A 71,917-nucleotide genomic window follows, 5' to 3' on the forward strand; every position below is an offset into this window, starting at 1 on the left:
GGCCTTGCCACCTGCCTCAACAGATCTGTCTCTACATTTCCCAGGGATTTCCCTCCCACTCCCAGATGAAGGGAGCTCGAAATCGGAGACTGCACTGGCGCCATGGGGACAGCAGGTGGCGCCCTGGGCTTTGGTGAACGAGACAAGGAGGCCTTGAGTCACAGACTTTCCTAGAGAGAGCAGAGGTGTCCGGTGCTAGGAGGGGGTCGATGAATATTTGATAAGGGAGCAAGTGTGCACGTGCAACGTGAAATCGTTTCCCGTCACACTCGGTCACCCAGTCTAAGCTCTAGAACTAGCAGGAGGCTGAAAGAATGAGTCAGCTGGAAGGGCCGGAACCTCCTCATTGCAGAAAAGGGGAACTTGGCCCAGAGCAGGGAGGCTCACGCAAGAAGGGAAGAGCCATGACTTCCGACCCGACGGTTCTTGGGCCAGCCTAGAGCCAGCCCTTAGACCCACAGACGTGGCTCCTCCAAAAGATTTGCCGGTATTAGCATACTCCTCCATTCAGGACGGTGTAATGGGTTCTGAATGGAGAGGAGTATTTCCCACACTTGGGTCCTTTATGCCCCCTTCCTGATTCTGGCCATATCTACACACCACCCGAGTAATTCTTCAGTTAACATTTTTCTTAACTCACTTTTTAAAGCTAAATGTAATCATAAAGGAAACATCTTTTTTTTTTTTGTACAATAACTGGAAGCTCGCTATTTCTTGCCAAAACAGGGCTGTAAAAATAAATACATAACAATTACAAGTCCTTAAAAGTTGGGCTGTTTCCCAGTGAAAATTCTTTGCCATACCATTCGTGGTGTGCTTACTACACTTTAGGAAAAGCTAGGATTCCAGCACAAGCTCTCCCAGGAATTCTGACTGGGACCACAGGAGGAGATGGAAGAGAAGGGAGGGGAGTGGCAGAGGGGCAACTACGTTTTTTACCCCGTCGTAGAACAAAGGGAACCTTGTCTGATATTCCATGTCCCTTCTGCAGGATGCACATACTTCCGGAAACTGCAAGTTATTTTTGACTCTGGAAAGCTGCAGGAAAAGGGTGGAGACCTGGTTTCTGTGAGCCTGCCCCACCCTGGAGCTCTTATGGAAAACAAGATAGCATCTCAGGGTGAAGAGGTCCTTAGACATCACCCTGCCAGAGAGTTGGAGGGGAACCAAGGCATGCCCCCACCCTCCTGCTTTGGCAGAGAAGTCTTTAATATTGCATACCTGCTAGGCCAGTTCTGCCTCTATCCCTTCCTCGCGGTGAAGACTTCAGACAAGTTCCTTAACCTCCCTAAGTCTCAGTTTCCTCATCAGTAAAACAAGCATCATGTTTACTTCAGAGTTGATTGTGGGAGCTAAACAGGATCATTCGTGTAGTCAGCCAATCAGTAATCTGCCGCACACCTACTGTTGTAAGTGCTGGGTGCATAGCCAGTTCCTCATCTAGGGTTACACATGCACGTAGGTGGAAAAGCAGCAATTATAACATACACGTATGTTTGTATAGCGTATGTTCCATGCCACAGCAACCTCAGCCAAGTCCCTCCTCCTACGCGCCCTCTGCCTCTTCTGACCGCCCCTCAGCACTCCCTTGTGGTGGTGACAGCATCCTACCTGTCATTACAGAGACATCACCTTCCTTCTCCTCCTCCAGGAAAGCAAGCAGAGCCCACCTTAGTCATCACTGCCCTCCCTCCCACCCTTGCCCGTGCCTTTCGGATGCCCTGAACATCATAGACACCCACGAAGTTTGTTGTCTGAAATTCCACTGCCCAAGTGGCTCAGCTCAGAGGTCCCATGAAGCAGATGACTTTTGTTTGGCCATTCTTTTCTGAAAGGGTCTGAAACCAGCCAGGTGTTGGACCCGATCTAGACCCGATCGCAGTGCACACGACTGAACACCTGGAGTCCCCTCCCTGCACCCCAGCCCAGCTTAGCGGCCTCACCAATGCACATAAACCCTGCCGCCCCTTCACCTTGGCTCAGCCACACCTCCCACAACAGGAAGCCTGACCACCAGGCGCTGAAGCCCTAGCCTCTGTGATTCGGAGGCTGTATCTATCAAGGAACGTTGACCACCTTCTGATGACTTCCCATCACATATAAAATAAAGTCTGACATCCCTCCCAGGTCTGCCAGGCCCACGTGTTCTCCACTGCCCACCTTTCAACGGCAATCCCTTCTCCTCTCCTCACTGCCCACCCCCCAGCTCCAGGCACACAGGCCTCCGTGCTGCTCTGCAAACACGCTAACCCCCTCTCTGCCTAGAAGCTCTTCCCCAGGTGTCCCCTCAGCTCCCCATCCAGGTCCCTGCTCAAATGTCAGAGAGGCCTTCCCTGTCCAGCCTGTGCAAACACAGCTTCTCCTTTGCAGAATCTTTGTCACTGTTGGCACACTCTTCTTCATCCTTCATATTTCCCTGTGGAGGGAGACCAGCCAGACCATCTCTCTCAGCCTCCCTACCCGTTCTCTGTGGGAGGATTGAGTTATCTGACTATGAGTTTGGGAAAAGAAACTGATCACGCTCAGCTCGCCCTCCTTTTCTTGGGGAGCCAGGCTTTGTGCAGAGAGCAAATTCCTGTTTCATGAAAGGAGCCTCCCCATCAGCCCAGGAGGGAAAGGGAAGAAGAGAAGGCCCAAGAGTATCCAGCTGTACTAGTCACTGGACTCTGTATAGTTCATGAGTAAAGAATTAACTAGCCGCATGCCCCATTCGACATTATCACTTATTACTTTAAATTTCTGTCTGGCTCCTATGTTGGCCTGCCAATTGGTTATGAATTTAGATGTGTTTCTTATCTATTGCTGTATAACAAATCACCCAAAACTTAGTAGCTTAACTTAATGATTTACTATTTCTCATGAGTCTGTGGGTTGACCAGATAGTTCTTTCGCTTCCAAGTTGTCAGCTGGGATGCTGGATCAGCTGGAAAGTACAAAATGGCCTCACTCACATGGCCGGTATTTGGTGCTGGCCACAAGCTGGGAGCTCGTCTGGGGCTGTCAGCAGGGGGTGAGGGGGGTCTTGGTTCTCCTCCACATGGTTATTGGTTTCCTCTTGGCATGGCAACTAGGTTCCAAGTAGGACTGTCCCACAAGCAAGTGTTCCAAGAGGAAAGAAGTAGAAACTAACAGTCTTCTTAAAAGTTGGTCTCAGAAACTTGGGAATAGCACTCCTACTGAATCCTACCGGGCAGCAGTCACAGAGCCCGCCCAGATGTTTGATGTAAAAAGCAGTCTGCACATACAGGAAGGGAAAGGCCACCTTTGAAGACTACCTTCCACAGATGGGGAATAGCATATTGAGCCCTCGAAACCCCAACAGTTACTCCCTGACATATTTATTTATTGTCTCTTCCCTTCTAGGAAGTTCATGAGAGCAAATACTTTGCTTTGTTTAAGGCTATATTCCCAGGACTCAGAACAATGCCTGACACATAGTAGGTACTCAGTAAATATTTGTTGAATGAGTCAATCAATCAACCAATCAAACAGTCATTTAATTGCCCTCACCAGCCACAGGAAGTTGAGCAGGCCAAGGATTCACGAAGAAGTGAGACTTAAGCTGGGCTTTAAAGACAGGCAGACCTGGCAAGAATGTGTTCCACAGATAGGCTGATGAGAAGCAGTGATGGGCAACAGGTGTCCAGTTGCCCAGTCACTTACCTGGTGGTCACACAACTGACCAGGACCCTCTTAACCTGTGTTGTTTCACATCCAATATAGACAGGACAGCAAATCAGAGGGAACAACAGGGAGCTTTCATTATACTTGATGCGTGTGTGTGGCCCACAGGGAGGATGCAGAAGGGATGAGGAGACAGACTCTGAATTCCAACCAGCTCAGATCCAGGGACTGGGTTTTCTCTGAACCTGTTGTGTAGACCAGCGGTTCTTCTGGTGTGGGTGGGGAGAGTTAATCCCCCGCTTCCTCGGGGGATATTAGGTAATATCCAGAGATATTTTCGTGGTTGTCACAATTGGGGTGGGAGGTGCTACTGGCATCTAGTGAGTAAGGCCAGCGATGCTGCCAAACATCTTATAACCCACAGGGCAGCCCCACAACAAAGAATTATCTGCCCAAATGTCGACTGTGCCACTGCTGAGAAACCCTAATGTCAAGGGTGATGGAAAATACTGTGAATTAGGAGCATCTGGGAGTTGGCAAGCAGGCAATCCTTGGAGTAGCATTTAGCCCAGAAACTGTGTTCCCACCTTAGATGACTGAGTTTTATAAATAACTCTCAGTATTGCAACAGTTGTAGCAGTTTGAATTGTTAGAGGATTTTCAATAGCATAGATGACAAAAATGCAAAGGAATTGTAAAGGGAGAAAAATACATGACGGGAAGCAGCAGAAGTGCCAAGGTTTTCCTGCAGCTAAGGGTAAACCAGCCCCCTGTACTTTAATGTCAAGATGCTACCACCAAAATCCCTATCAAATTTCCCTCCCACTCCTGGGCATATATCCAGAAGGAACTCTAGTTTGAAAAGATACATGCACCCCAATGTTCACAGCAGCACCATTTACAACAGCCAAGACATGGAAGCAACTTAAATGTCCATCGACAAAATGATTGGATAAAGAAGTTGTGGTATATGTATACAATGTAATACTACTCAGCCATAAAAAAGAATAAAATAATGCCATTTGCAGCAACATTGATGGATCTGGAGATTTTCATACTAAGTGAAGTAAGCCAGAAAGAGAAAAAATACCGTATGATGTCACTTACATGTGGAATCTTAAAAAAGGGGGGGGGGCACAAATGAGCTTATTTACAAAACAGAGACAGACTCACAGACAGAGAAAAACAAACTTATGGCTACCAGTGGGGAAAGGGGAGGTGAGGAGGGATAAATTGGGAGTTTGGGATTTGTAGACATTAAGTACTATATATAAAATAGATAAACAACAAGGTCCTACTGTATAGCACAGGGAATTATATTCGGTATCTTGTAATACCTATAATGGAAAAGAATACATATATATGTATTAGTGAATTGCTATGCTGTCCACCAGAAATTAACACAACATTGTAAATCAACTATACTTCAATTAAAAAAAAATTTCCCCTCTCTGTCTCCACTCCTACGTCCCTGGTCCAAAGCTCCATCATCTCTCTCCTGGAACAATAACTTTAAGTGCTCTTCCCAGGTCTGCTCCAGTCCCTGCCATGCTTCCTCCCCCAAGAAAGGGAGAGAGACCTTGGAGCATAAAATAAATAGTGCATGCGCTGCTTAAAAACCTGGGAAGGCTTCCCACTGCACTTAAGATGAAACACAAAATCTGTAACTGGCCCACCAGGTTCTGAAGGCTCCAACCCCACAGTCCCTGCAGGTGCTTCTCTGCCTTGGCACACACTCCAGCCATTGAAGGGCTTATACCGGCCTGCTCTCCATTCGTGGTGTAGTTCTAGCTCAGTCCAGTCCCAGGTCGCTGGCCCCCAGGGGCTGAAGTTCTGATGACATCTGGTGATGGGCAGGTACCAACCATATCACACCAGTACATGTAAAACTGGCCCTAGTGCTATGAGCGAGGGGGCCACAGAGCCCCCACAAGCCGGGAACAAGGGAATTGACTCACAGAGGGGGCCAGTGAATGAATTTTTGAACAAGTCACTCCTGAACTGAGATCTAATGCATGGGCAGGAGATAACAAAGTAAAAAGAAAGCTGGAGGAAAAAACAGCTTGTGAAATAACCTCAGGCAGAACAAGCTGGGCCCGGTGGAGGGAGGAGTAGAGGTGGGGTAAACAGTGCTGCAAACCAAGGAAGAGTTTGAATTTTATTCTCAGCATAAGGGGGAGCTCTTGGAGGGTCTTAAGCAAGATATTAACAGGTAAAATTTCTAATTTGAGACGATTACTCTGGCCACAGCATCGACACTTGTAAATAATTTCTGCCAACCTTATAGCAGTTGTAACTTCTGAAATTTAGAGAGACACCATGAAGAATGTGGGGGAGACCCCACACTTCTCGATGGGAGAGATGATGGTGACTTGGACTAGTGACAAGGGAGATAAGAGACAAAGGACAGTTTGCAAATGTATTACACTCTGTGTGTGGCCGAAGCACAGTTGGATTCCTGTTTCTTACTCTAAAGCCCTCAGTGTTATTACACCAAAAACAAAGAACCCAGGAAGATACGCCAACTTGGGTCTGTTTATCACATTGATTGGGTGTGTCAAGCAATATTACGTGTGCCAGTCTGTCTGGTTTTGACAGCATCCCAAGGCAAGGAGGGCCCAAGCACTAGGGGGTTGGTCACAAGAACAGAACGATCTCTCGCTTGCCTGTGCACAAGGGCAGAAAACGGGACCAGTTGCACATACAGCACACAGGAGCACTCAGCACAGGGTCAGACTGCCGGGATTCGAATGTATATTCCTACCGCCTCACTTACCAGCTCTGTGGAACATTCTAGAACTTCTCCATGCTTCTCTTTCTTCATCTTTAAAATAGGAATGATAAAAATAGCAACCACTGCTGAAGTTTTAGGAAGCCAATAAACACTTTTTATGCCCCTCCTGCATTCAGAACTGAGAAATAAAAGAAGGTGTCAGACAGGTAGAGATCAAAGTCTCATCTTTATTACTGACGAAGCTGCCTGGAGGATGTGGCTGAGGCAAAAATACTTCACGCAGTCACTGACACAGTGGGCGACCGCAGACAGCAGATAATAACACACCCACTCTGGGGGCAGGGTGGCCCAACCTAGCACTGGTCCTTCTCGGAAAGTCAGCCGGTCAGCCGTCGTCGGTGGCATCAGAGAGAAGTCCTCCTCCTGCCCTGGGGGAGAGTGGGTAAGAGACAGCCGGTAGTGGCATGTTTTCCTCCGGGGTCAGCCCTGCTGGAGAAAAGAGTGGGAATCCATCCCCCACCCACAGCCATGAAAATACGAGAAGGGGAAATGGGTTATCCCACAACACTCTCTCATAGGGTAGCTATGGAGATTAGGGAAAAAAATAGGTAAAGTGTCTGGAATATAGACACCATGAAGGCCTCATCCCTGGTGTCAATCGTCCTGGGTGGTGAGGCCAGCCAGGTAGGCAAGGCTAGCCAACGGAAGGAGTTGTGGTTCAGAAACTGCAGGAAGCAAGGGAGTTTCTTAAAAGGGGATTTCTCCCCCTCACCCCCCATACCTTGTTCCCTACACTGAGGAAACCTCAAGAGTTCCCTAAAGGGAAACGCTGACCAGATATGAACCAACAAGTCTTCTAAACAGGGCAAAAAAACCCAAAGCTGTATCTGTGGTGATATACCAACCCAGTGACTTATGAACACAGTGTAATAGCCCAACTTTCCTTTATGGTTGTGTGTATGTACTATTTGTGTTGTTTTAGGGTGGGTTTTTTTTGGGGGGGTGGTAGGGGAAGGAGCTGTTGTGTGTTTTTCAAGGTAGCTTCTCTCACCCCTAACAATTAAGCGGTTAACAATCACTACCAGGGAAGTGACTGGGAGCAAACAGGAACCGCCCTGGGGAAAGCCCTGTCCAATCACTTAACAATAGCAACTCCATTTAAGGTGAGTGCACCCAGAAGACAGGAAATAACATGTTGTGTTGACTCCAGCTCTGGGTGCAATCTATCTGCAAGGCCACAATCACCACCTGAACTGCCTCAGCCGATCTCAGGTCATCCACCTGAGGGAGGAAGGCTGCAGGCTGGGTGGACACCAAGGGAAAAGCCCAGGGGAGCAGGAAGTTGTCTGTCTGTGAGCCTAGTGGTTCTCGTCCCTGTGCTGACTCATCCGTCGGTGGGGCACCAGGAGACCACACCTGCCTGAATTTCTGAGACATATGGAAAACCCCAGCAGCCCAGATCCTTGAGAGTTTTACCTTGGGCAATCCCTCCTACCAAGATCATTCCCCCTTGGCCTTTCCAACTGCAACATCTTTAGATCCCCTTCTTTCTCCTCAAGGGGGAATCTACACAGTTGGAGGGGGCTCCCAGGCCCACAAGTTCAGTATGGTTGCATAATCCACACAAAGCTTTTCCATGAAAATGGAGCTTTAAATATACTGCAAATTTAACAATAACTAATATTTAGTGATCATTTACCCTGTCCAGGTACTATATTAATTTTCACAATAGGAAGTACTATTGTTACCCATATTCACAAAGGAGGAATTACGACTTAGACAAGTTAAGTAATATTCCCATGATGCCTAACCATCTACTACATCCACAACATTTAGCCCCGAGAAAGGAAACCAACATTTCATCATCCACAATCTATTCTCATGGACTCAGAAAACGCAGATCTGTAAAAACTCTGGAGATAACTGAGGGCAACCTCGAATTTCCCAGATGGGAAAACAGACCTGGAGAGGGCTTAGGGTGTACTTGCCCAAGTCCCCCACTAAAATCACGGAGGACCCCTAATTCCCCACTTCTTGTACCTCTCCCATAACACATTCCCCCTCCTTCCCTCCCAGAAGAAACCACTCTCCTGAATTTTCCTTAATCATTTCTTTGCTTTTCAATTCTCCATACTCATTACTCCCATTTTCTTCTCTTCCTGTTACCATTTTTACTGAAAAAACAAGGCAAAGGAAATAAAAGAGGGAAGACAAAGGAAAGGAAGGGAGAGGGAGGGAGGAAGAGAGTCACCCGTCTATCAGTAAATGGGAAATTGGATAACTCAATTTGCTAGAGCCCTAGGTTTGGCTTAGAGATATCTGAAGGCACGACAAATCCCTTGTGTGACATTAGGTCAGTCCCATCTCCTAGCTCGGAGCCTCAATCGCCCCATATGTAAAACCAGAAATTCATCATCTACCAGGTCACCCCAAAGCGTTGTGCCCTCACCAAACAAGAACACCCAGGCCCCTCTCCCGAGCCGTACTTTTGCCCTCAACGAACATGGCGACTGCGCGTGACGTCGAGTTCCATCGCCTCCGCCCTACTCCCTCCCCAGGGAGCGGCGAGCTTCAATGACGGCGGCGGGCGGGGCGCATGCGCGGCGGCGGGGCCCGACCCGCGGCGGCGGTGGCGGCTGCTGAGGGGCCGAGGGGTTCTCCGTCCGCAGTTCCTTAGCTGCGGCGGTCGCGGCGGAATGTTGTAGCCGGGCCTCCGGTCAGGCGGCGGAGCGCGGGCCGGGGCGAGGCGGCCGGGAGGGCCGACGCCGCCCGACCGGCTCGGGTGCCGGAGCAGCACGCTGAGGGGGCGTCGCCGCCGCCGGCCCCCGGCGCCGCCGCGGGAGGCCGCGCCCGCCATGGCGGCCCGGGCGGTGCTGGACGAGTTCACGGCGCCCGCCGAGAAGGCGGCGCTGCTGGAGCGGAGCCGCAGCCGCATCGAGGGCCTGTTCGGCGTGAGCCTGGCGGTGCTTGGTGCGCTCGGGGCTGAGGAACCGCTGCCCGCGCGGATCTGGCTGCAGCTTCGCGGGGCGCAGGAGGCGGTGCACAGCGCCAAGGTGAGTCCGACCGCCGCCCCCGCGCGATCGCCTTTCCCGGCCGGGGCCCCGCGCGCGCGGCCTTGCGTCCGTCGGGGTCCCTGGGCGCCCCCACCCTCTTCCCCCCTGCTCTCCGTGCGCGGCCGCGGCGAGCGCTGTGGTAAGAGCGCAGTCTCCGGAGCCCGTGGACTTGCGTTCTCAGATCTCGAGCGTTGTGACCTTGGGCTAGCGGTTTCATCCCGGGTGCCTCAGTTTCCCCATTTGTGAAGTGGCGCTGATCAAAGCCCCTGCCTCGGAGGGCTGTTGCGGGGATTCGCGTAGGTTATGTGTGTAAAGTGCGCGGCACGGTGGCTGGCACCGAGTGAAGGCGCCGAGAGTGCTGCCTGTTGTTATCTTTCCCCCCCAGCCCGCGGGCTAGTGCGCAGGGCCTGGTGGCTGGGCCCGCAGCCTCCTGGCCCACCACCTCAGCCACTTTTCTCTTCCGAGGTCTCCGCTGCATGGGTTCTATACCTTTCGGGGATGTCAGTCCCCTTGGAGAATCTGACAAAACCATGATAGTAGTACAATACTCAGAGAATATCAAGAAGAGATAGGGACGTTTAATCGTACTGTTAAAAATAGCACTATTCCTTGTGCTGATTTTGTGTCCAACTAACATTTGTTGAATGGTTATAGCACATTAGACGTTATGTTAAACGTTTCAGGATTGACTAATACAGTCCTTTAAAAAATCCAGTGAGATAGGTTTTATTATCTTCCTGTGTTTGAATTAACAGCTGGAGAAACTGAAACTCTCAAAGAGGTGACTCACCTTCTCTCTAAATCAGCATTTCAAACGTATACCTACTTCAGACACCTTCAGCTACTCCCTTCCCTCCCCAAGCAGCTACTCCCCCCCCCCCACCCCCGAGGGAGCCAGGTTTTCCCATCGAGTTACGTGGGAGAGCCAGGATTCAGACCTAGGGAGTTTGTTTCTAGAGACCTTGTTCTTGATACCTATCTCCCAAGTGATGAGCACTCTGAGAGGGGAGGTTGGGGGAGGGGAATCCTTTTTTGGCATTCTACTTCAGGAATTTCACAGTGCCCTTGAATCTGATTCGCTGTAACTCTTGACTTTCTTAGATTAAAAAAAAAAACAATTTCGATGCTTGCTTTTAACATGTCTAAAGGACATAAGACTCTTAACTTTGATTCTTCACAATTTGACATTGCAGATGTTGAGTCAAGTTTGCTTTCCTGTTCTTGATTTTCTAAACCAGTTGATTTCAGACAACTGGTCTAACTCCTGCCCAGTCCCCTCCTTGTTTTCTCCCCAGCTATTCAATTTCTTCTAGCTCCTGAGGGCTAAAAAGTTTGACAGGACAAAGTCCTATTATGGCTTCTGAAAATCTCTTACATACATTCATTCCTTTCTCTTCCATTACTTTTGCAGCAGTTAAGACCTTCATTCTTGGTATGTGCCCTCTCCCTTACTTCATTGCCTTCACTCCATTCCTCCCTACCTGGTGCAACTTGCATTTGACTAATCCATAAAAAGTCATTTTCCTGCCCTGGAACCTACTAGGGCCTCCTGTTGCCTATCCCATTCATTCCAAAGTCCTCTGATTTACAAAACACTTATTAATCCAACCCCACTTTATTTTCTCAGTTCTCTGTCTTAGCAGCTTTTAGCTTACATCTCCACTGTAGTCTGATGAGTCTCACTGCATTTACTGTGTGCCCTGCCTCCTCCCAGTTCAGCTTTACTCAAGGCTCACTGCAAGCATCAAAAGTACTTCTTTTGCTGTACAGAAAAACCCTGCTGGACCCTCCCAACTCCAGTTCTTTTACCTGTCTCTGCCGTGCAGTTCAGTGTAAGCTGATTGGGAAAGGTGTGTCTTACAGTATCTTGGTAGTATGTATCACCTGCCCATTTATCTTTGTGATCTGTTACTCATAATCTAACCCTCCCACTTGTAAGAAATCCTTTTTGTTCCCTTGAAATTCATGGGTAAGAGCTGAATGCCATACTCAAAGGCTTTTTTTTTCTCGTTAATTCATTTTGGAGTTTGTTCTACATTCTTTTGAGGAAGAGAAAACCGTTAACTTGATCTTAAAAAATTAAGAAAAAGGAAACAACTTGAGTATCTACATTTTAAGTTAAGCTGTGGAGAAGAAAGTTTGGAAGAAGGAAGATTTATAGTAAAGAATTTTTTTTAACTGGCTGGTAGAGTCTCTGATTGGTGGGCAACTTTCTGGGTCCCATCAAGTGGTTGATGTTGTTTTCCTGCCTTAAAAATGTTAATTCACTACCCTTCAGCAAATGCTAGAGTGGAGGAGAATCTGGAGGTTTAGTTAGTTAGGGCTCTGTTAGCTGAAGAGGGGTAAGATGAGGTTACTGGTGGAAAGTCATAATGTCCTGGGAAGTTTTTTAAAAAAGGCACACTCTCTAAGAGTGCCACTTTTGTCAAAGGGGAAATTTGTTGGTAGAGGCCAACTTGAGATAGGCTTTGAAGAGTCAGGAAGATTCCCAGGTGAAGGTGGTTGCAGGCACGGGCCTAGAAGCCAGAAAAACGTGGGATGTCTTTGTAGGAAGTGTCAGAGTACCTTGTGAGAGAAGAATTTTCCTGGGACTCAAGTTCCAGGCTAAGACCATTGGGCCTTATTTGGTAGGGAGTCAGTGAGGATTTGGGGAGAGGAAGGATTTACCTGAAACTGTTTGGAGGTAAGAAGACCCAACTGTGGAAGGGATATTATTGCAAGTTAGAGCTGGACATGGGTGGGGTAACAAGGTTTTCACTGGGTCTTGGCAACTGAGTGGATGTGGGGATTGAGGGAGCAGTTTTAAGCCCTGGTGTCAGGAAGGATGGTGCATATGTTGTTTGACCTGTTGGTTGATGGGGCCAGGCAGCCAACACTTAAAGAAAACTTACGTGCCAGGAAGTACACCACCTGCTGCCTCTTGACCTCAAGGAATTCCCAGCCTAGTAGGGGAGACAAAGGTGGAAAGAACAATTAACAGTTGAAGTATGTGCAAGATGTTACAGTAATACAGGTGAGGGTTACTCTGCCTATCGGGGCACTGAAGGATGAATGAGAGTGTTCCAGATGGAAGAGCATGTACAAAATCATGGGCACACATAGTAGTGCCATTTTTTCGTGGATTCCTCAAGTGTAGGAGAAGAACGGAGGAAAGCTATTAGGTCACAAGCATGGGGGACCTGCTAAAGAACATGGATTTTACCAAGCAGGCATGCAGTGGAGAATCATGGAAGGGTTTTAAGAACAGGAGTGATGCCTCAGATTTACATTTCTAAGAAATGCCTCCATCATCAGTGTTTCTCTAGCTAGGTTTGTGTTTCCTAGTATGGTCCATTGCTGGTTTGTGATGACAGAAGTACAAAAATTGGGGGTAAATGTTTAGCAAAATTTATGTGCTGTGACATTACTACAAGAGCTAGAGAAGCAGTGCCTGAAAGTGAGAGAAAAACCAGAAGCAGGCATTGTCCATAGGGGCCCAGTGGGAGGGCACTGAAGTGAGTGGTGGCAGACATCATGGGAACAACGGAGGTTGAGGATTGAGTTTCAGAGAGGAAGTGGAGGTACTGACGACGGGCTGCCTCATTCACAAAGAAAGCAAAGATGCAAAGCAGGGTGGGATCCTTCGAGTCAGGCAGTGGTGGGGAGGGATGAGACTGAAGAAATCGCAGCCCTGGAGATAGTTAGAACTCTTCCTTTAGATCAAAGAGCCACAAATTTGAATTTCACCCTGGGACCAGTCCCAGGTGGGGAGACTGCAGAGGGCTGGTTGGTAGGAAGGAACTGATGAAGCAAGACGCCTGTGCCTGGTGGAAGAGGGCAGATGCCCATGCTCGGTGATCTCTGATCTTTTCACCCAAGACAGGCCAGAAGACTGCATTTCATGATGGGAAATCTTTTTTGTTTTTATATAAGAGGCAACTAATTTATGTTTTAAAAACCATGCATGAATTATATCTCAATAAAAGTTTTGCACTAACATTTTTAAAAGAACATACTCTAAGAAAAGGAAACAAAAAGCAACCTTGCGTGGTGAACAAAACATGTCAGTGGACCAGATTCAGCTCTTGAACTACTTTTTTGGACCTCTGCTTTAGATAGTAGGAGACAAGATGAGTGAAGATACGCATTTTATTTCCCATTTGGTTAACAGGGCACTCGAAGGCCTCAGTGGTCTACAGTGCTGTCTTGGTAAAGTAGGATGACCATTTATGAGAGGGAGGGTGAGAACTTGAAGACAGCTGAGTATGTTTGCACGGATGCAGCGGAACTGTTGGAAATGCGTTGGAAAGAATTAAAAAAGGACTGGACCTGAAGTAAGGGCCAGGGAAGGTTAGATGGTATGAATTTATAGTGTCGCTTGATCTGGCAGTTCTCAAGTAGATGATCGTTTTGCCCACATCCAGTGTTGGTGAAGCACACACTCACAGAGGAATCTAAGGTGCAGCTGAGCAAGGCACTTGGGGCCCAGGAAATGTTTCTGAATGATCAGCCTCATTGGGTAGGACAGCCCCAAAATATGCAAGACTTACCTTCTGCTTTCAGTGAACGAATAGTTTGGGAGATTTAGACTGGAGAGGAGGCAGGTGAAGGCAGAAGCGGCTTAATGAACTATGAGAATAAAGGAAGGGACAAGACAGACCTCGTCCCCTCCTAGACTCAGAAAAGCATGCTGACAGAGGACAAGTTTCCTAAGTATTGGAGAGTTCTAGACGTTGAAGTTAGGCATTTCAGAGATCAGAATCCTAGGTGTGGAAGAATTCTGAGGGTGATTCTAAGAATGAAGGAGTGGTGCCTCAGGGGTGATGGGTGAAGTGGAAGTATTCCTTTTAACTTAGAGAAGCGAGAGGATGGAGGATGGAAGTGTGAGGCATCTAGAGAGGTCACCGAGGTCCACAGCAGAGGACTGGGAGCTGGAGTTAGTGTCGAACTAGGATCCTGGCCTGAAGGTTAACAAACAAAAGAGAAGTAATTGGAAGTAAATGGCATGGCTGCTTGCTGTGTGGTTTCTCCATGAACCTTTAGAGTGCTGAATTTGCCAACCATAGCTGCCCATCAGTTGATGTGATTTTAGGCATTACTCATGGCAGTGAGTAGCCCCCGTGAGGCATAGCCAGTGACCTACCAAGAACACCAATCTGGAGGATTCACAAGGAGAGTAATTTGGAGGGCTTGTCAATCTTAAACATTGAAATTACAGGACACCTGAGAAACTATGGTAATATAGACTAACATCCAAGCCACTTTTAGTTTGTGAGGAAAAGAAGAGGGAGTCTTATGAAGAGTTGGTGATTGTTCTTTAGCTGAGGTTTGCTAACGTATTTGTGGAGTAAGAGAAGAGAAAGATAAGGATAAAGAAAATGCCATTCTGGAAATGGCGTTTTACTTCACTGACTTGAGAGGGTTAAAATGGACCCTTTATTGTTTCATGTCTTTTTCTGTTAGAAGAACTTTGTACCTGGTTTCATGAATGAATTCTTCAACAGTAAATTTGTTCACGGAGGAAATAATTCATAGATGTAATACTGGGTAGTGACATAGAATTTTTGTTTTGATTTTACCAGAAAGGAGGTTGGTGGCCTTTTTGCATTTCCTAGAATGATGTTTTTTAACTTACTATGGTTGTGAAAATCGTCTTCTTGAGAAACGGTGCTGGGTTCAGTTTCTTTTTATGGTTAATGTTTTGGGGTTATACCAGAATGTTGCAATAAGGGATACTCATGCTGATTAAGCTGGAGTCAAAGTGATTGCTCATGACTGTAGTTTCCTCTTCTCTATTTGTTTACCAGCTACTGTTGTAGGATTCTAATTAAATCAGGGACAGCATCTTGTTCCGTGTTGGCTTTTTACTAGATTAATATAATTGTATAAAGTTAGCAGTCTTGCATTTCTAAAATAAAATTATAGAGCGAAAATCCTTACAGTAATTAAAGGAATTTTTTTTTTTTTAAAAAAATCAGTTACGTCATATGGAAACAACATAAGGAAATCTTTTTGTTTAAAGAAACTGAGTTATTTCTTTTAATTGTGATTTTAAGAGTTTCCCTTCAACTTAAAGAATGTTTTGTTCAGTCTTACTGGTGACAGAATCAGTTACTTAAATTAATTGATGAAGAAGAGCTGTGGGGATTCACATCTAAATTGTCTATGTGCAAGTCACTTGTCATTATGGCATCTTTTGATTGGAACTCCCTGTCTACTAGTCATCTGGGATCTTTATCCACTCTTGAACCCATGCATTTAGTTCACAATATGTTTCATTATTAATCTTGGTATTTTTTAAATTAAGATAATGAAGTTATTACTTCATTTATTAATAGGTTAATGCTAATGTATGTCTCTATGAGTTAAGCTGATAGATCAGGATTTGGCTGCAGTGATAGAAGCCTATACAAGATAGGAGTTTGGTTTTCTTGCACTCAATAAGAAGCCTGAAGATAGTCCAAGGCTGAGTATTGGTCTGGGGCTGTCAGGGTGAAGGTCCCTGCAGCTCTTTTGGCCTTTCCCTCTTGATCACAAAATAACTACTGCACCTGCAGCCACCAGGTCTCTATTTTGAAGAAGGAAAGAAGCAGCAGCAACATCTTTCTGCAAAACCCCAGCAGACTTTTCCTTACCTCTTGTTGGCCAGAACTGTCCTATGGCCAGTCCTGGTAGAAAAGGGAGCTAGGAAATGTTCTGTCTAACTAGACACATTGCTGCCCTGGACAGAATCTGGGTTCTGTTGTTAAAGGAGAACATGGATATTGGTGGACAGTAGGAGGGACTACCTAATCATATTATTTATTTCTTAAAATATGTTTGGAATCCCTGCCATTTTTATGTTTCGTTTTTGTAAACAGGAACTTTTAAAATGAGCACTTACTATTTTCATTTTTTTAATTAAAATGTGATTCCTGAAGATACCAAGTGAGAACATGCCAAATATTTATTTAACTCATTTGTGAGGAAACTAGCTGGTTAGTAAAGCTGGTTTAAGGAACACATATAGGTACTGAAAAAGAATGTTGAAATAAGACTGCTAGATTGGATATAAAAATTGTTAATGTCATACAGTGTAATGAAACCATAACCTTTGGAGTTATCTGTTATACCAAACAGAAGTCATCTGTGTCTCTACTGGACAAATCTGCAAGTTAATATGTAGTTTCACAGATTCTGGGCCTTACTCGGTATAAATGGTATGTCGGACAAAAAATACACTCTCCTAGAGTGTTCATACATAGGCATACTTTTTCTGTAAAGAGCCAGATAATAAATATTTTAGACTTTATAGACCATACAGGGTTTCTGTCTCATGTTCTTCTTTGTTTTTGCTTTTTACAACCCTTTAAAAGGTAAAGACAATTCTTAGGGGCTGTATAAAAATCTGGAGGCTGGGTTTACACTGTTGAGTATGTAGCCACGACCACATGTGGCTGTTCAAATAAAATTCACTGAAATTAAATATTCATTTCTTCAGTTGTATTTCAAATACTTAGTGACCACGCGTAGCTATTGGCTGCCAGTTTGGACATGATATAGAATATTTCTGTCATTACAGACAGTTCTCTTGGGCTCTGCTGCCCTAGCTATTAAGTAATCCTTGGTTGGGACTGCTAGACAGTTCTCTAGTATATGACATTGGGAGAGCATGTAGCTGTTCTTTTACCACATGGTCAGACTGCAAAATCAGATTCTTGCAGGCTAGGTTCCTGCGTGAGACTGACCTGGTAGTCTGTAGCCATTTGGTCTCTGAGCAAGTATGAAAAGGGACATGTGGCCAAGAACTATAAAGCAAAAACCCAAAATCAGAAGGAAAAAGAACAACAGTACTAGTAAAATTCACTTCCGGTTTAGGATTCACTCTGGGAGCCAAAATGAAATATGCTTGGGCTCACACAACCAATGAGATGCCCTTCTTGGACCAGTCAGTTTAATAGCTCCAAGCACGTGAGCCCACTTGGACATCTCTACAGGTCCTACAAAATTGCCAAAGTGAAAATTTCTTTCAAAAATTCCAAACATGACTTTGACGCAGTCAGAGATCTTATGAATAAGAGAACCAGCAGGAATGTAAAAGTGGTTCAGAGAGCTTTTGAGGATCTGAGGATCTGCACTAAAAAAAGGAATGGTGGAATAAAATTGCTTGCTTAGGTACAAATTGGCTAATATCTTACAAACCAGTGAAATTAGAACCTTTGGGGATATCTTTTCTACCAGGTGGAGATAATTGGCATCTTTACTGGATAAAAATCTGCATTTTAACATGTAGCATCACAGACCAGGCCCTAATTAATAATAAATGGTGTGTTGGACATAGGTAAATTTCCCAGAGAAGTGAATCATCTTTGGGTGGGCCAAAGAGTGCTGCATTGTAATTGAGAGGCCATCCTTTTGCCTTATTTAGAAGTGTTTGATTATTTTTCCTAATGCTATGCAAACTATTAAAATGGAACACCCTCCCCAGCTTTTTTTGTCACTTTGGTCACACTTAAACAATCTTCCCCACATCATTGACACTACTAGGTTGGATGTCACCCTGTGTTCCCAAACTTCCTAATTCCTATTTTGACATGTATTTGTTAGACATTTATCGATTGGTTCAGAATTTCTTAACAGTGGCACTATTGACATTTTGGTCAGCTCATACTTTGTTGTAGGGTCCCATCGTGGAATGTTTAACAGCATCCCTGACCTCTACCCCCAAGAAGCCAGGAGCAACCCCTCAGTTTTGACAACCAGAAATGTTTCCTGACATTGCCAGTGCCCCCATTAAGAGCAGAATCACCCCTGGTTAAATGACCAAGGGCAGTGCTCACACTGTCTCAGAGAGTTATGATAAATGCTATTGTTTAAATAATAAGATACTGTTGTGTATAGAAAACACATTAACATCCCCCACCCCATTTTTGCTAATTCTTGAAGGAAAGAAAAGTTAAATTAGGCTGCAAAAATAAGAAAACATGCTAAAGTTCAAACCACAGAGGACTTTGAATATAATTCTTAGGATCTTGAACGTTAATCCTGTGCAGTAAGGAGCTTTAGAAAGTTTTTTTTTTAACATTTTTTTGAGTAATAGTCATTTTACAATGTTGTGTCAAATTCTAGTGTAGAGCACAACTTTTCAGTTATACATGAACATATATATATTCATTGTCACATTTTTTTTCTGCTATGAGTTACCACAAGATCTTGTTTATATTTACCTGTGCTATACAGTATAATCTTGTTTATCTATTCTGCATTTTAAAATTCCAGCCTGTCCCTTCCCACCCCCCGCCCCCTTGGCAACTACAAGTTTGTATTCTATGTCTATGAGTCTCTTTCTGTTTTGTATTTTTGTTTTGTTTTGTTTTGTTTTGTGTTGTTTTGTTTTTAGATTTGTCATATGAGTGATCTCATATGGTATTTTTCTTTCTCTTTCTGGCTTACTTCACTTATAACGACATTCTCCAGGAACATCCATGTTGCTGCAAATGGCCTTATGTTGTCGGTTTTTGTGGCTGAATAGTATTCCATCATATAAATATACCACATCTTCTTTATCCAGTCATCCGTTGATGAACATTTAGGCTGTTTCCATGTCTTGGCTATTGTAAATAGTGCTACTATGAACATTGGGGTGCAGGTGTCATTTTGAAGTACAGTTCCTTCTGGATATATGCCCAGGAGCAAGATTACTGGGTCCTATGGTAAGTCTATTCCTAGTCTTTTGAGGAATCTCCATACTGTTTTCCACAGTGGCTTTCCTAGCTTCCCTCTCCCACTCTTAATGATTTAGATGTCTTCTTTTACAATTTTGTGTTTATTCTTTTTGTAATTCACTGCAGTTATCTCCTTTCCAGTTATGAGTTTCTCATTTTTGTAGCATCCCGCTTCTTTTCTATTTAGAGTAGATCTGTCAATATTTCTTTAAGCATGGGTTTAGTGTTGCTAAACTCTTTTAGTTGTCGCTTGTCTGTGAAGTTCTTTATCTCTCCTTCTATTCTAAAGGATAGCCTTGCTGGATAGAGTATCCTAGGCTGCATCTTTTTTTCATTCAGGACTTTGAATATATCTTGCCACTCCCTTCTGGCCTGTACTGTTTGTGTAGAGAAATCAGCTGAGAGCCTTATGGGGGTTCCCTTGTAACTCACTCTTTGCTTTTCTCTTGCTGCCTTTAGGATCATTTCTTTATCCTTGACTCTGGCCATCATGGTTACAATATGTCTTGGTGTGGGTCTGTTTGGGTTCTTCCTGTTTGGGACTCTCTGAGCCTCCTGTACTTGGATATCTGATTGCTTTAGGTTTGGAAAGTTTTCAGTCATGATTTCTTCAAATACCTTTTCAACCCTTTGTTCTTTCTTCCTCTTCTGGAACCCCTATTCTGCGTAGATTGGCATGCTTTATATTATCCCATAGGTTCCTTATATTGTTTTCATTGTTTTTTATTTGTTTTTCTCTCAGCTGTTCTGATTGGGTGCTTTCTGTTGTCCTGTCTTCTAGGTCACTTGTTCATTCCTCTGCATTATCTAGCCTGCTTTGTACAGCCTTTAGGTCAGCTCTCATCTCAGCAAATGAGTTTACTAATTCTACTTGATTCTTCTTTATAGCTTCTATTTCATTTTTGACATATTTTATATCTCTAAACACTATTTCTTTTAGTTCCTTCAGTACTTTGATCACTCCTTTTTTGAAATCTTGATCTAGTAGGCCATCAATGTCTATTTCCTTGATCGTGCTTTCAGGGGATTTCTCTTGATATTTTAATTGGGAGTGGTTCCTCTGCTTCTTCATAGTGCTCATATCTCTCTGGCACTGTGGCTTAAGGAGTATGAGTTATCTAGTTCTCCTGGAGATGGTGTGCTCTTAATGATTTTATCGAGAGGTCTTTGTGTCTTCGCCCTGTTTCACATACTCAGCTTGCTGTTTCCAGAGGCCCTCTGTTGGCGCTCTCTTCTGTGCTGCTCCCAGTGGCTATCGGCTAGCAGATCGCGCCCCCTCCCGATGCCACAGTCAGATGCTGCGCTCAGGCGAGGCAGGTGGGCAGATTGCGCCCCCTCCCAGCACCGAGGTCAGGTGCTGCATTCCTTCCAGGAAAGCAGGTTGCCGCCCGCTCTCTCCCGGCGGGCGCCGGTTGCTCCACTGCTCTGTGCAGCTGCCCACTCCGCCTCAGGTCATTGCTCCAAAGGTGGGCTTGGGGAAGACCACGGATTGGCCCCGCCCCTGCTCCATGCCAAATCTCAGCTCCTTGTTTGTCTTGGCATTGGAAGTTCTCTGAGGTGCCAGGGCAGAAAGATCCTATCTGCCTCGGGCTGTAAACAAGTCTCAGTCCTGCCTAGGAGGTTGCGGAGCCCCCAGGTGAGGATTCAGGGCTCATCCCCACCCCTTCCCCCACCCAGGTGCTGCACACTGGAGGAGATGGCAGCTGTGGCTGTGCTCCCCCACCCCCCATCTTCTCATGAGAAGCGCCGGTAATGGCGGTGCAGGTCTGAGGAGACAAAGGCTACAGCACTCTCTCCCCAGGGCACACCAGCTGTGTTGCTTTGCTTTTCTCGCAATTTATGGGGGACCGAGGTTGTTCTGTTCTGTATCCCCTCCCAGCCATGGCGCACAGCACCCTGCATTCCCTCGGGGCTGCCTCAGTGCAACCACCCCAGTCCTCTTCCCGGCTCGGGCAGCCTGTCCTGGCCCCCAGCTGCTGGCTCGCGTCTTGGGCTGGGTGTCACGGGGACCCTTTGTGCCCGTTTAACTTAGTTCTGTCAGTCAAGGGGTGCTCGGGGCAGATCTGAGCCTTGGAGTCTTCCCCTTCGTCCCGCTGGCCTCTCCGTTGGAGAGGGGAGACCCAGTGAACGAGCGCCCATCCTCCTTTGCCGCTCCCTCCCCGCGAGATTGGTCCCGCACTGTTTTGCTCTTTCTTCTTTTTTCTTTTTCTCTTACCAGATTTTTGGCGTCTTTGTCTTTCAAAGAGGGCGATGTTCTGTTGGAGTTCGGCAGGTGCTCTGGTTGGCTGAGTAGGTCTGTAGATGTGCATTTTGGTGTATTTGTGGGAGAGGGTGAGCTACAAGAGTCCTTCTACTCCGCCGTCTTGCTTCTCTCTCTGGAAAGTTTTTGAGTAAGGAAATGAAGGGTACGCTTTCAGGCATAACTTTGATACTGTTTCAAGGGGGTGGAGTGGGGCAAGACTGGCAACAAAAGAAGTTAGTGTTGGTTGTAGTGTTCACATGTGACTAGATTTGTAAAGGGGACTGCAGTTGATGGACAAGGAAAGAAAACTTTGAATCTGGCATCTATGTTTCATTGAAGGGAACTTGGACCAAAGATGGAGTGAAGAGCTGTGAGCTCTGATTCAGACCTGTGAGGTTTGAGGCACTTGTGGAATAGGTAGAAATGCCCAGGGGTGTCTGCAGTCTAACTGTATTAAAGGCTAGAGATGGACATTTGGAGCTATCGCCAGAGAAGGAAAAGTTGTGGTTGGAACTTAAAAAAATCCTGTGAGTATAAACTGAGGGAGAGGACGAGGACAGAACCTTGGTGAATAATTACATTTAAGGTACAGTGGGAAAGGGCAGCAAAGGATTTGGGGGAATAGTCAGAAAATTAGGAAGTAAAGATAGCTAGCGGTATCTCAAAGTGTAGAGAGGAAAGGATTTGTCAAAAGTTGCTCAGCAATAGGGTGCTACCTACCAAGTAGGTAGAGAGCCCAAGTAGAGAGAGTACAGAGTAAAGGACCTTTGGATGTGGCATTAGGTATCATTCAAGAAAGTGATTTCAGTTTGAATGGAGGCAGAACGCAGATGTCAAGGAGTTGACAGGGAAATGGGGTTTAGGTTACTTTTTCAAAAAGTGTGAAGATGAAAAGACAGAGTCCCATGCATAAGGCAGTAGGGCTAAAGGATGTGTTCTGCAGGATCAGGGAAACCCTGGCATGTTTGTAGGCGGAGAGGGAGGGGTGGGTTGGTAAAAGGGGAGTCATGAATCAAGGCCTGGAAAAGGCATGGCTTTGAAGCAGAAGGAAAGAGAAAGACTTTATTAAAAATAGAAATTTAGATGAAAAAGGAGAGGTAGTCAAAGGAATTTACATATGTTGGCCTCTGGGCTCTGATAAAATAATGTCTTTTATTAAGAGTGAGAAGAGTAACAGAAATGAGGTTGGGTACCAGAAGAGTGAAGATTAAATTGCTCAGAAGAGCTGAAAGTTTTGGAAACTTTAGGATTTCAGAGATTTATAGATGTAATGGGGATGATGTCTAGGTAGACTTTGAGTGTGGCCCCTGGTCCTGTTTCCAGAAGTACACTCAGGTGAGCATGTAAGGGTCACTGCAGAGTAGTTAAGGTACCCCTCCTGGGAAAGAACTTGTAGGCATTTTAGAAATGAGATTGAGGAGGAAGATGAAACAGAAAGCAAACGTAGGAAGTACATTGGAAAAATGATTAAATTGGTTACTTTAATTTTATAGCCATACTGTTAATTTAAGTAGCCAGGTAGAGACATGTTATCTTAACAGTGGACCGGCTATAGATTTGTAAGTTAATGATATTGAAAGTTTGTTTTTTTCTAAGGCACTTCTAATTTATATACATTCTGTAGGACTCACGTATCGGTGTATCTGTAATGTATTAAGAGCCTCCTTGCCTGCATAGTTTCTCCTTCCTCACTGATTTGTGGTGGACTTGAGTATCTTCTTTTGTACTGTGCCAGGACACAGTTATGCTCCTGGCAGCTGCCAGATCTACACTCATGATAGCTGATCTCAAGTTGCTATGTTTTTTAACTATTATGTCTTCCTTAAGTTTATTTTTACACCTGTGTTGTCAGTTATCATTTGCTGTTGTGAACTCTGCAGGTAGCGCCTTATGCTGTTCCTTTTATACCTTCACTCAGCTGCTTCAAACCAAATGTGATCCAGGAAACAACTGATAAAGCCCCTCGAGTGTGTGCCCATAGTAGATGGTAGATGGTGAACAGTGGTGCCAAGAACCTTTTCCCCAGGTCAGACTTGCAGACTCTTGAATAGCCACTATGATCCTTTCTGGTTTTAGCTATGTTCTGAATGGCAAAGTTTGGCAGGAGCTTCTCTCTGAATTCTAGAAATGTTGTGAGTTGAAAAGAGCTGAATTTTTAGAAGGCAGAATGACAGAAATTCATTTTGCCATATGAAAGGGAAATTATTTATAGAAATATACTCCTCCCCTTTTTTTTTCTTAGAAGTCTGAGTAAAATAAACATGACCATTGCAGGATGGGGGAAACAGTTTTTGACTAAAACTCAAATGTTCAGATACCACATACAGTCAAATGCAAATGATGACTGTTTGGATCCACAGAATCTTTCTCATCAATACAACTGATGGTCAGACATCTAGAATGTGATAATACGGTATGGTATGCTTGTATACCCTAGGCTATAAAAATCAGTTGTTGCTACTTAGTAATTCCCAAGAGTAAATTATTAATGGAAGACTTGAGTGAATCTCAAGTGATAATTACACATGGTCGAAACAAATCAGGTAGTTCTGAGGGGTTTTATGGTAAAGAATAGCAGGCCCTAGCTTCTACCCCACCCCAGTTTCCTAGAGGCAACTACTTTTAACTGTTTTTAGCTATCTGTTCTAATGTTTATCTAAATAATTATAAATAATATATTGCTGTTTCTTATCATTTTTAAGTATCATTCACTTTAAGATAGATGATGAGATGAAAAACTACCCCCATTTTCTCAATTGCTGTGGTCTGAATGTTTGTTTCTCTTCAGAATTCATTATGTTGAAATCCTAATGTCCAATGTTATGGTATTAGGGGAATGGGGCCTTTGGAGGATGAGTGGGTCCTGAGCACAGAGCCCTCACGAATGAGATTAATACCATTAGGAAAGAGCCCAAGAGAGCTCCATTGCCCTTTCCACCATGTGAGGATACAGCAGGAAGTCTGCAGCCTGGAAGAGGGCCCGTTCCTGACCGTGCTGGCACCCTCATCTTGCACTTCCAGCCTCCAGAGTTGAGAGAAATAAATTTCTGTTGTTTGTAAGCCATCCTGTCTGTGCTATTTTGTTAGAGCAGCCTGAGCAGACTAAGACACCAACATGGTTTTTTTGTTTGTTTAGTTAAAGCATGAAACAGGGTTTATGTAATTATGACATATAAATGCTACTCATTATGAAGCCAAGTACTTTATTACATTGTGCTCTCTTTCTGGTACAGCTTTTTATTTTTCCTGGAATTTGTGTCTGCTCTGTTCTTGTCTACTTATGAAATTTGCTTTAATCACATCCCTATTATTTAACAAGTAATCCTTTATATCGACTATTCTTTGAGCCTCCTTTTTTGGGAGATCATCCCTGGATCCCTCTTCTCCTTCCAATCAGCTGATTGCTCAGCTTATCTGCTGCACAGCTATAATCTTTGGACTTCCATTTGCCACTTTGGGATGGAATTTACTCATTACTTCATCACCCATATTTTGGTGGCCTTCATCTTAAAATAGTTTCTCAAAAATCCATGGGAGTAATTTTCTCAGCCTTTAGCAAATGTCTCTATTCTGCTTTACATTTGGTAAGTAATGTGGATGGTATACAATTTTAGATTGACAATCATTTTCCCTTTCAAATGCATTGCTACCCTTCCCCACCCCCATTATCCAGAACTGCTGTTAAGAATGTGACATTCTGATTGTCATTCTTTTATGTGTGTCCTGTTTCCACCCTGCCCCCAGGATTTTTCCTCTTGTAGGCTTTTAAGAAGTAATCATGCTTGGGTGTTCTGTGAACCCTTTCAAGATGGGATCTGTGTGCATTGGCTCCCAAACAGGACTTAGTGTAATTTTCTTCACTTATTATGCATGAAAGTCTTACATATTTTAGTTTCAGGAAATTATTTGTGTTGTTTCTTTATTAGCTGTCATTCTACTTTTAGAAATGCCAGTTCTTTGGATTTAGGATATCCTAAATGGACCTTTAAAGTCTCTTTTCTCTCAATGCTTTTTTTCTTTTTCTGGTACTTTTGGAGAGATTTCTTCCACTTTGTCTTTCAGTTCTTCTATTAATTTTTACTTTGGCCGTCATATCTTTAATTTACTAGTAATTCTTATTCTGATTATTTTCCTTTTTCTTTTAAGATTTTGATTCCTGTTTTGTGAATTCATTATATCTGGTTTGAAAGCACTAATTAAAATTTTCTTGAAGTTTTCTTTTCTGCCTGCTTTACCTAGTTTCCTCCAGTTTTTCTGTATTTTGTGTTCTGCTTTCTTGGTTTCTGTCTTCATATTTGTCAGACTTTTGTTACGGATTTTTTTTTTTTAATGATTCATACCAAATCTGAAGAGCCAGTTGGAAGCTTTGTGTCTGGGCAGGATCTGTTGATAGGTAGGCTTTACCTTGGATGAGTTAGAGAATTAGCCCTTGTCTGAGAGTATGTTTGTTTTGGAAGTCTTTTATCTGGAGAAGAAACCTCTCCAGGTTGGCTCATTGTTGCTGGCATGCCACTGAGTGGATGTAATCAGCTTTTCTTATCCAGTAGCTGCATAGTAGTTTCACATGTATTTGACTCATGTGAATCCAACACTTACTTATGCTAAATAGGCAGAATCACTTAAATATTAGCAGGCAGCAAGGAGAGGTTCCAGTTCTGAGTAAGATAGACTGCACTGTCACTCCTACTGAACATAGTGATAAAACCTGGACAGAATGCATGGGACAGCTATTTGTGGACTCTGGAGAGTAAACAGTAGCAGGCAGATTGGGAAAGAAGACAAGAATTCAAAGTACCACCAAACCAGTGGTAAGTTTACCATTTTTCCCCCCTCTGTTATCCCTCAGCCTGAACTCAACACAGCTTAACCGGGAAGTGGAAATGGGCACTAGGGCACCCTAGAACCAGGAGAAGCCCTCTAGTTTGAACTCAAGGGGCAAGAAAATGGAGTAGCTAACATTGTGTGAAATCCGTTTTTGCTTTTGTTTTTCTTCATTCCAATACACACCAGCTTCCAAAAAATCCCATGATGGTGGCAATGGGAGCTTGCAGGAGACAAAATTCTTTTCTGATTGGTGGAGTTGTGGTCCCAAGAGGATGGGGCGAGCCTTGTTGCTTTCTCTCCCTCTCCGTCCTTTGGATGGACCCAGGCACAGTTGCAGAAGTGCAAGGTGAAGTGGGGTAACCAAAGCCCCAGCTTTCTGACTAGAGGAATGAGAAGAGCCCAGGGAACTAGAAGACACTATAGAAAGATGGCAGGGAGGGAGGAGCCCAGGACGATGACTCCATAAAAGTTGTTTATGATAATCCAGGTTCATCCCCAAGCTGCGTGCATCCATGGATCTACTCTTCGTCAGCACAACAAAGACTTTTAAGAGCTGAACTAATAGAAAACCACCATCCAGATCCCAGATTGTTGACTGTGGGACAGATACAGATAGCTCTGCAGAGGCTTTAAAAACTGAACTGTTGGAATCACAGCTCACAGAAGACATGGTACATCCTGCAGCCTGAATCTAACTAGGTCAGTTACCTGCTAGAACAGAAGTGGATCACGGATTTAAACAGACTCAGAATTCATAATACTCAAAATGGATGCAATACAAAATTATTAGCATATGAAGGACCAGGAAAATACCAACTCTCATGAGAAAGACAGTGGATGCCAAGATGACACAGATGTTCAAGTTTTCTAACAAAGAATTTAAAACATGTATTAATAACAAGTACTCTAAAAACTAATAGAAAAATAGAAGTTTCAGCAGAGAAGTAGAAGATATAATAACTGAAGACTTCCCAAATTTGGCAGAAGTTGTAAACATAATGATTCAAGAAGTTGTGAACACAAACCTAATAAATTCAAAGAATTCCACACCCAAACATGTCATAACCACACTGCTGAAAACTGAGGATGCGTTAAAAGTCATGAAAGCGTTGAGAGAAAAATACATTTCAGGGAACAACAATTAGAATGAGTACAGATTTCTCATCAGAAACTGTGGGGGCCAGAAAAGTGGCACAATATTATTTAACTGGTGAAAAAAAAAAGAGTTCTCTGTCCAGTGAAATTATCCTTTGAGAATGAAAGTGAAATAAAGCATAATAAAGCATTCTCTGTTGAAGAAAAACTAAAGAGAAACTATTGCCAATAGTCTGCTGCAAAAGAATTGCTAAAGGAAGTTCTTCAGACAGAAACTATATACTATATCTGGATAAATATAATAGATCTCTTTCTTCTCTTGAGTTCTTTAAAGTGAGTTAATGTGATTGAAAGTAAAATTTTTAAGTGTCTGATAGCATTTGAATGTCTGTACCTATAATTTATGAGATAGCTGTAACATACGAGGGAGGGCAAGGAGAATAGAGACCAGGGATAAAGGAGCAGATATGATGGTGGTGTTCTAAAATTTATACTCACAGGATTTTAAGTTATGGAGGTGACTGAGTGGTGGCACAGAGAAGTCAATGCCATTGAAAGAAGACTTTGATGACCAGGGCCATAGGTGAAGCATCAGGTTTTTGGCAGGAGGCAGAAGCAAGAGCAAGGGGAAAGGAAAGGCAGGGCAGGGGTAGGGTAACCAGTATAGGATTGACTAGTTTGGGTAATTCCTGCGGGCTTTGGGGGCATAGGAGCTGTCTTTAGTTATTTGGTACCTGGCCATGGCTTGATACAGGGCTTGAATTACATAAGGAGATGGGTGAGGGCACAGCACTGCATCAGGCCACTGCACGTGAAAGGCATGCTCTAAGCAAGCTGTCCAGAGCTCCGAGGAATTAGCTAGCCCTGGGAGGGTAAGAAGTCTCTCCCCAGGTCTGAAAGGCCTCCCAAAATGTCAAAACATCATAAAATGTAGAAAATAAAAAACATGAATAGTATGGGTGGTAAGGTTTGTACATTTCCTCTTGAAATGACAGACTGTTGATTGTAAATGGACTGTGAAAATTAAGTTATGTGTATTTTAATTGATAGCGTGACTACTTTAAAAACTATATAAAGAGATGCAATAAAAATGCAATACATAAATTGTAATACTTTAAAATGTTTGTATAACACAAGAAGGTGAGAGAGGAGAAAAAGGAATTAAAAATAGGTAACACGCAGAAAACAAATTAATGGTAAACTTAAATCCAGATTTACCAAGAATTTCATTTAAAATTAAATAGTCTGAACACACCCATTTAAAAGAGATTGTCAGAATGGATTTTTAAAACAGCCAAACTATATAGTGTCTTTAAGAAACTTATTTCAAATACAATGATATAAGTAAGTTAAAATGAAAAAGAGGGGAAAACATACTATGTAAACATTTATCAAAAGAAAGCTGGAGTGGCAATATTACCATCAGACAAAACGGTCTCCAGAGCGAATAGAAGGACAGTTCACCCAGAAGACATAACAATGCGAAATGTGTATATTCCTAACCACAGAGCTGCAAAATAGATGAAACAAAAACTGGCAGAACTGAAGGGAGAAACTGACAAACCCACAATTATAGTTGGAGACTTCAGCATGCTTTTCTCAACAATTAATTGACCCATTAGACGGAAAATCAGCAAGGATTTAGGAGAGCTCAGCACCATCAACCATCCAGGTTCTGATAGATGTTTATAGAACACTCTGCCCAATGACAGCAGAATATACACATTCCTTTCAAGTGCACACAGAACATATATCAAGATAGACCATAACCTGGGCATAAAACAAATCTCAACAAATTTGAAAGATCTGAAAGCATACAGAATGTGTTCTGACCACAAAGGAATCAGACTAGAAATCAGTAACAGAAAGATAACAAGAAAATCTCTTCCAAAATACTTGGAAACTCAGCAATGCACTTCTGAATATTGAATAATTTGAAGAGAAATTTTGAAAATGCATTGAACTGAATGAAAATGAAAATGCTGCATATCAAAATTTGTGAGCTGTAGCTAAAGCAGTGCTGAAAGAGAAATTTATAACATACTGCATTAGAAAAGGAGACAAGTCTCAAATCAATGATCTAAGCTTTCACTTACAGGAACTAGAAAAAGATTCTCATAAAAGATATCACTGGGTCGTCCAGGTTGTTTCACTAGAGAAGTCTATAAAGTGTTTTTAAACGAATTAACACCAATTCTACACAATCTCTTCTAGAAAATACAGAAGAGAACACTTCTTTACTCATTTGTAATCAGTATTTCCCCAGTGGTAAAACCAGACAAATGCAACACAAAAAAAGTAAAACTGCACACCAGGGTCCATCGTGATTATAGATGCAAAAATTCTTAAAATATAGCAAATAGAATCTATCAGTATATAAAAGAATTCGGCATTATGGCCAAGTGGTGATTATTCCAGGGATACAAGACTGGTTCAATATTGAAAAATCAGTCAATACTATCATACTAACAGGCTGAAGAAGTAAAATCATGAAATTATATCAGTTGATACGGTAAAGCATTTAACAAGTTTTAACACCATGTTCATGCTCCTAGAAAAGTAGGGATATAGGGTAACTTCCTTAACGTGAACAGAATATCTAAAAAAAAAAAACTCTAACTTCATGGTGAAAAACAATGTTTTCTCCATAGATTGTGAACAAAGCAAGCATATCAGCTCTCACCACTCCTCTTCAGCACAATGTTGGAAGTTCTAGCAAGTGCAAAAAGGCAAGAAAAATAAAATATATATAAATCAGGGGGAAAAATTGTGAGTGATATAATTGTCTGTATAGAAAATCCCAGGGAATCTAGAAGAAAAAAATCCTAGAATTAGAAAGAAGTTCGGCAGGATCACAGGATATATGATCAATATACAAAATACCAATTGTATTTCTGTTTATTAGCAATGAGCACATAGAAACCAAAATTAAAATATAGTGCCATGTTCAGGTGCTCAAAAAAATGAAATACTTGGGTGTAAATCTCACAAAGCCTGTGTACGACTTATGTGCTCAAAACTATAAAACAGTGATGAAAGAAAGCAAAAATCTAGAGAAAGGGAGAGACATACCATGCTCATGCATCAGAAGAGTCAGCAGATGTCAGTTATCCTCAAACCAAAGTGCAAGTTTAACATAATTGCTAAATACAAGTATTCTAGAAATGTATATGGAAAGACAAAGACACTGGAATAGCTAAGAACAATTTTTAAAGCAATAAAGTAGAAGTAATCACTATTCAATTTCAAGACATTACATAATTACAACAGTCAAGACTGTGTGGTATTGATGAAGGGATTGATTTGTAAGTCAGTGGAACAGAATAGGGAACCCAGGAATGGCCGCACACAAGTATGGCCAACTGATTTTTGACAAGCACGCAAAAGCAACTCAATAGAGAAAAGATAATCTTTTCAGGAAATGATGCTAGAGCAATTAGATATCCATAGGTAAAAAACATGAACCTCATACTAAACCTTACATTTGGTACAAAAATCAACTCAAAATGGATTATAGATTTAAACATAAAACTTTTAGATAATAACATAGGCAGGATCTTAGGAATCTAGAGGGCTTGGTGAAGAAAAAAACAATAAATGAGCTTCCTTAAAATTAAAAACTTTTTCTGTCACAAAAAGACCATGTTAAGAGGATGAAAAGACAGAGTACAGACTAGAAGAAAATATTTGCAAGCCGCATATCTGACAAAGGATTCATGTCTAGAATACATAAAGAACTCTCAAAACTCAACAGTAAAAACCACACAATCCAATTAGAAAATGGACCCAAAAAATGAGCACTTCACCAGACAGGGAATATAGATGGTAAATAGAACATGCAGAGATGTTCAACATCAGTTGCCATTAGGGAAATACAAACAAAGACCATGATGAGATATACTACACTCTTACTAGGATTTCTAAAATAAAAAATAGTGACAGTACCAAGTACTGGCAAGGATGGGGAGAAACTGGATCTCTCATACAGTGCTAGTGGGAATGTGAAATGGTATACCCATTCTGGAACATAGTTTGGCAGTTCCTAGAAAAACTAAACATGTTTTTACCACACCACCCAGCAATTGACTCCTGAGCCTTTATCCCAGAAATATGAAAATACAGGTCCACATAAAACCCTGTATGTGATTGTTCATAGCAGCTTTATTTGTAATAGCCTCCAAACAGGAACAATCAAAATGTTCCTCAGTAGACAGATGATTTAAAAACTGTAGTTCGTCCATGTCATGGAATAGGACTCAGTGGTAACAAGGAATGAACTATTGATACGTGCAACAACTTGGATGGATTTTAAGAGCATTATGTTGAGTGAAAAAAAAAAGCCATTCTCAAAAGTGACATACTGTATAATTCTGTTTATATAAACATTCTTGAAGTTGCAAAATTATACAGATAAAAACAGCTGAGTGGTCACCAGGGGTAGAGATGGTAGGTGGAAGTGGAATAAACGTGTGACAATAAAAGGATAGCTTGAAGGAAATCTTTGTGGTGATAGAATAATTCTCTTTCTTGTTTGAAGTGGTATTTTCATGAATCTGCACATGTGATAAAATGGTGTAGAACTGTATACATACACCATATCAATGTAAATGTCCTGGATTTGATTTTATAGTATAATTATGTATGCTGTAATGATTGAAGGAAGCTGGATAAAGAGCACACAAAATTTTTATGTGCTGTCTTTGCAACTTCCTGTGAACCCTTCAAAGTAAAAATAAAAAACAACTTCAAACTACAGTCTAAATTCAGTATAAGTTCAAACAAGTGGTAGCAAAATATTGCCCATTTGGAGATCTTAAAGGATGCTGCCATCCATATTTAACACTGTTTGCACATTCAGAAAAAAAGGACAATTCCTTACAGTACTTTTTTGTTTAACACAATTACCATGTTACAAAAGTAGCTCTAGTAAACTGCTCTTTTGAAAAAAGCTCCTCTGTCCAGCACCAGTTACCTTTACTCTTTACCACCAAACCCGCAAATATTCCAGGTTTATTGAGAAGGACATAAGGAAGCAAAGAACTCATAACTGAGCATCATAGTGCTTGGGTTGAGCTTTACCCCTTTATGTTTTCCTTATATTTCTAGTGTTTTGTCTCCTCATAGGAATTTTGTAGTTCTAAATGTGTGAACAGGAGTATGCACCTACTGTGTACACAAAGCAAGTATACATAGTAAGTACAAGTTTGTAAAGCCTCATCATATCTGGTGCTGCACAGGTTGAACTTTTAAATAGCACCATTTTTGGTAACGCCATCCTAATTTTAGTTTAAAGCATATATCAGGTATTGCCAGGCTCATTTCTTACAACTGTCTGTCCAGAAGATTTTCACTGATAATTTAAGTAACAATGTTTATATTTTTTTGTAAGCATTTGTCAGACACTGTTGTCAGAACTTTACATTCATTATGTCATTGAATTTCCTCGAAACACCCGAGATTGCACTAGCCTTATCTTTCACAGTTGAAGAAACTGGGCTAAGAAGGGTTAGGTAACTTGAGCAAGGTCACAAGTTGTATGACTGGAATTTGAGCCTAGGAACAGACTCCAGTGCCCAAGTTATTAACAAGTATGTTCCACTGTTGGTGTGAGTGCTCACATGTTTACTTGATTCACACTTCTGTCTCCAGTAGCAACCTAATTGCTGAAGAACCCAGTTTCCTTTTCTTATGTGGTCAGGCCTCCTTCACTACCAGATTTCACTAGAAACTCTAGCTTTATATCTGAGAATGGCAGCACTGTTCAGCATTCTCTGGTTCTTTATATTTGGGTCTACATTTAAATAGTCTGGTCTTGAAAAGCGGACATAAAACTATATAGAATATACATTGTTCCAGCCAGCTGGAAAAAATCTTTGTTAATTTTTAAATGTCTTCGAGAAATCAGTTTGTTTTATCTGGAAACAAAGTAGCAAAGCAGAAGTCAAGGTTTGTTCTGGAGTAAATTGTTTGACTTCATTATCTTATCTCTTAATTATGTCATAGTAGTAATAAGTGACTTAGTAGCAAGCAGAGATGTGTATTCTGTATAGATGTAAATAAATCCAGTCTTGTCATTATCCACTGGGCAGCTGAGCAAACCCCTAAGATCACATTGCAAGATACACTGTTGAAAATGTTACAAATACCTTCCTTTTAGACTATGATGCAAAGTTTTCAGTTCCTCTGTAAACAATTAAGCACCTTTTATCTGCAATTTTAAGTATTTTAGTTAAAACATGGTATTTTTTCCAAAGATGTTAGCACGCTTTTGATTTTTGTGCAGCTTGATATTTGTAATTTCTTGTGTAACATAATGTGTGCTGTAAGGAGCTTTTGTAAATTGATCTAACTTCTTCTCTTCTCTTTGCAGGAATATATTAAAGGGATCTGTGAACCTGAACTGGAAGAAAGAGAATGTTACCCCAAGGCCATGCACTGCATTTTTGTTGGGGCACAGAGCCTGTTTCTCAAGAGCTTGATTCAGGATACCTGTGCCGATCTCTGCATTCTGGACATCGGTCTTCTTGGCATCAGAGGAAGTGCCGAAGCTGTGGTCATGGCTCGAAGTCACATTCAGCAGTTTGTAAAGCTCTTTGAGAATAACGAGAACCTGCCCAATAGCCAAAAAGAATCAGAAGTGAAAAGGGAATTTAAACAATTTGTTGAAGCTCATGCAGACAGTTACACAATGGACTTGTTGATTTTGCCCACTTCCTTGAAAAAAGAACTTTTGGCACTCACCCAAGGTGAGGAGAATCTGTTTGAAACAGGAGATGATGATGTTATTGAAATTAGAGATTCTCAACAAACAGAGTTTACACAGAATGCTGCCACGGGGCTGAATATTTCCAGAGATGAAATTGTTGTGCAGGAAGATGCAAGAAATAAAGCAGGGACTCCTGTTTCTGAGCTTACAAAACAAATGGACACAATCTTTTCTAGTTCACAAGATGTGCTTTTTGTTCCAATAAATGGTCTAACCCCAGATGAAGAGGCGCTTTCCAAAGACAGAGTTTGTCACAAAAGGAGATTTTCTGATTCTGAAGAAAGGCATACCAAGAAACAGTTTTCTTTGGAAAATGTTCAAGAGGGAGAACTTTTACATGATGGGAAGACACCAGCTGGAAATGTAATCATTGACCTATCTGATTCTTCCACTGATGCTGAAAACTTAAGTCCAGATATAAAAGACACTACTGAGGAAATGGAATACAACATCCTCGTAAACTTTTTCAAAACCATGGGCTACTCCCAAGAAATTGTTGAAAAGGTCATTCGGGAGTATGGGCCATCCACTGAACCATTATTGCTCTTGGAGGAAATTGAAAAAGAAAATAAAAGATGCCAGGAAAACAGAGAATATTCACCTGGTACAATGTATCCAGAGACCAGTAAAACCAAAAATAAAAGTGTTTGTAACAGCATAAATGAGCTTACAATGGATTCCACTCCAAAGAAAACACAAACTCACACACAGCAAAACATGGTAGAAAAATTTTCTCAATTACCATTCAAAGAAGCAAAACCGTGTACCTCAAATTGCAAAATTAATACTTTCAAATCAGTGACAGTAGAACAGAAACAAGAAATCTGGAGTTCAAACCAGAACTACATTTGTAACATAGACGTTGAAACTGATGGCCTTTTACCCTCTGTTGCCCCTTCAAGTCCCAAAGAAGTTGTCAGTTTTGTTTCAAGAGGAGCTTCAAGTCACCAGCCCAGAATTCCCATTTTTCCTGAAAATGGTTTGCAGCAGAAAGTGGAACCCTTGCTCCCAAATAATATGAAGTCTGCCTGTGAAAACTGTCCGGGATGTTGTAGCTCTCCTCAGTCTAAGCCAAATTGTCCACCCCTCTCTCCACCGAGGCCGCTGTCCCAGCTGCTACCTTCAGTTACTGATGCAAGGTTGGCAGGACCTTCTGAGCACATTGATTCCTCCGTTACAGGGGTCCAGAGGTTTCGAGATACTCTGAAAGTGCCCTACAAGCTGGAATTAAAAAATGAACCAGGGAGAACGGATCTGAAGCACATTGTTATAGATGGGAGCAATGTTGCAATTACGTAAGTCCCTTCTTTGCAAATTATATTGTAGTTTTAAATAGGGATCTAAGTACTGTGTCAGAATTGCATGAGTTTTGTAGGAACTATCCTGTGTGTCTGTGTAGTTGATCTATAGCCTGACCTGAAAAAAAGAAAAAAACTGCTGATTAGAAAAGTTGTAGTCCATCTTCTGGTGTTGTAAACTTTACTTCACTCTGCTGAACCTATATTTCTGAGGACAAGCGATGATGGGAAAACTTGTCTTTTCACATTGCATTTCCCAGTGATAAGCAGCATAGAGACTTTTAAATCATTAGGTTCTTAATACCATGAACACCATTAGTTTCTGAATACGAGGATGAAGCTTAAGGCAAAAAAGTGATTTTTTCTTATGATACAGTATGCCAGGTCTTTAGCCGAGAGCTCGCAGTGATAATAGGTGTGATGTACTTCTGTTATACGGTTGTTGATAGAATGGTAGCAATTTCCTTTCTAGGGATAGTCTTCAGATTGAGCTTCTTTATGGGTCTCTGCTCTTACTAAAAGTTTGTATGTTTGTTTTTAGTGAAAGAGTTAAATGATTATTTCTATTTAGCTTGTCTTGGAACCCTCTTAGGATTCTGATTTTATACTTCCAGGATGGGATTGGATTTCTTCTGTCAAGTGGTAGTTTGATACAGTGACTAGGAGAGTGTGGGGGTCAGAGTCAGAGTCTCCGCCCCACCGTGGACCAGCTGTTTGACCTCAGGCAGGTTTCTGCCTACTAAATTTGACTTGCTGCAGACCGTTTCCTTTTGCCCTGTCCTAAAGGACATCTTAATCATGCCATTTCTACAACTGCTAGGTAAAGTCTTCAGTTTTCAGAACCAGTCACTGACCCAGCCATTGATTTTGAAGACATCTTCAAAGTCTAACATTTTAAGTATCTGCAATTCAAGAAAAGAGGCACCTGGACTTGGAATGAAGAAGTTGAAATACAGTTGACCCTTTAATGACACAGGGGTTAGGGGGCACCGACCATCTGCACAGTCAAAAATCCGTGTGTAACTTTATGGTCGGCCTTCCTTAAAGCTGTTCTATGTCCTTGGATCATAGTAGTATTTACTATTGAAAAAATTCCATGTTTAAGTGGACCCTCGAAGTTCAAACCTGTTGTTCAAGGGTCATCTGTACTTTTCTGAATTGCTGAATATTTATGTAACTTCTTTCCTAGGAGTTCTAAAAGATCAGTTAATCCCCTGATTTTTCAGGAATATTTGATAAAATTGAAAATTAAATTTTATTATTAAAATATGTGTTTATTATATATTATTTATTTTTTGTTTTGTTAATTTTTTATTAGAATTTTCAAACAAATTCACAAGAAGATAATGTGAGTTCCATGTTGGGTTCATTTGGGATTCCCATATGCCTGCCATCTTACAGTAGTTATCAACTCATGGCCTGTCTCGTTTCATCATTTCTAACATTGTTTCATCTATACCAGCACCTGCTGCCTTTCACCCATATTATTTTGAAGGAATTCTCAAATATATCATTTCCATCTATAAACAATTTAGTATCTATTTTTTTTAAGTATAAAGATTCTTTTTTTTTTTTAATGGTGCTGTACTTTGCTATCAAAAAAAGGAGGGGGGAGGGTAGAAATGCCAGCATTTTACATGCTAAAGTTTGAATGTAGGCAGTAAAAATACGTAATATCCTTGTTTTTATTTCCAAATAATACTGTTTATTGTCATTTCACTTTGTTTTCTGGCAGTTCTTTTGGGGGAAACCCAGCAAATGCCCACAGCTGCATAGCATTATCTAAGTAAAAATGTAAAGGGCAATTTCAGTCACCCACAGTCCAAGCCCCACAGCAGTTCCTCATTGTTACAATTTCTTCAGCCAAATGATGATATAAAATTTAGGTCATGACTGTGAGTAATATTAATCCTTTTTCATTTTTCTGTATGTGGAAAGATTTCCCAAATTGGTGTTCAAAGACTAAGAAATGCAAATTAAGACAAAATGAGCAGTGATAATGACAGTTTTTAAAAACTTTTTTGTAGTAACTAGTATATTTCTCAAAGGGGTCACTATTGGAATTTAGAATGGCACTGTCTATCCAGGACAGGATGTTTTGCATATCTGGTCCCTCCCACTTTGTCCATAATGCCCCCCAGCTATTGTGACACCCCAAAACACTGCCACGTATTTCCTAACATTCTTTAGTACTGTACCATTTCTTTTGAAAGCCACTGAGTTAGTGCACTAAGGGAAACCACAAGCTGTCTTTCATTAATTGTTTTGAAAACTGATTTGAGAGAAGATTTCAATTTTTTTTAATTCACAGTTATCTCAGTTTAAAAGCAACTCTTTTACAAAGGATGTGTTATCCTAAGAAGACAAACTTATACTTTATTTGATGTAGATTGATCTGAAAATATCAGTAATCAAAATTAACTCTTATTCTGGGGAGAAACTGTTTAATGGGTACAGGGTTTTATTTTGTAGTGATGGAAATGCTTTAGAACAAGAAATAAGTGGTAATTGCACAATGTTGTGAATGTACTAACTGCCACTGAATTTTTCACTTTAAAATGATTATCTTTGTGAATTTCACCTTAATTTTTTTTAGAAGTCTGGAAAAAAATTAATTCTTATTCTGAATCAGTTGCTTCAGTATTAAATGTGAATTATAAACCATAAATTCCATAAAGGAAGTGATTCGTGTCTGTTCTGTTCACTGAACTACCCCTAAGGTCCATGGTGCCTGGCACATAGTAGCCACTCAGTAACCATTTGTTGAATGAATGAATGAATGAATGAAAGACTTAAAAAAGTTTAGGATTGTTTAAATGACTCTTCACCACCCATTTGTAACTTGCTATTCCAATGGCTATTTCAGCAATTAATTTAGATTAAATTTCAATGACTATTTGGAATCTTAAAGCTGAAACACCCTTTATGTGTTAGGTACTGTACTTTACCTTTTAAAACGTAATCTTCACACCAATTTTGTGAGGTAAAAATTATCTGTAATGTACATAACATGAAATGGCTTAAAAGTCTCGCCCAAGATTATGTGGATATGATGTTTGGGCTCATGATATCTCTCTCTCCAGAGCCATCGTACACCCTCCTCCTCCCACAGAAGTTGAGGTTGAATTTTTAGGTCTTGGCAACATCAGATACATAAGTCTTAGGCACTGCTCAGGAGACCTCACTAATTTGATCCAGCTAGTTGGGGAAGTAGTTAAAGAGGAAATTTGAGTCCTTAAGCAATAGGTTTGAACCCCACCCTAAAGCACCTCAGGCCCACTCATCCCTGGGTCTCTACAAAACCTTTGTTTATTTGCCTATCCAGAATAATGTCTGCAGTTTATAACACACCGTGAGAAATTCTGAAATACCCTACTTAATACTGCTGATTATGCATATCTCTACTTGGTTTTTCCCCTTTGTCACCATGAATGAGTCAAACGATGAGTAAATGGAAATTGTTTGCGGTGTATGGTAGGCATCACCGTGGTGGTCAGATAACACTCAGTCTCTGTCAGTCTGAAACTTCATCATAAGAGCACCTGACTTATCTGGATAGATAATTTTCCATGTAGATGAGGTTTGCCCCTTCACTTGACAGAACTATATATTTTAACCATTTTTCATGCTGGTCTTTATCAGGGTTCCATGGCTACTTTATTAAGTGGAAGCTATAGAAAGAAATTACACTTTCCTGGGTAACTCAGAAAGGGTTTTTCACTGTTTCCCCACACTGCCTTTTCCGGTTCTATGACCGCCATGAGTTTTTATCAGGTATTTATTACCCATCTCCTCTCTCTCCTTTGGACCCTCTTCTTTCTAGTTGACTGTCTGCTACGGTGTGGAAAGCAACCAGATGACATAAGTTGTTTCCAAATGTATGGAAGCAGGAGTTTAAATCTCTCTGGAGAGCCTGCACAGCTGGCTTTTCAGGCTTACTGTCTCTTAATTCTGCATTTGGGGCTGGAAGCCCCAGAGCTCTGGCCTTCTCAGAGGTAGAGAGGTGTTACTGTGTGTAGACCCTTTGTCCTTGAGTCAAAAAAGACAGTTGGTCTGGGTTTACCTGTCAGCAAGTTACTCTGATTTGATTGCAGAGAGTCTAGGAGACAGTGATTTAAGCACATTTTCTGCCTGGTCAGGATGTGAGAGTAAAAGTAGGAAGGGTCAGGGACCCTCATTATTTTGAGATCAATAATTTGGCTCTACTTGATGTTTTTTTCTGTTGTTTTGTTTTTTGGATTAGTCCGTATGTTCTCCACCAGAATTTTGAACTGTTACTTATTCCTAAAACAGCTCTAGAGGTTTTCCAAGGTATCAAAAATGGTTTGATCTCATCCATGAGGATAACTAACACTTTGGAAATTTGTTTAGAGCTAATGTTTCTAGAAACTCTACTTTCCCCCTCTAAGCTTGGGAGGGGTCCAGGGTAGCTGAATTTTTGTCTTCTGTCATTTCCCTCCTTTTCCTTAGTGACCCAGTGTACTAGAACGGGGGACTTTATTTCCATTCAGGTTCTACTGTCACCATCAACAGAAGCATTTAAGGAAAAGAGGGAAAAGAGTTTGTACACATTTGTGAATGATGAATAAGCCAGGAAAGCACTTTATAAGCTTTTTACTGCATTCCTCTCAAGGGTTATTTTTTTCAGGACTTAACATACTTAACATAAAAACTTTGTTCTGAGAATCAGCAGGCAGATGTAGTTTGGATTTTCATGTTTGGGCTATGGTTGCCTTTAACTCTAGTTCTGCCCTTACTTTTAAGCAGTTAAAATGATTTTTATTCTTTTTAGAGATTTTTTTTAAAAGACCCCTATACAAAAACTCCCCCACCCAGCCTTTTATTCCAGTAACAGATGTCATGTTGCTACATTCTTACCATATTTGAATGCTGTTAGGTAAACAGACCACTACTAAGTTATTTCATCAAGAATGGGTTTGTTTATTTGTTTACATACGTTTTCTAGGGTATAACTGATGCCTGTGCATTCTTATTTATGGTGCACTGAGAAGGGAGTGGACTTTAGCCTCTAAAAGGAGGTATCTCTGAGCCACTCTTCTGGGTGTTAGATGCTTACTGCAGGTCCGGCCCATTCCTGCTCCATGATAATTTGGGTTTAGTTGGGGACAGTACCACTGTGGAGTAGTTGAAAAGACACTGGTCCAGGAGTGAGGGAGCATCAGCCTAATCCCAGCTCATCCACTCCCTGGCAGTGCACGCTGGGCAGGTGGCTCTGGCTCTCATGAGGCGTTTCACTCTTTTTATCCCTAAAGGAATCTGAGTCCATTCCTAAGTTCTGTGATTCTGGTGCACAGTACAAGATAGCAAGTTAGAGAGAAAGAAGAGGGATGATTGAGGGCCTGTGTCTAGAGACAGCTTCACAGAAGACAGACTGGGTGGGGCTTGCGGGCATTTGGGGAGGAGGTGTAAGAAATAAGAAAAAGCTCATAGCCCAGGAAGAGTCAGATGGCAAAGCTCCTGGCCAAACCTGAGAGTGTGATGACGGCTGGAGGTGGAAGTAGAAGGTTCACTTTGGCCAGATCCCATCTGACTAGTCAAGTGTGGAGGGAACCTCGAAGCCAGACACTGGATTTGTCTAGAAAGATAGTGCTGTTGAAGGCTCTGAGCACAATCAGAGACCTCGTGGCTGCATTTCAGGTTCAGTCTGCCTGCAGGATGGGTTAGAATTAGCAGTGCCTGGGGGTGACTTGTGTCCTTCTGTGCCTGAGGAGGCAGAACTCCAAGTGAAAGAACTCTCCACCAAGTGGTTTTGACATGTGAGAAGACAGGACTGAAGATACAGAATTTACTGTTACTGAGTCATAGATGATCACTGAGGTGGTGAAGACAGATTATGCTAATCTAAATAAACTGTTATTAAATAACATCACGAGGATTTTCTTTTTTCTTTCTAGTACTCATGGGTAGACAAGTGGATTACCACCTGCAAAATTTCAAACTTTTTTTTAAAACTTCTACTTTTATTTAACTGCTTGAGAGTAAAATTTAAATATTTTCTTTGTTTCTTTTGAAATTTGTTACCGGGTTTTCAGATGGGGGACAGTTTTTAATCCTCTATACCGGGACTTACAAATTGGGGGCCAGATCTGGCCACCACCTGTTTTTGTAAACAAGGAACACAGCTTCACCCCTTCATTTACAGTTGACAGTCGCATGGTGCAGCAGACACCATGTTTGGCCTTTTACAGGAAAAGTGTACTCACTCGTATTCTATACTGTCTCTTGTGTTTTTGTTTTTGTTTTTTTTTTGGGGGGGGAGGGTAATTAGGTTTATTTACTTATTTAATTCTTAGTGGAGGTACTGGAGATTGAACCCAGGACCTCTTGCTTGCTAAGCAGACACTCTACCACTATATACCTTCCCCCCTTAGTCTTATTTGCTTACAGCCCCCCCCCCACACTTTATGCTTCCTTCAACAAAATCACTTACTGTGGCCCCCAGGTAGCTTCGTGAATCTTGCTCTCAACTTGTTTCCTGGAAGCTGTAAACTGAGTAGATGTCACAGTTCTCCAGAAAGGGGATGGAGCCCCTCTGGAACCAGACACATTTGAAGCCTTTGGAAGTTGTCATTGGAATAGTCAAGACTGTAGCTACTTCTGCTTCAGCAACGTATTCCTTGACAACAGTCATCACAGATTCTTAGAGGCCAGTGACCATGCAGGACTCTCTAGAATGGGCTCTTTATCTAAAGACAAATATAAAAGGTACAATAAACAAGTATTGCCCTGAAGCTCAAACTGCTATCTACCACAAAAGCACACTCAATTAAATCAGCTGAACAAAACTACAGTAAAAAACAGAAAGCTGTTAAGAATCACATCTCCTGTCATGTGTTCTCTCTTGGCTTTGCAGAGCAGCTGACTATGCAACTTAATGTCAAAAAAAAGTAAATATTAAAGGAAATTTTGTTCTAATTGTTTTTGTTGTATATGGATTTTACCTTTTCATTTTTTCGTGGTGAAATTTAGCACACTTTAAACATGCTTTAAACTGAAATAAATTTTACTTATTTTCATACAGCCACGGTCTGAAAAAGTTCTTTTCTTGTCGTGGAATTGCAATTGCGGTTGAATATTTTTGGAAGCTTGGTAACAGAAACATCACTGTATTTGTCCCACAGTGGAGAACAAGGCGTGATCCTAATGTTACAGGTGAGACAAACTGATTTTTCCAGATTTCTAATTAGGTATTTAATGAGTTGCCTTATAATCACAACACACACCATCTAGAATAGAGCCATGTGCCATAGGCAGTAGGTTTAAAATCAAACTGTAAATTCACTGCACCCAGTGAAAAAAACATAGTTGAGTTACAGCATAAGAAATACTTGGCGGGGGTGGGGAGGATGTTTATATAGAAAGTTATATAAGATTTCATTATATATCACAAAAAATTTTCTTTGACTTCCTAAAAACTAGATTAAATGTGTCATTGTATTAGGCTGGGTTTCTTCTTTAAATAGTATTTTTGAAAATGGCCATTTGCTAAGTTTGGAACCCTCAAGTATAAAGTCTTTTTTAACAGTCTGTTTAATAGCTTAATATAAGTCATTATGGTTGTTGTATGGTACTGCATGGTTGACCTACAGGCCACACACAAAAGGTTTGAACTTACTATGGATCCTTAAATATTTCTGAGCAACTTAAAGTTTTTTGTTCTTAGGTCATAATCGGAAGACCAGTGAAAGGGCTGTGCCAGGCAGCTTAACACATCAGAGTACCTAGAAATAAAACATAGATTGAGAGGAGGAAGGGTGAGGACAGGACTCATCCAACTCATCAACAGGAAGTAAAACTTAGTCACTGTTGAAGTGAAAATGGTAAAACCACATTTACCAAGTATCCCAGCTTCCCTCGCTTTGGGGAATGTCTTTGTCCTAACAGAAGGTATTTGAGAAATGTGGCAGATCCACTCATCTCATAGTTATTTTTGAATAGGATCCCTGAAAGAGTCTTGTCAGCCTTATGTGCTGTGCATTTCTAGAACAATAAAAACACTGTGTTTGGGCATTTTAGCTTAAGTCAGTGGTGAGTACCATTGAAGGAAATGCAGGTGTGGGAATCTTAGACCCTGAGCTTTTAGCTTTTTTGCCCATTACTCATTTGTGGCTTTGGCCTTTATCCTCTGTCACAACCCACTCCCATGAATATCAGTAAATGTTTGTACAGATAACCGAGAGAGAGGTTAGGTAGGATGCCAGCCAGAGGGAGATTTGAAAGACTCTTGGAATAGGGACCAAGCAGGCCTTCTTGGGATTAGGACAGAACAGTTTGTCTCTCCTCCATCACTCTTCTCTGTTCCTGCCCCACCCTTTCTGGGGGACTCATCCTCACTCTTTTTGTCTTCTGCTGCTTGCAGTGTGGCTGTGAAAAATTTCTTGATAGTAAGATCCATTAAATATTGGTTTATGGTTTACTCTTCTTAATTTAGAAGCAAATGAGTTGAATATTTTGATATTTAAGAAATAGTTCAAGTCATTTTTCTTTGACTTTTCTTTTCCTTCCCAGTAAGTTAGTAAAGTTGAGTCTTCTGAGTAAGTAGAAGAAAGGTTTCGCACAACTCTCCAAGTGAAACATAGGGGGTGCTTTCATTTATTTAAACGTCTGGGAAGATAGCCCTTTTCTGAATGTGTGTTCAACTTATTCCATGAACAGAACAGCACTTCTTAACCCAGCTCCAGGAGCTCGGAATATTATCTTTAACTCCTGCACGGATGGTCTTTGGAGAAAGAATTGCTTCTCATGATGACAGGTATGAAAGGCCTTTTTCCTTTCTAAAGTGGGTATGGGGTGGTGAGGAGCCAACCACCTGCTCCACCAGACAGTTCATCAGGCTTCTGGACCCACATTCTTAAAGGACGCACTTGACTCAAGTGGTTGAGAATTTTAATATTTATGGTCATGACAGTTATATATTCAATGGTCTTTGCTGTATGGTTTAGGGGCATTACTATAGAAGCTATTAAGCTAGAAATTTTTTTTTTTCCGTAAAAGGTGGGAGAGGGAAGCAAGAAAATGTAGATTTTCTTTTCATTCATTTTAGGATGTGTCTGAGCCTTTAGACTACCAGTCTAAAACAGATATAATAATAGATTAACATACTTGAAAAACAGGGTAATGACAAATCAAAAGCATATAACAGAGTCACAAAAAAAAACAAAAAGAAACCTAGCTAATACAAAAGAAAGTGATCAAACCACAAAAAGAAAAACAAAAAGAAGGGAGCAAAGAAGAAATAACAAATCAACTGGAAAACAAAGTTTAAAATGACAATAAACACATCTCTATCAATAATTACCATAAATGTCAGTGGACTAAATGCTCCAATCAAAAGACATAGAGTGGCAGATTGGAAAATAAAACAAGAGCCTACAATATGCTGCCTACAAGAGATACACTTTAGGGTGAAGGACACACATAGATTGAAAAAGAGAGGATGGAAAAAAATATTTCTTGCAAATGGAAATTAAAAAAAAGCGGGAATGGCAATACTCAGACAAAATAGACTTTAAAACAAAGGCCGTAAAGAAAGGTAAAGAAGGACACTATAATGGTCAAAGGAACAATACAAGAAAAGGATATTACACTCGTTAACATATATTCACCCAATATAGGAGCACCTAAATATATAAAACACTAACAGACAAAAAGGAAGAAATTGATGGGAACACAACAATAGGATATTTTAACACCTCCCTGACGTCACTGGACAGATCTTCCAGACAGAAACTCAATAAGGCAATGGAGATACGAAATGACGTAATAGAACAGTTGGACTTGGTTGATATTTTTAGGACATTATATCCCCCAAAAAACCAGAATATACATTCTTTTCAAGTGCACATGGAGCATTCTCTAGATTAGACCACATATTCAGACACAAAAGAAGCCTCAACAGATTTAAGAGGATGGAAATTATTTCAAGCATCTTTTCTGACCACAGTGGCATGAAACTAGCAGACAACCTCAGACAAACAAATGAGGGAAAAAACAACTACATGGAGACTAAACAACATGCTGCTATAAAACCAGTGGGTCAATGATGAAATCGAAGAAATTAAAAAATACCTTGAGACAAATGACGGTGAAAACACAACCACACAAAAATCTATGATATGTAGCAAAAAGAGTCCTAAGAGGGAAGTTTATAGCGATACAGGCCTTCCTCAAAAAAAAGAACAGTCTCAAATAAACAACCTAACCTACCACTGAAAAACATTAGAAAAAGAAGAACAAACAAAACCTAAAGTGAGCAGAAGGAAAGAAATAATAAAGATCAGGGATGAAATAAATAAAATAGAGATTAGAAAAATAGAGAAAAATTAAACCAAGAGCTGGTTTTTTGAAAGAGTAAACAAAATTCGACAAACCTCTGGCCAGGTTCACCAAGAAAAAGAGAGAGAGGACACAAATAAAATAAGAAAGGAAAATGAAGAAATTACAGCTAATGCCACAGAAATACAAAAAAAAAAAAACTAATAGAATACTATGAACAACTATATATGGCAACAAATTGGGCAACCTAGAAGAAATGGACAAGTTTTTAGAAACATACAGTCCACCAAAACTGAATCAAGAAGAAATAGATCATTTGAACAGACTGATCACTAAAAGTGAAATAGAATCAATAAAAAGCTCCCTGCAAACAAAAGTCCAGGACCAGGAGGCTTCACTGGGGAATTCTATCAAACATACAGAGAACTCATACTGATCCTTCTCAAACTCTTCCAAAAGATTGAAGAGGAGGAATTACTCCCAAACTCATTCTATGAAGACACCATCACTGTGATACCAAAACTAGGCAAAGACACTACCAAAAAAGAAAACTACAAGCCAATATCATTGATGAACATAGATGCAAAAATTCTCAACAAAATATTAACAAACAGAAATCAACAACACATAAAAAAGATCATACACTATGATCAAGTTGGATTCATCCCAGGGACACAAGGATGGTTCAACATATACAAATTAATCAATGTGATACATCACATCAACAACAAAAAAGCATAAAAATTACATGATCATCTCAATAGATGCAGAAAAAGCATTTGATAAAATTCAGCACCCATTTATGATAAAAATTCTTACCAAAGTGAGTATAGAGGGAACATATCTCAACATAATAAAAGCTATTTATGACAAACCTACAGCCAGCATAATGCTCAGTGGTGAAAAGTTGAAAGCCTTCCCACTAAAGTCAGGAACAAGACAAGGATACCCACTCTCAACAACTCTATTCAACATAGTATTGGAAGTCCTAGCCATAGGATTCAGGCAAGAAGAAGAAATAAAAGGGATCCAAATTGGAAGAGAGGAGGTAAAATTGTCACTATATGTGGATGACATGATACTCTTATATAGAAAACCCTAAAGGCTCCACACAAAAACTGCTAGAGCTGATAAAAGAATTCAGCAAGGTAGCTGATTAGGATACAAGATTTACAGAAATCAGTCATATTTCTTTACACTAACAATGAAATATCAGAAAAGGAAAGTAAAGAAACAATTCCTTTTAAAATTGCATCAAAAAAAATAAAATACTTAAGAATAAATCTGACCAAGGAGGTGAAAGACTCATACATGGAGAACTGTAAAACATTGATTAAAGAAATTAAAGATGACTTAAGAAATGGAAAGATATCCCATGCTCTTGGATTGGAAGAATTAATATTGTTTAAATGACCGTACTACCCAAAGCAATCTACAGATTTAATGTGATCCCTATCAAATTACCCAGGACATTTTTCACAGAACTAGAACAAATAATCCTAAAATTTATGTGAAATCACAAAAGACCCAGAATTGCCAAGTAATACTGAAGAAAAAGAACAAAGGTGGAGAAATAACCTTCCCAGATTTCAGACGATACCACAGAGCTACAGTAATCAAAACAGCATGGTATTGGCACCAAAACAGATACGGATCAATGGAACAGAAGAGAGAGTCCAGAATAAGCAGACCTATGGTCAGTTAATCTTAGACAAAAGAGGCAAGACTATACAATGGAGAAAAGACAGTCTCTTCAGCAAATGGTGTTGGGAAAACTGGACAGCTGCATATAAATCAGTGAAATTAGAACACTCCCTCACTCCACACACAAAAATAAACTCAAAATAACTTAAAGGCTTAAATATAAGACAAGACACTATAAACCTCCTAGAAGAAAACATAGGCAAAACAGTTTCTGACGTAAATCTTAGCAGTGTTCTCCTAGGACAGTCTACCTAGGCAATAGATAGAAAAGCAAAAATAAACAAATGAGACCTAATTAAACTTATAAACTTCTGCACAGCAAAGGAAACCATAAGCAAAACAAAACAACAACCTACAGAATAGGAGAAAATATTTGCAAATGATGTAGCTGACAAAGGTTTAATTTCCAGAATATATAAACAGGTCATACAACTTAGTAACAGCAACAACAACAACAACAACAAAAAAACCCAGCAGCCCAATCCAAAACCGGGCAGAAGACCTAAACGAGCAATTCTCCAATAAAGGAAGACATACAAATGGCCAACAAGCACATGAAAAAATGCTCAATGTAGCTAATTATCAGAGAAATGCAAATCAAAACTACAGTAAGGTATCATCTCACATCAGTCAGAATGGCTACCATTAAAAAGTCCTCAAACAATAAATGCTGAAGCAGGTGTGGAGAAAGGGTTGCCCTCCTACACTGCTGGAGGGGATGCAGTTTGGTGCAGCCATTATGGAAAACAGTATGAAGATTCCTCAAAAAACTAAAAATAGACTTACCATATGATCCAGCAATCCCATTCCTGGGCATATATCCAGAGAGAACTCTAATTCAAAAAGACACATGCACCCCAGTGTTCATAGCAGCACCATATACAATAGGCAAGACATGGAAACACCCTAAATGTCCATTGACAGTAGGACTGGATAAAGAAATGGTGGTATGCTCATACAATGCAATACCACTCAGCCATAAAAAAAGAATAAAATAATGCCATTTACAACAACATGGGTGGACCTGGAGATTGTCATCCTAAGTGAAGTAAGCCAGAAGAGGAAAGAAGAATACCATATGATATCACTCATATGTAGAATCTAGGAAAAAAACAGAAAAGAAGACACTAATGGACTTACCTACAAAACAGAAACAGACTCACAAAGTAAACAAACTTATGGTTACCGGGGGAAAGGGGATGGGAAGAGATAAATTTGGGGCTCAGGATTTCTAGACATTAAGTACTATATATAAAATAGAACAGGTTTCTTCTGAATAGCACAGGGAACTATATTCAATATCTTGTAGTAACCTGTAATGAGAAAGAACATGAAAATGAATATATGTATGTATATGTGTGGCTGAAACATTATGCTATACAACAGAAATTGACAAAACATTGTAAACTGACTATACTTCAATTTAAATAAAAAGAATTTTTTAAAGTAAAACATGACTGAGAATCTATAAGTACAAGCAAATAATGAGTTGTAGTATTTTTTGATACTTGCTAAAAGTAATGCTTGTCTTGTCTTAGTGTAGCAGCCTCAAGAGTGGTTTTCAGACACTCTCTATCTCCTCCTGGTTATATTTGGCCAGTGACTTAGTCTGTCATTGTGATGCTGGAGTCCTCAGTATTTCCTCCACCTAATAGAAGATGGTGTCAGCTGACCCTCGAGTTACAGGAATAAGCTGCATTCCTTAGGTTGGTATGTTGCTCAGAGAGCAGGTGCACCTGAGACAACCAGCTTTAATACGCACCTTTCAATTTTTTTCTAAAACCTTTACTGAGCACCAGCCAAATCCAATTGTAGAGCCGGGCTCCAGGAACACAGGATTCACATGTACTCCCTGCCCTAAGAAGTTTTTGATCCGGAAGAGAAGGCACACAAATAAGTAATGGAGGCGAATTCTGCTGTGGTAAATAAGAGAAGGTTCCACAAAACCAGTGGCATTAAAACGGGTTTTTCAAACCATCCTTTTGTGATGAGAGCTCAGAGCCCTCAAGTGTCCGCAGGAACATAAGCGGTGGGTGTTCTCTCCTCTCCTGCATTCCTCCTCCTTCTCCTCACTCCGGCATCTAGCACTTAAGCCCCTGCTGGTTTTGCCTCAGTCTTTTACCGCAGTGCTCCCCCACAGTGAAGACAGTGCTTAGCTTGGAACCCAAGCTAGTGAGCGATCGTCAGACGGGTGAGAAATAGAAAGAGGGGCTTGGCAGGGGAATGGGACTTGGGGTGACAGCAGGCATTCATTCAGCAAAAGATCCAGAGGGCATTCTCACTGATAGCCCCTTGCCCTTCACGAGGCTGAAATGAAACAATCAGAGGCAACTTGAAAGGAGAGTGTGGGAGGAAGCACACCAGGAGAGGGACATGGATGGGAAGGTCCTGGGAGACTGGGATGGAGGGACACCTCTGGCTCCGGCTCTGAGATACTGGTAGGGACCCTGAAGTGCTCAGCTAAAAAGACAGGTTTGGCCGTTGGGCTCATGAAGAGCCTTCAGATGCTCCAACACTGCAGCTTCATTCTCACACCAGCAGGATTTGAACGCATACACAAGTATGCAGACTAGGCTTCTGCTTAATTTATATAGCTCTCTGGGTTCTTACTGGGCATGAATATATGTCCTGATTCATAGTACATGCACAGAAACCTTACTGCCTGTTTTTGTTAATACCTCTAGGCAAACGTCACCACTTGCAGTTTATGCCAGTTAGAAATAAGTTGTAAGGTATTCATTAATAAATTCACAATGCTAAATAATATTTACTTCCCAAGGTTTCCTAATATTTCTGAAACTAATGAGGCTTGCTTTTTAATCCCCTTAAAGTACTCACTACTAATAAATCTATTAATAAAAGCAATTGTTTAAACCTTTAATTCCAGTGATTCTCTTATTGTTTAATTATCTTTGTCTACATTGCCTCAGACAAATGTGATCATCTTAACTAAGGGATAAAACTCATGCTATCCTTACAAATCTCTCATTAAGAGAGTTTGAACAAGAATAATTTCCAAGAACAAAATAGAATTCTCCTAATACGTAATCCTTACACTTTTTATCACCATGTATCTTTTAATAATTTGCATTTGAGTGCATCTGTAACTTGGGCTAAACCAAATGGCAGTTCTAGATATCTCTTAAGTCAGAGCAGAAAATGTGAGCTTAGGCATTTTAAAAAAAAAAATTGTAAGGCTGACTGCCAAGTAGCTAATCTTAGAACCAAAGTAGTGTAGCTTAGCAACTAAACACGAATAGTGATTTCACAGGCTTGTCAACTCTGATTTCATTCTCTGCTCTGTCGTGCATTATCTTATTACCGGCCTTTATTGATAGTACAAGTTCTCTAGAAAAATGGATAAATTCTGGTTGAGATCATTTTTAAAAAGTGTGTGAAAACCAGACCTTCATTTATAATCACTCCAATAATTTCAGATGTGTTCAACATTTCAGATTCATCTTCAGCTGACAAGGGCTTAACTTTTCTGCTTCTGAGCCTTGGTTAAATTCTTCGCTGATTTTCCTTATGAGGAGGAAGTCCTTTCGTTTTCTTATAACACAGCTTCTCTGAGCCAGGGATGCCTGCTTGCCCATTTTAACCACTCTTATATTACCATAGGTTTCTGCTACACTTAGCGGACAAAACTGGTGGCATAATTGTAACAAATGATAACTTCAGAGAATTTGTGACCGAGTCAGCCTCTTGGAGAGAAATAATTACAAAAAGGTAATATTTTCTTCTCTGTCTTTGGTCAGAAATTTTTTGTTGTTGTTTATTGTTTGGTTTTGTTTGGTTTTGTTTGTTTTGTGTCCACCTTGGAAGCAGTATAGGAGATCAAAGCATCATAGGACTGTACTCCCAGTCCACAGGATGGCTGGCCGCTCTCGGTAAGTGGGAGGACCCAGCACAAAGCAGCAACACCAGCAGGTGCTATGTGAGCATGCTCTGGTGCCCATAGGTGTCTGCTGTAGATCAGTGTTCTGGCAAGAGGCACATGTTTGTGGCACAGTTAGCTCTCTGTTAACCATGTGATGGAGCAGAAATGGCTGCCTAACTTGACCTTGCCCTGATGCTGAGGGATACTTGAGCAAAAGCCATCAGGCATCCCTGCTTTACTCAGCTATGAAATAATGAAGGTTGAGTTTAATAGCAACTGTGATTCCAGCCACAGGATAGGACCAAAATCAACATGCTAATTGAGTTTTCACTTTGGGGAGAAAGGCGAATGTTTCTTGTTTTTAATATCTAATGCTTTTCCTGAGCATTTTACCATCAAAGTTTAGTCATCTGTATTGCAGACATGTTGAATATCATGGAAAATAGCAAAGTAAAGTCAAAAGAGTTTTGCATTCACTACTGTTTAAGTTTTTGTTTATAATGATACTCTGAATGTGTTCAACTGCATTAAGATCAGTGAACACAGACTTCTGGGACTTTTTTGTTAACAAGCGTCATCTGACAAGTTACCTTGAAATGAAAAGCAGTAATAGTCTCATGGTAGTAGTGCCAGGGATGAGTCATAAATGCCACAAATCTAAAAAATGTACCTCGAGGCTGTGTATATCTAGTGTAACTAGTATATAGCCAGTGTAACTAGATACTTGGGTTTCACAGTTGCCCCTTGTCTAATGTTTATATTTTGTTGAATCATTATGAGGATTTTAGAAAATTATTATTTGAGTCATCATTTTAGAAAATAATACCTAGGTAAGAGTTAACTACTATGTGCCTTTTGACCCATCTGCTGTTAAAAAACTGTTGCTGGTAGCTGAACTGAGAATTGGTCTTTGACCTTCTGGGCACAGTTAACAAGCCATTAATCTTCTAGGACTTGTTTCTCTTGGATCTGTGCCCTGGGCTCATTGTCAGTATTTGTTGGACGCTCTTCCATGTACGCATGGAAGGTTTAATGCAGTCAAGACTCATTTGCACACCCCTGTTGCTCTCAGAATTCACAAAATAAGGCAGAAACCAAAGTCCTGACAACAAACCAGACACTTGGACTTCTTTCTTGTTTAAACATTTTTGTAGACTTGATAAAATCATGCTCAGCTGAGCTCAGCTTTTCTTTCTGCATATACTGTTTTCCTTTGCCTGTGGACTCATTCAGAAGTTAAACCTGTTGAACACCTGTTGTATCCTAAGCTGCCAGTGTTTCAGTCTTGCCTTTCAAAGTTGTATTGAAAGTTACATTAGGAGAAGAAGCTCCTTCCCAGGCCCAGGTAAAACTCTGAAAGCCTTGATAAGAAACAGGAGAGACAATAGATATAAGTTTCTTACTGTATTTGTATTCAAAAGAGAAAGTAAAATGGTTTGCTGTGCTAGGGTGCATTTGGTTTTTTTTAGGCAGTTAAGCAGTCTTTTAATTATTTCTCCAGCATTGTAATTATTCTCCCTGTCTTAGGTTGCTCCAGTATACCTTTGTGGGGGACATATTTATGGTTCCTGATGATCCTCTGGGAAGAAGTGGACCTCGATTAGAAGAATTTCTTCGGAAGGAAGTCTTTCTTCGGTATTTCCTTTCCGGATTGTCTTGTATTTATGAGTTTGTTTCACTTCTTTGTGCCGCAGTGCAAGTGCTCTCTCTCTCTCTCTTTCTCTCTCTCTCTCTCTCTCTCTCTCTCTCTCAAGGTTAAAAATGGCATTTTATTTTTTTAAAATAGCCTTAGATTTAGTGCTCGTGAAATCCATGTGGAATAGCTTTGAGGTAGAAGCACCCCAAAGACCAAATCTTCATTTGCAGTCCTTTTGGTTTTAATCCCAGGAGAAGATGGGGAGCCAAACTTTCTGTAGGTTGAAAAGGACAAAGCAGATTTTGCTGGTGGTTACTTATTAGTGCATGTCGCTTCGGCTCATTATGTGTATGTGAATTTCTTTTTTTAAGTTCATTTTCCCAACTCATTTGCTTTGAATATTTTATGCTTGTATTAATTTATTTACTCTTCAGGAGTCTTTATCTGGGGAACTGCAACTTTCTACCACCACTAATAGAGAAGCCAGTATACCATATTTATCCAAAATTGATTTGATAGTTTAGATTTTCTTTGTTGTAGTTTGGAGGTTTTTTATTTGTGTTTAAAGACATGTTGCCACTGGTCATTTCTTTCTTTTTTTTTTAAAGACCTTTTGAGGGGGGTGGTAATTAGGTTTATTTACTTATTCATTTTTTAACAAAGGTACTGGGGGTTGAACCCAGGACCTTGTGCATGCTAAGCATGCGCTCTACCCCTAAGCTATACCCTCCCTCTGCTAGTGGTTGTTTTTGTTTTCAGAATTCTCAAGAAATGGACATTATTAAGTAAAGCATCCTAAGTGCTTAACTGGCCAATCATACACTCCAGTGATAGACCTGTTCTCTTTTAAAACTGAAATAGGCTACATTTCTGTGTATTTCTCAGCAGATATTTGCATGGGGGTGTTGTGGGGATCTAAACTGAAAGGAAGTCAGATGCACAGGTCTCCCAGCTTTTTAAGGCAATGAGACTACATAGCTGATCCTTTCCATTTATAATGGGGTCCTTAGAAGGCCTCTAGGTTTGGATTGGAAAGGGCCAGTGGTTAGACACAGCTGTCTTCTGCACAGGGTAGCAGCCTGATTTCCGCTCCCCAGTCTTGTGAATCATTTCTCTTTTGAGCCTTCAGGTTTTATTGTACAGATGAGGACTTGGTTCCCAAGGTCCTGCTTCTCTACCTACACCAAGAGAATGGCAGTCATTTTTAACACCTGCTAGATGTCTGTACATCTCATTTTTCTTCCAGAAGTCTTAACTTGGAAATCCTCTGATAGGCGTTAAGACCTGATGAGGCGTGTGTGCAAGCATCAAGGTCCATTGGTCAGATTTAATGGAAGTAGAGTTCTCTGGCCCCTTCTGTGGCCTCAGCAGCTGGCAGCAGCGTCAGTTCTGCCTGCTCACCTAATGGCTCTTTACAAAAATGTTACCTAATTGGTTAAGAAGATAGTAATAGCTTCCCCCACAGAAGGAATGAGCTGTTGAAGTTGGGGAAAGTGTTCAGCCAGCCCCATTTCTCAGCTGCAAGCCAGAGTCAAGTGCAAGGCTTTGTAATGGTGCAGATGCCCTGTACATACACACTCATGTGCACACAAGTTGTGGGCACCAGTGTCTCACCCAGACTTGGGGGATTGGGGAGGCAGCCTCTCTGCCCAAAGTGGGTTCCTTTTTCTGAGCCCCATCATCCAGGGCCCCACAGAGAATCAAATCTGCAGAAGAGTAGGGCCCTGTTTCCAGATCTTTTGAAAGCTCCTAGGTGATTCTGGTACACCCTGGTTTAGAGCCAAGCAGCTGGATGGGATCAGTCCTACAGCAGCAGGGAGGTGGAGTCGCCCAGGAAGAGCTGTCTTCCCTGTCACAGCCAGTCTGGGGACGGTGTCGGTGGCATCCCTGCGGTCCCCCTGTGGGATGCTGCCATCCCTGCCTGGGCTGCACGCCTGTATCTTGTCTTCAGAAGCCAGGGAGCAGCCCCTGGAGCCTCAAGGTCAGCTGCAGATATTTTTAGATGGATTTCTTGTTTATCTTACAACCCAGCTCACTAGGACTTGCTTCCATTCACAGAGATATGCAGCCCCTACTCAACGCCCTGCCAAACGTGGGCATGTTTGACCCCAGCTTCAGAGTCCCTGGCGCCCAGGCAGCCAGCACCAGCCACCAGCCTCCAGCCCGGATTCAGGGCACCCCACCCAGCCACTGGCTTCCTCAGCAACCCCGCTTCCCACTTTTGCCAAACCTTCCCAGCCTCCAGCAGAATCTGCCCCTGCCAGCACAGAGATCTTCTGCAGAAACCAACGAGCTGAGGGAAGCCCTTCTGAAGATCTTCCCTGACTCAGAGCAAAGACTGAAAATCGACCAGATCTTGGCGTCTCACCCGTACATGAAAGACCTGAACGCGCTCTCTGCCATGGTGTTGGACTGAGGGCCGTCGGGATCCGGGGCTCTGGGCTGAAGACGCACTCAAGCTGGTATCTGCACGTGGCAGCAGGAAGTGACATAATGTGAAGAAACCGATTTCCCGGTGGAAATGCTGTTGTAGTATATAGAAAAAAACCAGATGTTTTGTGTATAAAAAAAATCTGGGTTTTCAAAACCAGCTTTTTTCTATATATAAATTATGCTGCTATTACAGATTTAACATTTTCTGTAAAAGGAAAGTCTACATTTTCTGCCTGTTCAGGAACTGTTTAATAGCAGTTACTCTTGAGTGTACTTACATTTTTATGTTTTTTAAACTATTTTCCTTAAAGCTGAAAATATTGACAAATGGATATGATTAGCCTTTCTAAATAAAAAAAAAAAAAAGAGTTGCTTTCTTAGGGAAAGCAAGACCTCTTAAAATATATTTTCTTGAGATGACTGTGTCACGTCCACTAACATGAAGTGTGCTTACCCCTTCCAGCCCCCTCTGCCCTCACCCCTGGAATTAGAGCCCGAAGGAGTTAGTTTTGCTCCTCTGGGGTCTTTCATTGGAGCCATTTGTGAGAGTGGACAAGTGGTGCCACTAGATGGCACCTTGTGCCCAGCCATTGTTAATGACCAGGGCAAAGTTAGCCGCACAGTGTCAGGGCTGGAAGAACCTTGAGAGCTCTCGCAGCCCAGCACCCCGCCCCCCGCAGGGGAGCACACCAGGGCTCCGAGTGCTCCCTGTCTGAGTTCACCCAAGTCCACTGCTGGGGACTGGATTCCTCGTCCAGGGCTCGGCCACACACACCAGGCTGAGACCTCACTGTCCCTCACTGACTCTCAAGTCACGTCTTAGCCTCTGAAGGTGATAGTGGGATGCGAGGAAGTTTAGTGAAAAGCCTTGTCGCTATAGTAATTTTGTGTCCCCAACCGTGGGAGACACCCCATGTGAAGTTTGTGCAGCTTTGCCAAAAAAATAGTTTTCTATTCTCAAGAATGACCCAAGCCAGTAAATAGCATTAGTAGCTTCCGTAGGGGCCCAGAGCCCCGTGTTTATTTTTCCTGTGTTTGTCTCTAGTGTCCTCCTAAACTGCCCTTCCCGTGAGTCTTTCTCTCAACTGGTATCTTAGTATTGTGTTTTCAGTGTTGCCCAAATTCTGTGTCAGTGAAATTCTTTTTCTGGATAATTAATTCCTAACATTTTTACTGTTATCTGGACCTTCAAAGGGCTCTGTATTTTATACCTGTTCCCCCTGCCAGACTGCTCATGGTCAGTTTCTTGTCTGCTCCTGTAGATCACATCTCTCCTGGCCCTGGAGGCAACGGCTGAGGACTCAGTGCTGGTTTGTCCTTCGTGGTAAAGGGACTTAGCTGGCCATGAGCAGGCCTGGGTGGCTCCCCGTGATGCTCCCTCCAGGCGTGTGTGACCCCCGCATCCCTCGGGGGTGAGTCCAGAGTCCTCCAGGTGGCCAGACTTGTATTTCAATGATATTTTCTCTTGGATGCCTTTAAGATGTGTCCTAATAATGTGGAACCAGTTGTCAGCTGTTGCTTCCGGGCAGGTTGCCCGAGTCCCCCACCCAGCTGTGGGTGTAGAGGGGGAAGACTTGAGGCAGTCCAGGAGGTGACTTCAGTCACAGCTCCTGAGCCTCAGCTTCAGAACTGATGGTTTTTAAAAACAGCACAAGTCTGAGGACTAGGGCTGTCTCGCAGTGACCCTGACCTTTTGGGCCAAGGTTTGTTCCAGCAGCCTTGCCAATCCAGCACTTCTGTTTCAGAGAAGGCCCTAGGTGAGGCGTGCCTTGATTACTGGCGTTTAGCCACAGGTCTTGCTGGAAGGGGGCTGAGTCTCCCCTGAAGCCAGGTAGAGCTGGCTAGGCCTAGAGATCAGGAGGTTTCTGGGCTCTGGAAGTGAGCTGACCCTTGACCTTTGAATTATGTAAGCCTCTGTGGTCTCAGTAGTGTTTCTGAGAGCTCTCCTGCCCCTTTTCTCGGGCGGGTGCAGGAAGAATGCAGAAGACTAAGTGGGAGGAGTTTAGAAAAGCATGAATTACTCACTTGGGAAATCACAACATGAAACATAATTCACAGCTTTTTCTGAAATCTATCAAGTTTAGTTAAATTTAATATTTAAATACTCAATTTTCAAACCATTATAAAAAGAGTCATCATGTGTTCTCTAGCCTCCCAACACTAGGCTCAGTATTGATGCTACAGAGTATTTCTCAATGGTCTGCCCGCTGTGGTAGGTTTCTAAACTACCTTGGGAGTGTCGGTAGCAGTGCTTCCTGTGGCTCCTTCAGGCTGTCGAGCAGCATTCCTGTGACGTAGGTGGCAGGGCAGAGGATGCCATCCTTGTTCAGTAGACTGGTATCTGGTGCTTGGAGAGATGGCCCAGAGTTAAAGAGCAAGGTGGTGGTGATGCTGAGTGATTCCCGGGCCTGCATGCTTCCCCGGCCCCAGGCTGCCACCTCCGGAGGAGAGAGGCTGGGCTGACCTCTGTGTCAGGTAGCCTGTGTTTGAGACCCTGCAGGCTGCCAGCAGGAAGGACAGTAAGAAGGCCTCTCAGCTGTCCTGGCGGGTCGTCATTGTTCTGGCAGGCTCCACTGAGGCGTGGCCGTGCCGCCAGGGACTCGGTCGGCCTGTGGCAGTTTTTGAGATCAGTGAGAGGAGGCATAGTCCTGCTTTATTCTTAGGCTTATTGTGGCACCTGTGGAGTAGGAGCCACCCCAGAAACCCGTGATGCTCTTAGCTAGCAGACCGCCCGGCTGGGGCCCCATTCTCACCTCAGGCCCCGCCCGCCTCCCACACACCTCCAAGATTGGCCTGCCTTTGGGAATCCCTCCCCACTTCCAGCGGTCCACCGGCGCTTCCCTGTCCCCACCTGCCCTTTCTGCATCCCTGGGCCCACCTTCTCTCATCTCTTAGCTGTAGTTTGTCGGTCAGTTACTCTAACTCCATTTCTTCATCATCTACCTCCGTTATTCCCCACATATTGCAGATCCTTGAGATTAACATAACCTGAATTCCCTAAGGCTCATCTCTGTTGCTGCTTTCCCTCACTCTCCCACTCTCCACTTCCTGGTCTGCAGGCTTGGCCTCCACCCCACCACGTAGTAATAGTGTAGGAGAAGTCATCGGGGACCACCTGATTGCCAGATTCACAGGCCTTTTCCCAGTCCTTGACTGAGTGTCCACACTCAGTCACCATAGCATGACATCGTTGACCTCATTTTCCCTGTTTTCTGAGATTTCCCTCACTCCTGAACATCTTTCATTCCTTTTCCCTCTTTTACCCAAAGGCCAGTTCGACGGGTGGTTCTAAAACTTTGCACCAGCTCCAGGATTCATGGTGGGGAGGGCAGCTCCTCCTAAAAGTGCGGATTACTGGGCACTACCCCAGAGATGTTTATCGGTAGCTCTGGAGTAAAGCCTGGAAATCTGCAGCTTCACCTAGCTCCCTGCATGGCTCCCGTGCAGGTGGTCCACGGACCACATTTTGAGAAACTCACCCCTAGGGATCACCACGTTTCCCTGACTCCAGCTGTCCCCTCTCTGCAGTGACTTCTGGTCCCAGCTCCAGCCCTGCCCTTTAGGAGTGCATTTCTAGCTCTACCTGGAAGCCCTGGGACATCTCAGACTCATTCCCCAGGCCCCCAGCCTGCATCTGTTCCTTGCTGTCCTTGCCCACCTACCCTGCCACAAGGTCCCCTCATCCCACTCCTGCCCCTTTTTGATGATTGCCCCTGAGTCATGCTTTTATGGCCTCCCTGTGGGCATCAGCCTCTGACAAGTGAGCCCACCTCTCAGCTTCCCATATCCCTCTTCCAGACTCCACAGCTGCTAGAGTTATCTTCTTAAAAGCACATTTCCGGACACCCCAGTCCTGTTCAGTGGCCGTGGCTTTCATGGCCAGAGTGTCAAGCTCAGGCCTCCCTGAGCTTAGTGTCCTTAGTTGCTCACCTCTCAAGTCGCACTTGATGGCCCGCTTTGCATAGCCCACCACCCACTCACTACAGCCACACGATTTCCTCGGTTACCTGTGGGCTCCTGCCTGTGTTGTGCATCCCTTCTCTGCTAGAAATGCCCTTTCTCCCAAATGGCTTCCCCCTTCAAGGTCCAGCCCTGAGTCCTCTGTACCCTTGCCCAGAGCTTCCGACCGGAAGCAGCCTCCGGTGTTCTGTGATCCCACAGCACTTGTGTCTTGCTTTCGGCGCTTGCCACTCTGGCTGGTGTCACTGCAGCTGATTGTGTACTGTGTCTTACCCCCCTTTCTAGACTGTGAGCTCCTCGTGGGCAGGGCTGTCTGTGTTCACTCTCTGTATTTCCCCCGGCACCTAGCACAGTGCCTTGCACTTAATAGGTGCTCAATAAAGTCTGCTCAATTGAACCTGGAAGATGGTGCCTTCTTGATGGCGGCATCTGGCAGCCAGCAAGGTCTTCAGAAATCAGATTCTCAGCAGTTGCTCCCCAGAATCCACTACTCTCCATTTTCACATCTCTTCAAGGTTCCAACGCCATCTGGTCCAGGGAGGGGCACCTGGCCCAGCCAGAGCCAAGCAGCGTGCTCTGACTTCCTGTCCACAGGTGGCCCAGGCAGACACCTGGCCAAGCTAGGCCAGTCAGAGCCTCTTGTGGGACTGCCCCCTCTGGTGGTGGGCGCTGGGGAGTGTCACACCCAGATCTGTTGGAGGCTGCTTCCTGCCCCGGGCGTGGGGGAGGGGTGGTCTATGGTGGGAGAAAAGCTGAAATTGTCATGGAAATCTGAATGTACACACATGTGCCCTTACGTGTCGAGGTGCCCATTATCCTGACACATTTCACTTTTTCCTTAAGTTAGGTTTACATCCCTTACATCAAGTGTCAAGCCCTCACACTTGACAGATTAAATGAGGGAGGCTTGTCAAATCTTTAGGAAGATCCCAAAGACCAGTGCAGCAGTGCTGTGGAAGTGTCCCCCAAGTCAGAAAACCGTGCTAGGCTGGTAGTTTCTGAGTAACCACAAGGAGCTCCGCCCCCACCCACAAGCAGGCTGTTTCCTTCCTGGCGTCCCGTCCTCTCAAGGTTATGTCTTAAAAATACCCTGATGAGAATTTCTTTGCTCTGTTTCCTAGCTGGGCAGAGACCAGGCCTGCTTCTTCGGAGTTAGACCTTCCCTTCCATGTCCTCACCAGTAAGCCTCGAGGGGGTAACCCTTCCTGCTCCAGGGCTGTCTTGAGGAATAAGTCTGCCTAGAACAGAGCCCTACCCAGAGCCCGTTCAGTGATGGTGGCGACCGTGGTTATGCCCAGCAACCCTGCAGACACTTAGCTAACTGTTCGCACCCTTAGAGATCATCCCAGAGGTAGAGAACTTGTCTCCAAAAGCTCAGAGATCTCATCTCCCAGATTCTGAACGCTCTACCCTGTCCCTTCCAACTCACCCAGAGCAAGGGCCAGCCCTTCCTCAGAGCCTGGGCAGGGCCGCTGGAGGTCCTGCCATGACCTAGAGAGGACACTGCTCCTTTCACACTCTCGGCGCCCCAGAGAGCCCCTCTGGTGTCATGACAGAGCAGGAACCAGAGGGTCGCCAGTGGAGCCGCTGCCTGGCCACAGGGTGTGCGGGAAAGCTGACGCCAGGGCTTTCGCAGCACTCACCAGGCCTGCCTTTGCCTTATCTGCTTCTCAGGCCTCTCCTTGGAGGTCTCCATCTTGTAGGCGAGGAGGTGAGGCCCAGGGATGCAGAGCCTGGCTCTGCTCCAAGCCCATGTCCAGATTGCCAGATGTGAATGCCAGCAGGCCATTCCACCTTCCCAAGAAGCAGACTGCTCAAGGTGACTTGGCAGCCGGAATGGCCCCCCTGCCCCCCCCACCCACCCAGTGAACAGAATAGGGGCTTGTGACCTAGGTCAAGGTTGTCAGCCTGCTGGGCAGGAGGAGACTGGCAGGAAGCGGCCTCCCACTTCCCACCTTCCTGAGCAGTGGGGCCCTTCTCCAGCCCTGTTCCTGTGGGACGATGCCGGGAGCACATTTTTTTTAAGTTGACCAGCACTGCAGAAGCTCTGTCTGTCCGGAGTGTGCGTCATACCTCTGTCCTCTTCGTGAAGGGGGATGCTGAGCAATAAAATGACCTTTGATGGTTTTTGAAAACCGAAAGCAGCCTTTTTTACAGCTCAGATTCCAAGGCTGGTGTCAGTCATCGGGGAAACTGAGGCTGAGAAGGTAGGCATTTGCCCAGAAACAGCATCAGAGCCCACAGCCAGTGCTGTAGCTGGAACCCAGGAGCCCTGGCACTTCTGGAACCAGCTCCCTGCCACCTCCTCTCACAGGACTCTCAGCTGCAGACTATGGCCTTTGCGGCTTCAGTTCCCACCCCTCCACCACAAGTCCCCAGGGAGTCCTGCTTGGCCCCACAGCCTGAAACCCAGTCTGGGGTCAGGCCTGGGCAGGCCTTGTCCTCCCCCGTCCCGGCTCCCAGAGGGAGGAGAAGGGGGCCTCCCCTGAAAAGAATGCGCTTGTCTGCCCGCCTGTCTGGCTCCGGGATCAGTCTAAGGTTTCAGCCACCAAAAAAGGCTGCAGGAAGGAGAGGCCTCCTGCAGCTGGCCTCAGGGAGCTGCAGGCACTGCTTTGCTCGCATGACCCCCCAGACCAGAGTGTCTGTTGACGACAGCAGGTCTCCCCCTGCCAGCCCCTCACGAGCCCCTAATGAGGGCACAACGTGCCCCACCCCCGCCGCCTGAGGTGGGCAGGTGCTTAGTCCCATTTTAAGGCTACAGAAACCAAGGCCCAGTGGTGAGTGGTGGGAGAAGGGCTGCAGCCCCAACCCTCGCTTCCTCTGCATGCTTCTGCTTCCCAGCCCCTCTGTGGTGCCTCCCTCTCCCCTGTCCACCAACTGTCCTTGAGCAGCTGCCGTGTGCCTGGGACAGTGCTGAGACAAGGGATGGATAGCCAGAAGAGCCCTTTTCCAAAGCACCCCATGCTCCCCCAGCCCTGGCAGTGAGGGTGTGGACCGCATTCTGGCACTTCTTGCTGTGTGACCTCGAGAAAGTTACTTAGCCTCTCAGATGAGGCCTGCCTCCTCCTGTGTGAAATGGAAGTGATGATGCGCCCCTCACAGCTAGTGGTTTTCAATCCTGATGCACATCAGAGCATTTAAACATGCTCGTGCCCAGGCCACGCCCCAAACTGGGCAGATCAGCCTCTCTAGAACTCCCCAGGGATCCCACGTGCCTTCAGACTGAGAACCCAGAGAACCGACATGGAGATCAAAGCTTAAGAAATGGGCCTGGCCTCTGTGAGGCCCTCCCTTTCCTGACAGCCACCTTCAGTCTCGTACGTGGCTCCAGGAAGAGCTCTTCCACAGGGACTCTTCTGACCTTCGGTGTTTTCCAAATCCCAGACCCCACAGAGGCGGGGACCCCGTGCACAGAGGAGCATGGAGCTGGGTGGCCAGAGGGCCCCCCTCCAGCTCCCTCCTGTAACAAGTGGCTGGTGCTGGCTTGGTTGTTCCTCTCCACCCCCCGCCCAGCTGTGTGTCCTCAGTTCTTGGCAGAAGCTAGCTCTGATCACACCTGGGGACATTGCTGAAAGGACAGAGCGAGGGGAGCGCCTGGCACCTACTGAGCATGCAGGCTTCTTTCCACCAAACCAGGGCCTTCTCGTTGCCTGTCATATGCCCTGCAGACCCCAGTCACTGCCCAACAAGGCCCTGACAGGGCCTGGGAGCGCAGCAGGGTCAGCATACACTGCAGAGGACAGAAAGAGTCTGCCACATGGAGACCTCCCATTTCAGCATGCTGAGGCTGGCTGGCTTAGACTCCCACAACCATCAGCCGTTATGTGAGGCAAACCTTGAATCCAGGTCTTACTCCAGCGTTGGTTCTCTCCACTGCCTCCCTGGGAAATGCGGGTATCTTCCCTCAGAGCGTTTCCTGCTTTCTGATACCTCCAGGTTTCTTCCCTAAGACCCCGAACATGGGCACTGAAGACTAGCCTGAGCATTGCACGCAGATGGAGGTAGCTCTGAGTTAGACGGTGGAGGGTGACTGGCTCTAAGGGGACACCAGCAAAGCTGGTGGGAAGAGGCCCTTGACCACCCCAGAGCTGATGGCGGCTGAGGGTGCTGCCTACCTCAGACATCCAGCGCCCGGGCTCGGATCCATCTGCTACCCCGAGGTTTATGGGAATGATCGTCCCAGCCTAAACCACCCCTTGGGGGCTCTGCATCCCCCTGTCGCTGTCATGGTGACCACCAGGCCTGAGAATCCTCCAGTGGAAACTGACTTGATGATGTGAAACTTGACTCCATCCCATCTCCTCCGCCCTCTCCAAACTGAACCCAGACCCCGTCCTTTGGTCTTCCCATGTCATCTCTCACAGTCCCAGCCACAGCGGCTCACTGTCTTCCTACTGGGCTGTGTCTCCATAGTGGCCCAATGGGGTAGACAAGAATGGCTACCCCACCCTACAGAAGTGGAAACTGAGGCAGGGCCGTCCTGTGACCTGCAGAGCCAAGACTTGAACCCAGAGGTCCTTACTCCGTCTCTCCACCAAATGACTCAGGAGACCACAGCTGGCTATCCATGCGTGCATTCACTGATGTCAGTCTCTAGTACCTTCTGAAGACTACCTTTCTGTTGGGATGGGCGACTGTGGGGGGCTGACAGCCTTCCTGGGCTAGGGGACCCGAGACAGAAGTGGGGTGGGGTAGGTAGGATTAGCCAGGCGGAGAGGGTGGGGCTGTGGGTGGGAGAGCATTCCTGGCAGAGATAAGAAGGAAGGCAAGCTCAGAGGCTGGAGAGGTCAGAGAAGAGGAGTTGCTGGCTCCTCCGGAACGTGTTCTGCCTTCTTTCCCTGAGCCATGCACCTACAGAGGGATGCACGGTCTGCCCTTGGAAAAGCCCTTCCAAAGCCTGTTCCCGCGCCTTGCAGGAGCCCTGCTCCAGCCCTCCCTGCTCTTGGAACAGGAAGGCGGCCTGAGTTTCCAGCTAACCCAGCTCCATTCCTGTAGTGTCGAGGGGGTGGGCTCCCCAGGACGTCTCCCGTCAGCAGCATGTGGTGGCCTCTTACCAAATGGTCACGACTGCATCTTCCCCAAGACCTGAGCTGGGTCTCCTGCAGCAACACCTCTGGCCTTCCATTTGCCCCCTCCCTGAAGAGCCAGGACAGAAGGGGGACCCCTGCCTGCCGCCTGTGACCTCAGCGTTCCAGGGCCTACCCTGGTATCGAGAAGACCCACTGGCTCCTCTTTGGGAAAAGGGCAAGTTGGCTCTTTTAGGGACAGAGATTCACTCCTAATCATGACTTAATGTATAACCGCCTCACCTCCTCTGTGCCTTGGTTTCCCCTACACTCGGTCACCCCCGTTTGGCAAGATAATGCCTGTCGTTGGCCCCATATTAATCAAGTGGGCTAGTTCCTTTATGCTTTTTTCAACTTTTTTGAGGTGTATGTGACACACAGAAGAGGACACAAGTCATCAATAGGCAGCTTGCTGAGTGTTCCCAAACCGACCGTGTCACCATGTCACCAGCATCCAGATGAAGAAACGGAACGGGTGAGCCCCCCACCCCGGAGCCCCGGTGCCCTCCCTGCCCCCACCAAGGCAACCACAACCTTGACTGCCAATGGTCTGAAGAAGGCTCCATCCTCCTCCTCCTGCACAGGGCAGGCCAGGACCCTTAGAAGGGGAGAGAAAGAGCAGAAAGGCCAGGTTCCAGGACTTGTGCACAGCACCTGATTCCCGTGGCCACGCAGAGCAGGGTGCACAGCTGAGCCCCATGTGCCCCAGGGCTTTACCAGCCAGCCCTGCCCAGGGGAACCCAGGAGGCGCCTCTGAAGAGCAAAACTACAGCAAAGCAGTTGTGCCTCGCTTTCCAAGAAGAAAAGCACTTTTTTTCTTATCTTTCAAAATGTTATGAAGTCTTTGGAATCACATGCCCAGTTGGTGGACCAGAGAAAAGTAGCCAAAAGAAGGCTGTTTGATTTTTTTCAGTTGGGATGTTTAAAGAAGAGCCGTCCAGCTGGCCTGCCTTCCAGGGCCTTTTTTCAGGGCCCTTCCTTCCTTTGCCCCTCCAGGAAGGAGGGCACCCCTCGCCTGCCTGTCCTCCTGCCCTTGGTAATTGCAACCAGCTGTCCAGGGCCGAAGCTCACGCTCCCAGGCTCGTTCACGGCTGCTCTCTAGTTGTAGGGGACGAGGGCAAAGTTCCCACCCCTACCACCCCTAAATCCATCTCCTCTCAGGTCCAGGGCCCCCGGGTTCTGGTCCCAGCTCTGCTGTGAACTCCCTCGGGCTTCTCCCTTCCCCTCTTGGGTGTCAGTGTCCCAGCATATAAAACAAGTGTCCCCCCACTGCTACTGGACTGGCCGGCTGTGAGACAGACCCACAGAAATCTCACAGCACTATGAGATTTGGGAGGGATGGTTCTCCAGGCATCAGCTCCAAGCCCACTCTTCCAGGAAGTCTTCCAGGAAAGCTCGGAACCCCTCAGCACATCAGGGAGCACACAGCTGTGAACAAGGCGGTGTGGCCTGGGTCCTCACCTGTCTGGCATCCCCCATTGCTCCTGGGACAGGTGTATATGGGACAGTAAGCAGGGACTGGAGATTGCACTTCTTTTGTGTTTCTGTCAAGAAACTTGGTTGCAGGAACAGATGCCCTCTCTACCTGGCTGAAGCCAGGAGCAAATTTATCAGAAGACACTAGTCCCAGCTCTGGCTGTTCCAGGTCTCTCAGAGGTCGCTTGAATGAACATCTCCCCTCCCCAGGCCTGGATCCCCATTTTGAGATAAGAAGTCCAGGGCGGACTCCTGAAAAGTCTTACAGCTTTCATCTTTGCTGATCCCTGGAATCTCTTTTTCTCAGCCAGAAAAAAGGAGGCCAAGAGCAGGAAGGACAAACTGAGCCTTCCTTAGAAAATGAGCAAAAGTTTTTTACAAAGTTAGATACATTCTTCACTACGACGCAGCAGTTCCATTCCCAGGTACTGAAGAGAATGAAAACATAGGCCCACCAAAAGGCTTGTACAAAAACACCTATGGCAGCCTTATTCCTAATAGCCCAAACTGGAAGCAACCCAAGTGTCCAAGAGGTGAAAGGGTAAACTAATTGTGGAACATTCGCAGGATGGAATACTGCTCAGCAGACGCTCAGACAATTCTATTCTGGCTGTACGGACAGACACAACAGGACGGATGAATCTCACAGTCCTCACAATTAGGTTGAGCGAAAAAAGCCAGGCAAAGAGTACACACTGCATGAATCACGTATAGGAAGTTTTAGAAAAGGTAAAACTACTCTATGGGAATAGCAATCAGAGCGAGCTGGAGGCCGTGGGGGAACTTTCTAGGGCGATGGAACTCTATTTTGTTTTGAGTGGTAGTTATACTTGTGTGTACAATTGTCAAAACATTCACTGACCATTTAGGATCTATGTATTTTAATGTACATAAAGAATGCTTTAGTTTTTAAAAAGTAAATTCATTAAGACTAAGGAATGAAAGAAAGAAAAGCCAAAGCCCTCAGGCCAGGCAGGGAGGCCTGCCCGCCCTCTCAGGAGATTGTTTGCCTTGTTAGAAGCCAGCAGTTTGGAGGCCTGGGACATGAGGGTCCTCTTTGGCTGTTTTCACAGGCAGGTCATCAAGCGAGGGGACCAAGGGGATGGGGGTGCGGAGGGAGGGAGGACATGAGGAGCAGCTGAAGGGTTCATCGCTACAGCCTGCGAGAAGGGCGCATCTGTCCTTCAACTGAATGTTCCTTGAGCATCTTCTCTGTGCCAGACACTGTGGCCAGCACTGGAGATACAGCAGTGACCAAAAGCCATGGTCCCTGCCCTCATGGGGCTCTCTGGGTGAGAGAGACATTGAGCACCAAGTCACACTTCACCCCCAGACCAAGGACCGAGAAGGAGAAGCACAGGGAGCTCCAAGGTCACTAGCCTGGAGTTCTCCCCTTGCTTGGGTCCAGGAAGTCTGCTCAGGAACCCTGAGTACAGAACTGAGCTCTGAACAAGTGCAAGATATTAACCTGGTGAAGAGTAGGAGGGAGCGCATCCTGCCCCCGAAGCCAGAATCTAACGCAGGAATCACAGACTCCAGGGCCGAAGGGACCAGGCAGGTGACGGTGCTGGTGAAGGAACAGAGAGCGTGGGCACAAGAGTCAGGTCAGCACCGGGGCCCTGAGCACAGGGCCCGTCTGGGGGGACGAGCCGGGGAGATTGTTGCCCTGCAGAACTGCAGGCCTGCTGTGGTCCCATCTTCCCATTGTTTTAAAAAAGAAAACCTAGAAATTTGGATTGTTTTCAATGTAAGCTCAAATCAATTTTTAAATCTTGACTCACATTTTTAAATCATTTCTATAGATTCAAAGCAGTCCCACTCAAAATTCCAGCAAGACTTTTTGTAAAAACTTGCGAGCTGATTCTAAAATTTACATAGAAAAGCGAAAAACCAAGAATATCCAAAAACAAACTTGAAAAAGAACAGCAAAACTGGGGGGCTCACACTACGTGATTTCCAGATTTAGCATAAAGCTACAGAATCAGGACATTGTGTTAGTGGCAAAAAGATAGACACATAGATCAGTGGAGTAGAAGGTCCAGAAATAGACTCACACAAATATGGTCAATTGGCTTTGACAAAAGCGCAAAGACAATTCAATGAAGAAAGGTTAGTCTTTTCAGTAAATGGCATGTCCTTGTGACAGACTCTTAGATGACCCCCCCCCCCAGCCGTGGCCCTTGCCTCCTGGTGTTCATACCCTTGTGTAAACCCATCCCCTTTGAGTGTGGGTGGGATTGTGACTGACTTCTCACCAATGGAATATGGCAAAGTGGCACGACGTCGTTCCCACGATTATGTCATGTTGCATGAGACTCCATCCTGCTAGCAGCTTGCTCTGGGGACTCTCCTTGCTGGCTTGATGGAGTAAAGCAGCTGTGTCTGGAAATCCCATGTGACAGGAAACTGCATGAGCCCTCTAAGAACTGGGTGACCTCAAGGAGCTGGAGGTGGCCCACAAGAAGCCAGGGCCCCCAGTCCTATAGCTGTAAGGAAGTCAATTCTGCCAACAACTTGAATGAGCTTGGCAGCAGATTTGTTTTAGTCAAGCCTCCAGATGAGAACACAGCCTGGCTAACACCCTAATTGCAGCCCAGTGAGACCCTAAGATGACCCAGTTAAGTTGTGCCCAGACTCCTGAGCCACAGAAACTATGAGATAATAAGTGTATGTTGTTTTAAGCCACTAAGTGTGGGGTAATATATGATGCAACATAGAAAATTAATATAATCCATAAGCCAAAAAATAAAACCTCCACCCATAGATCATACATACACAGAAGTTAACTCAAAATGGGTCATAGGTCTAGATGTGAAACCATGAAATTATATAAAAAACAAAACCCCTGAACACAGGTACATTGGGACCGGCAGTGGCCAAGATAGAAGCCATGGGGCAGGGCGGAGACAGTGATGGGGGAAGCAGAGTTGTGACCCCAGCAGGACTCGAGGTCCAGAGCTTCCCAAGGTGGCCTGGAAACCTCAGCAGTTTTGGCTCTGGGATCTCTCTGGTGGCAACTCTGGTGGCGTCTCTGGTCTCCTCTTGGTCCCAACTGCCCAATTCTTCTGTATTCTCTTGTCTGGTCCAAATCTGATTGGTTTAGCTAATATCCCCCGACCCAGGGTCAGAGTTCTTTGCCCCAGGCCCCTTCATGCATGGCTGACCAATCTATGGATGCACAGTCCTGGGTCGGTGCCCAGCCTTGGTCTGATCATTTTCCACCCCGAGCACAGCCAGCCATTGGCACCTGCCATGGGGCCACAGGAAGGACACTGGATGACAAAGACGCTGTGACTGACACATGAGAAGCAGGCCTCCTCTCTGCCTCTGCCTCCTCTGCTGCCCACCAAGGGCCTGAGTCCCGTTCATGCCCACATTCTGAGGTTCCCTGGAGAGCGGCACAGGCATCCTCCGGCGCCTCCCACACCATCGCTGCTTCCATCAGCTCCCGCCAGGCAGCTGGGTCGCAAGCTCAGGCAAGCTGCAGCTGCCCGGAAGCCCCCTCTGAGGAGGGTGGGCTACCACAAAGACAGCTATTAGAAGTTGGGGTTGGGGCAGGTGCAGAAAGCTACCTGGGGAGTGCAGGGCCCATCCCTTGCTAAGAAGACACTCGGGGGAAGGGGGGAGTGGAATAGGCAGCGCAGCTCTGAGTCACCACTGCCAGCCGGCGCCAAGGGGCCTCTGGGTGGAGTAAACTCACGAGCTCTTCTGTGTGCCAGAGCGATGCAGGGACCAGGCGATGGGAAGACTCTCAAGTAAATGAACAGAAGGGCTTGTGACCCAAGCAAGTGTCAGCATTTGCGGAGGGAGGAGCCAAGGCGTCCTATAAAATCGAAGTTAGGTGGGGGGTGCTGGGCACCCACATTAAAAAGGGGCTGAGTTTTACGCTGTCTTGGCTGATCCCCAGATCTGCCCTCGACACAGCCCCCCAGCAACCCCTCCTGTGTTTTCTCACTCGTGGACAGAACAACGAGTGTTCTCAGAACACTTGGCCTTCCTCTCTCCCAGGCTGGGACGTAGGAGTCAGCTGTGTCCACAGCCTTGGCAGAGCACAGTAGAAGGATTAGCTAGCCTCCCTCCGGGCAGTGGCTGGTGGCTGGGCAGCGTAGGAACTGTGACTCCCAAAGTGTCCAAAAGACAAAAAAGCTGTTTCAAGAATCATAAAATGTAAATCTCAGTTTGTTTTTCCTGTGGCCTTATAAACCTGCCATCAAGCTAGAAAAGTAGGAGATAGAAAATTGGGAATAAGCAGAAGGGGTCACCGGGCTCTCCCTTACCCCAAACAAGGGCTGACAGGCATCCAGCCAGTTCCTGATGTGGGGGGAGACCTCCAAGGTAAGAGACAGAGCAAAAACCTCCCAGGACAGATGGAGGCAAAGGCTCATGCCTCCTGTGCCCCCTGCAATCCCTGTGCTGCTTGTCATGAGATGCAGGTTGCTATGGTGATGGGTAGAGGAAAGGTCCAGCTAGGAGACTGGGGAAAGGTCTCAGGGGAAGATGTTGGGGAGGCTATTGGCTTGTTCTGTGGTGTACCCCATGAGCCTTTATCAGTTTATATTCATCTGGTGGTCTGAAGACTTTCACGGCCTCCCCCTAGTGCTGACTGGCCACTGGGTGCCTGAGCCCTCCTGTGACAGGTGACGAGGGTGGTCCTAAAGATAAGGGGCCCCATCCTGGAAGGCTTCCTGGAAGAGACACATGTGGGAGTGGGTCTGAAAAGCTGTAACAACCATGGTCTGCAGGGACATGTAGAGGGACAGAGCACTCACTGGGGGATGTGGAGGGAGGATGCGGTGGCACCAAGGCCCCTGCAGGAATTAGTGAGTTGTGTCCAATGGCCTGGGAAGAGATCAAAGGATTCTCAGCAGGAGGAGGGGTTGCCAAGTGGACCGGAGTCAGACAGAGCACCAGAGTCTGAAGTTTACCCCGCTCCAATGGCCGCAAGGATCTGCCCTCTGCTGCCACTCACCCTGTCCCCAGCCATCCAGGTCCTCCTCACTCACTGTCACCTTCTGGTGCCCAAGAGATTCCTGGAAGCATCAGAATTCTGCTTTGAGGTCGCTGGAGCAGGCCTCTGTCTCTCACTAGCTTCGATTAAGCCTCATGCTGTGAACACAGAGCCAGGCACTGTGCTCACTGCCAGGGACAGAACGGACACAGCAGACGGGGTTCTGGCCCTGGTGGAGCTCACGTCCCAGTGGGGGAAGGAGCCATTCCTCCAATACACATGCAAACAGACATAATGGCAGTGGTGATAAAGCAAAGAGGGAACGTAGAGGGTACTGTGAGCATATGACAAGGGGGAGGGCGGGGCAGAGGGGCTGGTCAAAGCTGCGTAACAAATTATCCCCAAATGTAGTGGCTTAAAAGACAATCTTTGATTATCTCTCACAGCTTCTGTGGATCAGAAATGTAGAAAGAAAGGACCCAGTGGGGACTGCTTGTCTCTATGATGCATGGGGATTCAGCTGGAAGACTTGAAGGCTGAGTGCCGGAACCATCTGGAAGCTCCCTTGCTCCCATGTGGGCCTGTCTTGATGGTTAGGACTCTCATGTAGCCTCTCTCTGAGGCCTGAGCTTCCTTACAACATAGGAGCTGTGTTCTAAGAATAAGCATCCCAAGAGAGAAAGGGCTGGGAGGAAGCCACATCGCTTTGTATGGGCTTTGGAAGTCAGGCAGCGTCACTTCCACCGTCTTCTACTGGTCGAAGCAGTTACTAGGCTCTGGCCAGGTCCAAGTGTAGGAAACAGAGACCCTTCCTCTTGGAAGAGGGCCTCAATGCCACCTCATAAGAGGATGAGGGATGGAATGCATACATACTGGTGCAGTCTTCTTGGGGAAACAGTGAATCCCTCCCAGAAGCAGGGCTTGCAGGGTATGCTGGAGTCAGCCAGGCAGGGGGTGGCATATGGACAGCGCTGCGGTGGGAAGGAGGCGGGCAGACGTGAGCACCAAAGGGAAGCCCTGTGCTCCCAGAACGAGGGTGTGCAGGAGCGGAAAGTGAGGTGGAAAGCTAGACAGGGTCAGAGGGCACAGGGCTCTGAAAGCCATGGCTGGGTTTAGGTTCTGAGCCTGAGGGCACCATGAAGCCAGGAAGTGACCTGATCAAACAGATGATCTAAAATGCTCATCAGCTGCCATGCGGA

General features: G+C 44.2%; 1 protein-coding gene across 1 annotated transcript; it reads left to right on the forward strand.

The window, feature by feature from the left end:
- The first annotated feature begins 9,000 nt into the window (after positions 1-9,000).
- N4BP1 (NEDD4 binding protein 1) lies at positions 9,001-59,625 on the forward strand. The gene is made up of 7 exons (XM_074370795.1): positions 9,001-9,411; positions 33,626-35,316; positions 42,362-42,492; positions 43,996-44,092; positions 50,941-51,048; positions 52,727-52,834; positions 54,894-59,625. The coding sequence occupies exons 1-7, from the start codon at positions 9,214-9,216 to the stop codon at positions 55,249-55,251; spliced, it is 2,691 nt and encodes an 896-aa protein (XP_074226896.1). The 5' UTR covers positions 9,001-9,213; the 3' UTR covers positions 55,252-59,625.
- Positions 59,626-71,917: the final 12,292 nt, after the last annotated feature.

Source organism: Camelus bactrianus, chromosome 9 (assembly GCF_048773025.1).
Source record: "Camelus bactrianus isolate YW-2024 breed Bactrian camel chromosome 9, ASM4877302v1, whole genome shotgun sequence".
Lineage (NCBI taxonomy): Eukaryota > Metazoa > Chordata > Mammalia > Artiodactyla > Camelidae > Camelus > Camelus bactrianus.

Excerpts from the sequence above, each read along its gene's own strand:
- N4BP1 (XM_074370795.1), top strand. The coding sequence starts at position 9,214 with ATGGCGGCCCGGGCGGTGCTGGACGAGTTCACGGCGCCCGCCGAGAAG. Across the intron at positions 9,412-33,625 it reads AGGCGGTGCACAGCGCCAAG|GAATATATTAAAGGGATCTG; the intron begins GTGAGTCCGACC and ends TTCTCTTTGCAG. Across the intron at positions 51,049-52,726 it reads AGAGAAATAATTACAAAAAG|GTTGCTCCAGTATACCTTTG; the intron begins GTAATATTTTCT and ends TCCCTGTCTTAG.